Source organism: Drosophila santomea, chromosome 2L (genome assembly GCF_016746245.2).
Source record: "Drosophila santomea strain STO CAGO 1482 chromosome 2L, Prin_Dsan_1.1, whole genome shotgun sequence".
NCBI classification, from domain to species: Eukaryota; Metazoa; Arthropoda; class Insecta; order Diptera; family Drosophilidae; genus Drosophila; species Drosophila santomea.
The window spans coordinates 24,212,023-24,284,111 of record NC_053016.2 but is presented as its reverse complement, the minus strand read 5'-3'; the positions used below and the strand labels follow the sequence as shown (position 1 = coordinate 24,284,111).

The 72,089-nt window shown below is 44.9% G+C and overlaps 2 protein-coding genes and 4 pseudogenes across 2 annotated transcripts; 5 read left to right on the top strand and 1 right to left on the bottom strand.

Annotated features, from left to right (window-relative positions):
- The first annotated feature begins 17,268 nt into the window (after positions 1–17,268).
- Positions 17,269–21,881, top strand: LOC122756662 (annotated as a pseudogene).
- A 720-nt stretch (positions 21,882–22,601) lies between these two features.
- LOC122756497 lies at positions 22,602–28,936 on the top strand (annotated as a pseudogene).
- Positions 28,937–30,236: 1,300 nt separating this feature from the next.
- LOC122756496 lies at positions 30,237–36,571 on the top strand (annotated as a pseudogene).
- Positions 36,572–40,144: 3,573 nt separating this feature from the next.
- Positions 40,145–43,750, top strand: LOC122756495 (annotated as a pseudogene).
- A 14,649-nt stretch (positions 43,751–58,399) lies between these two features.
- Positions 58,400–59,120, bottom strand: LOC122756494. The gene is made up of 2 exons (XM_044006316.1): positions 59,018–59,120; positions 58,400–58,941 (listed from the first exon to the last, which is right to left on the bottom strand). The coding sequence occupies exons 1-2, from the start codon at positions 59,118–59,120 to the stop codon at positions 58,400–58,402; spliced, it is 645 nt and encodes a 214-aa protein (XP_043862251.1).
- A 6,208-nt stretch (positions 59,121–65,328) lies between these two features.
- On the top strand, positions 65,329–65,902 carry LOC122756493. The gene is made up of 2 exons (XM_044006315.1): positions 65,329–65,442; positions 65,492–65,902. Exons 1-2 carry the CDS (start codon positions 65,329–65,331, stop codon positions 65,900–65,902), a joined length of 525 nt encoding a protein of 174 aa, XP_043862250.1.
- The last annotated feature ends 6,187 nt before the right edge of the window (positions 65,903–72,089 follow it).

Genomic DNA, 72,089 nt, shown 5'->3' with positions numbered 1-72,089 from the left:
AGGGGCTTCGGGTCCCGTCCCAGGTACGAGAGAGAGAGAGGGGGCGGGGCGGCCGATCCCGTCCGCCAGGAGTCTGTCGCCCAGCCCTGGCAGGGAAGAGACAAAATGCTATCAGCCGCGGGGAGGCGTGACTTGGGGCCGGTGGGATGTGTACATATCTATGGCGTTCATAGTGGGCTTTACCCTAACTCCTAACAAATATTTACATGTGCCCTTTGTGGGTCTTTGGGATCGTCGCTGAATACTTATCCTAATCCTAACCTGTTTACTAATCTTAATTAAATATTTACAAAAATGTGCAAAAGGCCCGTGCCCGGGGGGCCTCGTGAGGGATACCTCATACATGTATACGGAATATCTCCAGCTGAAGACCAGTTCAATCCGTTTATTTTCTGATGATTCAAATGTTGTTGCTTAACAGTTTCATTATCCAATTCTTTAATGTTAAATGGTTTTTTAAATTGAAAGAAATTGGGTATGACAGTTCCGGCCGGCATAAACGCCAATTTTTTTACAAAAACTTGTTTATTGTTTCCAAGTAGATATTGAAAGTATACTTGAATTTCGATCTACAGTGTTCATGATGGTTAGATGGCTTTTAAATCAACTGAGGGTGAGTTTGGAAAGGCTTTCTCCTTTGTATACCGACAAGATTAGAATATAATTTTTGTATAAATAAAGCACTTGTCTTTTTTTTTTTTAATTCCTTCTATTCCTCTCGGGAACTTAGGGCTTCTACGAGAGCTGAATTTCTCGTATTAGTTTCAGTAATCGTTGTAAGTTTTTCGACCGATCTGGTGATTGGCCAGATGCGGCTTATCCCAGTGGTGGGACTGCCACCTGTCGCCATCGGGGATTGGCGTCTACGGTGTTTGTTGTTATTCGTAGAAAAGCGAACAGTCTGGTAAAGCGCTCGCCCTGCTGGGTGTTGTTGCTGTTCGCAGAAAAACACAGGGTGCGCTTGGTACTATGTGGGTGGCCCCGTTTTTTTTCTCCGATGTAGTGAGGAGGGGGGTGGGGCGTTGGGGCAAGTGGAAGTTGCCGAAACAATTCAATTCGTCAATAAAAACTCACTCGCCTACTACCAAGCATAACATGAAAAATTTAGAAATATGACTTCTAGGTGGGAACACTTGGCATAGAAGAGCGATAGCTCAGAAAAGCTCTTAGCCGGTATAAAAAGGTCGTGGCCCACCGATAAAATAGTCATTACCTAGGTAAATACCCGTGGGTCAATACCCGGGTGAATACCCGTGGGTCAATACCCGGGTGAATACCCGTGGGTTAATGCCTTAAAACGCTAATAACTTCGGTCAAAGGAAAAGTGCCGAGAAGAGAGAGGACTCCATCGACCTTCAGGATAACAGGACGTAGTCTGGAAGGATCCCGGAAATTGAAGAAAAACGTTAATCCTACAGAAAAACTCACTCGCCTACTACCAAGCATAACATGAAAGCCGGCCGAACAATTAAGCAATGAATAAGTGCACCGGTGCATTTCTTTTTATGTGGATATCAGCGAAGACAAAAATAACAGCAGAGACTTTTCCAAACAAGTTCACAATTCAAGTAATCTGAGAATCGGGTAGCAGCTGAACAAACATAAATATATATATAGTAACATATCCATAAGTCCCTAAGACTTAAGCACATGCCTACACAATAATACACATACAACATGTACACCCAGACACACCCACACACCCTACACTACATTGGATGTACCCAATGGATACCAGGTTCCAGATAAGTCACCCACTGGTAGACTAAACATCCAATGCCTAATTTATACATTCCTTGCTTAAGGCCTCGCATCATCGTCACGTTCCCACGTTCAAAGTTCGGACTCGCAATCCCGAAAAACAGAAGTATTAGATTTCAATAAACAAAATTATAAGAATCTAAGAATCCTAAAGCGAATGCACTTGAATCCAAGAGAAATGTTAAGACAATTAAAGTCAGCAACTCCAAAGCTCTCTTAGAAAAGCTCGAAACCGAGGCTTGAACGCCAATCAAATCAGAGTAATTATCAGAGTTCAGTTTGAGGCCTAATTACAATCGGTCAGTGTTCTTCTCTACTAAAAATATTATAATCATTCAGTAAAATAAAATTATATTTTTTTTTCCTATGAGCATTGCGATTATTTAATTGTTAAATAAAGAGTCCTTTTAATACGGATTCGCCAGGATCGGCGAATTAAAACAGTGATTCTAAATTTATTTTAAGATCCGCAAAAGAATCTACGTGAAAGTTGTATTTAAGAAAATCAGAAACATCTGCAAAACAATTTAAAAGAAAATCCCGTGCGGTCGGAAACAAAATAAATTAACATTTTTAATTTCGTAATTTAAAATTAAATTTAATATAAACTCCGTGTATACAGAAACTTATACAAATACACCATGGCAGTTCCGCAACTTTCGGAAACTGAACTACTACGATGGCACACCTGGCAAGCTGTCTCGGTTTGTTAACCAGATCGAGCAGCTACTTAACTTATACTCTACCAAAGATGCCAGGCAAACACATGTTATCTACGGAGCAGTAAAACGCTTACTAGTGGATGCAGCATTGGAGGTCGTGACCCAAGAAAGAGTGTATACAAAGACGGCCCTGGCGATGGCATTCAAGGATCACAGACCCTACATAACACTTATAAGACAACTGAAAGATACATCATACCCCGGAAGCAAATGTTAAAAAGAACTGTTAAATCTGTAATAGATTAAAAATTGCCGGATAGAATTTATATGTCATTGGCACGCAAAAATATTGATACTATTTATAAATTAAAACAAGCTTCAATGGAGCTAGGCTTCTATGATGCCAGTCCAGAAAGTCAGCGTTCTAATAGATCAGAAGGGAACAGACGCAGGAACAGGGGAAATCATAGTTAAAGCAATAATTAAAGATATTACAATAATAGAAATCACAATTACAGCAATTATTATCCTGGAACGAATAAGAATAATAATACGCAACCTCAAAGTTCGAATCAACCTACGACAAATCGAAGTCACAATCCTCTTTACAATTCCCTTAATTTCCAACCTTCAACCTCAAATAATACTAACGGTCAGGTGCCGGTAAAAAGGCAACGCGAGAGTCAAAGTGGCCAAAGCAGAATGGATAAAAATTTTCATCAAACTGCCTCGGAGACTCAAGTGACACAGGAGGACGTACCAGTCCCCATGTGCGAAAATTTACAAGGGAATGATCGACACAGGCTCATCAATCAATATCATAAGGGAAAATTTTTTAAAAATTTAGAAGAAAAAAAAAATAAGATCTAACAGTGTATACCATTAACGGGGCAATAAATTTTAAGAAAAGTATAATAATGAAGGCCATTGCAGTATGTCGGTCTGTTCAGAAGTTTAATATCCACAAATTTTCCGACAATTATGATTTCCTGTTGGGTCGGAAGTATCTAGAGGGTACGAAAGCTAAGATAGCCTTTAAGTTTTTGTATGGAGAAAAGAAGGGCGAGACCGCATCTACATGCCTCGACCCACAGCAACAGGATGATTCTGCTCCAGTGGAGGAAATTTATCCAAAGATGCAAAAGGTTAAGACCGCACCTAAGTGCCTTACACCAAAGCATCAACAACAGAAGAAGGAGACCGCATAACCAAAATTCCTCACTTCAAAAGTTGTTAGTGACACAGTGGATGATCCCATGTCCGTTGGCAACGATATAGTCAAATTCGCGATTAACACTGAGTTACGCGAATGTAACGAGTATAGACTCGAGCATCTAAATGTAGAGGAAATTGAATGTTTAAAGAAGGTTCTATACGAATATAGAGACATTCAGTACAAGGAAGCCGAAAATTTGACCTTCTAAAGTACTATTAAACATGTCATCCAGACTCAGTATGAGGATCCAGTATACCGTAAGCCCTATAAGTACCCCCAAAGTGTTGACCAAGAAGTCAACAAACAAATCAAAGACATTATAGAACAAGGGATCGTTCGCAAATCGAAGTCCCCTTATTGTTCTCCTATTTGAGTGGTCCCCAAGAAGGAAGACGTCTCTGGGAAACAAATCCTAACAATTTAGGATGGTAGTTGATTACAGGAATCTCAACAAAATAACTGTTAATGACAAATTCCCATTTCTCGAATGAGTGAGATATTGGATAAATTGGGTAGATGCCAATATTTTCCAACCATTGATCTAGCTTAGGGGTTTCACAAAATCTAGATGGACGAAAATTCTATTCTATTCTATTGCAAAAACTGCTTTTGCAACTAAGGATGGACAGTACGAATATACACGTATGCCTTTTCGCCTAAAAAATGCTCCAGCTACTTTTCAGAGATTTATGAATAATCTTTTGGAAGATTTAATCTATAAAGATTGTTTAGTCTTTTTGGACGATATTATTGTTTACTCCACTTCATAGGAGGAACATATTTTATCTCTGAAGAAAGTCTTTGAGAAACTGAGATGCCAATATTTTCCAACCATTGATCTAGCTTAGGGGTTTCACAAAATCTAGATGGACGAAAATTCTATTCTATTCTATTGCAAAAACTGCTTTTTTAACTAAGCATGGACAGTACGAATAAACACGTATGCCTTTTGGCCTAAAAAATGCTCCAGCTGCTTTTCAGAGATTTATGAATAATCTTTTGGAAGATTTAATCTATAAAGATTGTTTAGTCTTTTTGGACGATATTATTGTTTACTCCACTTCATAGGAGGAACATATTTTATCTCTGAAGAAAGTCTTTGAGAAACTGAGATGCCAATATTTTCCAACCATTGATCTAGCTTAGGGGTTTCACAAAATCTAGATGGACGAAAATTCTATTCTATTCTTTTGCAAAAACTGCTTTTTCAACTAAGCATGGACAGTACGAATATACACGTATGCCTTTTGGCCTAAAAAATGCTCCAGCTACTTTTCAGAGATTTATGAATAATCTTTTGGAAGATTTAATCTATAAAGATTGTTTAGTCTTTTTGGACGATATTATTGTTTACTCCACTTCATAGGGGGAACATATTTTATCTCTGAAGAAAGTCTTTGAGAAACTGAGAGACGCCAACTTGAAGTTGCAGCTAGACAAATGTGAATTCATGAAAAAAGAAACTGAATTCCTGGGACATATTGTCACAACAAATGGCATTAAACCAAACCCAAACAAAACTAATGCAATCACAAATTTTCCGTTACCTAAGACCCCTAAACAGATAAAATCCATTTTGGGATTATGTGGGTTCTATCGCAAGTTTATTCCTAACTTTGCCAAAAAAGTTAAACCCATGACCCTCAAACTAAAGAAAGGTGCTGTAATAGATATCAAATGTAAAGACTACATCGAATCATTTTCAAGACTAAAGGTTTTAATAACTTCAGATCCGATATTAATCTACCCTGATTTTTCAAAGCCCTTTTCTCTAACAACTGACGCGAGTAATGTAGCTATTGGTGCAGTGCTATCATGTTTGTTATGCCAGCAAAACGTTGAACGAACACGAAATCAAATATGCTAAAATTGAAAAAGAATTGTTTGCTATAGTTTGGGCGACAAAATATTTCAGGTCATACATATTTGGCAGGCCATTTGAAATAATGAATGATGCAACATTGGTATGGCTCATTAATATCAAAGAGCCGAACATGAAATTACAAAGGTGGAAAATCAAACTTGACGAATTCGATTATAAAATAAAATACCTTCCAGGCAAAGAAAACTATGTCGCGGATGCTCTTTCCCGCACAAAGATAGAAGAAGTCATGGTTGGCGAAGTCGCAAACAGCCCAGACGCAACTATACATAGTGCTAATGAAGATAATTTAAATTATATATCCACCATTGATATATATAGACCAAACAATTTCTTCTCTAGACAAACAGAGATACAAAAAAAAAGACAGTGACAAGTGTAAGCCACTACTAAAGACTACTACTAAAGATTCAAATAATCTATAAAGAAATGACACATGAACTCGCCAAAACCCTCATTAAGGAATATGTGTGGACCAAGAAAAGCGCAATTTACTTCCCTAATGATGGGGATTTTCTGATCTTCCAGAAGGCATTTACCGAAATTATAAGCCCTAACAATTTCACAAAACTATTGAGATGTACCACGAAAGATTAATCCTAAAGAGACATAAGGAAGTTTTACATCCAGGTATAGAAAAAACCATTAATTGGTTTAAAGAAAAATACTATTACCCGAAAATTCAAAAGCTAATTCAAAATATTATTTATGAATGTGAAATCTGTAATCTTGCAAAAACAGAACATTGAGACACAAAATACAGACACAAAAATACTTCTTCTAGCTTCAAAGCGAACGGTCGTGTTTTTTTTCTGCGCTCCGAATTTATTTTTGTTTTGCTAAATCCAGCGGTGGAATTTAACAAATTCTTTAATAATTCTATTTCGTAATCCGTACTAGTTAAAGTTCCGTTCGCTTCGCGAGTGAATCTTTTGTGATAAATGCATTATTTTAATAAATTAATTCAATCTGTTCTCTTTCTGTCTTTGCGTTTTGTTTACCCTCTCTTTCGTGCGTTGTCCGTAGTGCTGTTTGGTGTTGTTTTTGTACTTAACTGCACGGTGCACCACCTCTCTCTCTCTCCCACACAAAATCCTATAGTGCAGACTGCGCTCTTGCGGTACATTTTCTGATTTTGTCTTTTGGTACAGTGGTCAAAACCCAATTAAACATGGAAACCAATGTTGTCTGCTTCCATAACAAATGCCGTCAGGTAATAAAGCCTGAGCAGTCAAAAATGACCTGTTGGCTATGTGATAGAATGGTGCACACTAAGTGCACTGTTGTACTATTGTGATACTTGCCTAGGAGTTGCGAATGAAATGCAGCTCTTTATGCGCCAAACTAAAGGTGGCTTGAAAGGACTGATCAGCAGTTTTGGCGTGGCTAGAGGTAGTTTTCGTCGAGCTGATGATCTTCTTTCTGCGCTTGATTCACAATTTAATAGCCTCAAACTATTAGAAGAATCTCCGAAGCGCAAGAAAGCCGCTGGTGGTAGGGGAATGCCCCGCAACCTTCGTCAAGTGATCAACAGGACTCCACAGCTGATCAGTTGACGATCGCAGCAAACCCTCAAATGTTGCTTAGATCGGCAGATCTATTACTAAAATATTCAATGATATGGGAAAGCGGACAAAGATTCAGCTTTTTTGTGCATAGCTTTGCAAAACTGGATAAGATCCGAAGGCGTACAAATTTCTGTAACAACCAGTAAAATGGTGTATCTGATATAGAAAGATTTCACAAGACCGTAAATGAAATGCTGAGAGTCATCGGTGGTGAACGTCTTATCTTATACGTCTATAATCATAAAACTAAGCATAATACTACCAAACGATCTCCGGCAATGAGAGAAATTCCAACCAGCTACAAATACCACTATTTGAGTATAAACATAACAAAGACATTGCTTATGCTCGAAAATCTAGTAACTGAAGCAAGCGACTATCCCAATGTACCTCAGATACAATACTTAGTCGATTAACTAAAACGGGAAATAAATGGATTAAGAATTATTAACAGAATCAAAAGAGGTCTTTTGAACGTAGAAGGGAAGGCATATAAATACTTTTTTGGTACATTAGATGAAGACGACAGGGAGGAGTTGGAGGAAAAAATTAATAACATGTCAGAAGACTCTGTGAAAACCCATGATCTAAACATGGTTATCGACGTAATCAACAGCGGTAAAGACATAATTAATAGGATCAAGGTGGAAAAAGAACAGAACCAACAAACTGCGATACTGATATTCAACATACAGCAGTTTACAGAATACATAGAAGATATCGAGTTAGGTACGCAATTAACCAGATTAGGAATCTTTAACCCAAAATTACTAAAACACGATTATTTGAAACACGTAAATTCGGAGAAAATGCTAAAGATAAAAACATCAACTTGGCTCAAGACAGACACGAACGAAATTTTGATTATATCCCACGTTCCTAGCGAGATCACTAAAGTTCTTATATTTCAAATAGTTCCGTACCCAGATGAACATAACTATATTCTAACCGAGCAAATATTCGATAAATTTTATATATTCGACAACCAAGTATTTCATAAAGATAAAGATAAATTAATAATCGACAAATGTATTGTTGGACTTATTAAACAAAAGCAAACTCAGTGCAAATACATTAGGTTAGGTTAGATAAGGTCGGAAGGCCTCACGGGGCCGCGCATAGGCCAATATGGCCCATAGCTGTCCGAGTGTTTCCTTATGGACCTTGAGAATGTTTTTGCGACTTTCGAAATCCTTTAGGATCGAGGTATTTTTCGCGAAGGCAAGTAGTTCGCCTGGCTTCTTCCTGGAGGCATCTCCTAGCGATGCCAGAACCGGAGCGCAAAACCGGACACTTGCAAATGAGATGCTCCAAGGTTTCAATTGCCTCGGATTCGTCACATTTCCGGCATCTGGCGTTGTCGGTAATGCCCAGTTTGACTGCGTGTGCCGCAGCTAGGCAGTGACCTGTAAGAATTCCCACTAACAGTCTGCAGTCTTTCCTTGGAAGATGCAGCACGTAGTGACTGAGTTTTACGTTGCGCATGTGCAGAGCATGATTTTTGAAAGTTTGCAGGTGGTGGAAGTTCTTCTCCATCTGCTTTTGGCTCGTGCGTCGGCGCGTTTTTCCAGGTAGCTTTGGAGCGTTCTAAGGGAGACAGGGGGGGTTGGTGGTGCGTGTTGGCCGCTTTTAGACGGTCCATTATAGCGTCTGTGGTCACGTTGTTGAATGCTCCGGATATATCCACAAACACTACGAGAGCATATTTTTGGTTATGCAGGGCTTTCTCAATGGTGGCTAATAATGAGTGTAGTGCCGTCTCTACTGATTTACCTTTCGTGTAAGCATGCTGGTTGGATGACAGTAGTCGTCCTGCCTCTATTCTGATGTATATGTCCAGCAGCTTTTCTAGCGTCTTGAGTAAGAAAGAGGTGAGACTAATCGGCCTGTAATCCTTGGGGCTCATATGGCTGCACTTCCCTGCTTTTGGCAGGAAGACAATCCTAGAGGTCCTCCATTCGATAGGAATATAGCCCGTGCTTAGGCAAGCTGTGAATATAGCGTGTAGCCATGGGATGATCACTTCTTTGGTCACCTGTAGCGTGGCTGGAAATATTCCATATCGTCTAGGTGCTTTTATTCCCGCAGAGTCTATAGCTTATTGGATTCTTCTAGAGGATATTAGATCTGTTGGGAGATGCTCTTCCCAGTTACGAGGTCCTGGTCCTTGTTATCTCGGTACATCCTGGGAAGTGAGCATGCATTAGTGCTGTTAGGGCCACTTCGCTGCCCTCAGTCCACTGTCCGTCATCGCGTTTGAGCTGACTCTCTATGGTTGGCTGCTTCAATAACATCTTCCTGAGTCTAGTCGTTTCTGGGGCCGTCTCGATATTGGAGCAGAAGTTTCTCCACGAGCTTCTTTGTGCCCTGCGTATTTCCTTCTTGTAATCCCTCAGTAGGATCTTATATCATTATTCATAACGTTCAAGTACCCAAAAGACCACCAACAATTACACAAGTGTTCCAGCGCTCAAGTAATATGATCTAACGCTTATACATAAGCCGATCGCGGAGCGTTGGAATGCTGAGCATGCACTTTGCAGCTCAAGTGGTCAGACCATACATGACATATGCATGCCTTCTGCATACATATGTATATGTATATGGAACTATATGTATATAATAATAAGTACTATATATACGGGTCAGCTCAGCCCAAGTTGAGCGCATAAGAAACATTCGAATAAAGTAACTCTAACTGAGCAGACGCTCTGACTCTAAAATACTGAACCTTCTTTGGGATCCTTGCGAACATCATACCATTCCACCAGGGCGCCCTGGCCCTCTTTCTGGCTCTAGATGTCGGGCATGCTGCGCGTTGCGCATCTAACAATTCCCTGGAGAGGGTCTCTAGGGACTTTTCTTTGTCTTCAGCGGATTTTACTAGGCCCGGGCCAGTCGCGAGTCGTGTCAAGATTGTCTTCTTGAACTTCCCCCAGTTAGTGTTACGGGGGTTTCTGAAAGAGGTTGGTTTGGGAGAGTGTTCGAATTCGCATAGGAATTGTATGTACTTATGATCTGAGAAAGATGGTCTCTAAAGGACTCTCCATTCTGAAACCATAGTACTTTGTCCCCTTACGAGTGTTAGGTCTAGCACTTTCGAGGAGGTGGGACCTATAAAGGTGTTCTTTTCCCCCTCGTTAGCTATGCATAGGTTGGTTGATAGTAAAAAGTTTAGGAGTGACTCACCTCAGTCGTTGATGTCGGGGCTACCCCATACGCAGTGATGCGCGTTGGCGTCTGCACCTACGATCAGTTGTTGGTCGTTCGGGCTGGCTTCCACCATGCTCCTGAGTTCCTCCGGTGGGGCCGTTCTGTCGTGTGCCATGTAGCAGGAAGCTACCAAAAAGCGATTCCTCTCGCTCTCCAGCATCACAACAGTCAGGTCAACCGTGCTGTTATGAGACATAAGGTTAGCATGCAAGCCCTTCCGTTCTTCCCTTCTTCCCTTCTGTTTCTGCTTACCGATGGTGTGTAGAAGAGGTTGTAATTGGAGGACTTTAGTCCGGCGACGGCATTGCCCGAGGCAATCCATGGCTCTTGGACCAAAGCTATGTCGGCGGACCCTTGCTCCAGGGCGATGAGGAGATCCGCCGACGCGACCTTGCTTTTATGAAGATTGAGCTGCAGCACCCTCAGTGGCATGGGTACTGGGCTTATCTCCATTCGACGGGTTGACTGTCAAAGTCAGGTCTCCGTCCTCCTCATCCGTCTCGCCTAGCGAAAGTCCCTGGGCAGCTTCCGCGATGGTTTCCAGACCTAGGTCCTTCTCGACTTCGCCTGCCTTCAGAGTGTGATCATCCTTATCCCCGGGATGGCGTTTTTTGAGGCGCAGGTACACGCTCCCCATGCCCCATGCCATCTTCCCGTACCTTGGATAGAGGATGTCCTCCGTCTTCTTATTTATCTGGAGGACTGCATTATGGCCCAACTCCTTGGGTGATGAGGTCGCAAGGTGCAGAACCATCCAGTCCGCGGTTTGTATATCTGGATTCTGCCGCTGCAGTAGCTTCAGCGCCCGGTCTTCTTGGATTGCGATGGGAAAGAGAACCTTCCCCTTAGGAATGGACGGGATTAGCTCCCTGTCCACCACCTCCAGCTGCGCCCCCTCCCACAACGCCTCCAATTGGCAGACCGTTTGCGTCAGCCACTTTCTCGTCGGGTCATCCATGCACTTCATGATTTTGACCCCGTTCAGCCACCCGGCACCATCAAATGTGGGCATGGGGGCCTCAGGACCTTCCTTCATTCGTGCAAACAATGACTCAACGAGTAGCGCATACACCAACTTTCACCGCGGCTCGGTCATCTTGCCGGCTTCATCGGTTCTCTCAATGAGTGCCACGATCAAGTGTCGTTTGATCGCGTTACTGACTTTTAGCCTCTTCTCGGGCTTCTTCACAAGTGCAGCCTGCCCTCTGCGACCCTTTGCTCGGCCCAGGTTAGCTTTGCATTCTCCTGTGGGGATAGGGCGGCTTTTCCCTTGAGCCGCCTCAGGATGCGAAGGGCGGTTTTGTATTGCGAATTAGCCTTCATCCCCTCGCTTGAACGCTTCAGCCCGCCCCTGCGCGGGGAGCTGGTGCCTGGTTCGGCGAGCGGAGGAGGATTTCCTCCTCTTCTTAAGAGAGCTGCATGCTCTCCAGGTCCCATTCTGTATCGACTATGGAACCTGAGCGGCTTAGCCTCCCTTGAGTCGTTATTGTGTTAGCAGTTGCATTGCAACTGACATGACCTGCTCCCGTCAAATCAAAATATTAATATAAGGAAACAACATCATTAAAATTAAGAATTGTACCATGCAAATAGATGAATTCCTAATTTCTAATAATCTAGCAGATTTTACACTAACGATTTATATCACCAATAAAGTTACACGTTTGGAATCAATAAATCACTTTGAAACAAGAGAAATTATAAAATTGCATGTAAAACACTACAGCTTTTTCCAAATTATATGCATTACAACTTTTGTCATCCTGATAATTAGTTTGAGTCTGTATTTATCATATAAGTTTAAAAATAAAAACCTAAGAAAATATTGTTAAATATTGTAAACAATGAGAAGAACTTCCGCACATTGAAACTAATGTCAAGGAAAATATTCAACCAGAAAACAATATTACGATATATCCAAATTTAACGACCTTGAAAGACACAGGATCATTAAGTCAATTTTGGTTTGGAATATTATGTTGGTCATTCCTTAAAATTGAAATGTGGTATGTAAACTTCTCATAATTTTATTTGGATGCAGCAAAGTAAAAATGAAATACGTTGAATTCGAGAAAGACGAAAGGATGCAACTGCGGAAAATAACAACCTGAATCTTGACCAGTATGACTTCCTGATTCCAGACACTATTATTGAGCATCCTTGCTTGCCCTCAATAAAGTGTGATTTTCGATTTAGGAAATCAGATAAACACTACGTTTTTGTAATTAATCAATATGGTAACAAAATTGATTTCGATTCTGAGTCTTGGAGATCTTTATTAAAATTGGGAATAAGTTAGTTATTCCACTGTCTGATTTGGAGGGTTCCTCGTTCAAGAAGGAATAAATGATACATTGCAAATAATTTTAGTTGAAATGATTCCATTTAGAAAAAAAATAAAGTATATAAGAGTAGATATTTACTGACCGTTATTAACACGTTTTTAAGTATGCGTACGCCGAAGCGGTTAAGACAAAAGCAATGGAAACTTTTTTTTAGAAATAGTAAATGTTGACCTGAGCACATTCAGTCAGATTTGAAATGAAAATATCATATAAATCATTACTTCTACAAACCTAAAGGCATCTATATGTGAACGCCTTAATAAAGGGTGACTATAAATGGATTCATAAAATCAAATTTCTTGTAGAAAACTACAATAATTCTTATCATTAAACTATTAAAATGAAGCCTGTGGATGTGTGTGCCAAAAATGAAGAGTTCATTTTAAAATCAGTATACATCAGTATACATAAACATAAATTTTTAGTAGGTGATTTCGTTAGAATAAGTAAATACAAGGGAGTATTTATGAAGGGATATGAACCTAATTTGACTACAGAAGTTTTTAAAAGTGAAGTATACAGGGCCAGTAACGTATGAAATATAAGATTATATTAGTAACCATATAAGGTTCGTTTTATAAAGAAGAACTTCAGAAAGTAAAAGATAAGAATGCGTTTCTGATAGAGAAAATAATTAAAAGAACCGGGTATGTGTAAAGGGTGGCGCCTTCGACTCCAGCCACAACTTTTGTATATCTGTAAATGATATGCTTAATTAATAAAACACAATAAAATAATGTTAAATTCAATTTGTTTTTGTTTACTTACATTTCCGTATTTTTTTTAATGTACAACTATATATAATAATTTTGTATTATTGAGTATTAGTGAAGCTACTGCTACTTACAATATTTATATTATAACGACCGTGGGTTAAAGTATTACAATTATCTGGTAAAATATATCTCTTAACATCTGTTTGCTCGCGGCTAATGCGAGTGACTTCGCTCCCAAATTAAACACGGATTACGAGTATTCGCTAGCACGTCCAATGATCAGTCAACCTATGAAATCAATCAAATGATTAACTGAAATCTTTATTTGTTGTTTGTTAGTTAATTCACTGGCTTACAATATAATTCTTACATTTATGTTTTCCTCGTCAGCTTGCACGTCCACGCCGAATGCCAATTTCTCGCAACAGCTGCTTCTCAGTGCTTGGCAAAACTACGGTTGTAAGCTTGAGGTACAATATCGAAAATATACGTAGAAAAGCAGTGGTGCATCTGCGTTACCTCGGTTTTGGGCGAATTATCTAGGGTGGAGGTAAATCTGGGCGCAGGGCCGAATTAATATCTTTGGCAACATTTCATTTGTCGTCGTAACATCATACTAATTTCATTTATAATTTCTTTATAATAAATGTAAGACCTACTACGAATTACTCGCTGTGAACCATAAAAATGCCTTTTTATACTTAATACATTTGATTTAGTCTACATAATTTAGATTCCTAATAACAGATTTTTTCATCATTCATCATTTCCTTCTTCATCAACTAAATAAGAGTATGCCTTAGCCTTAAGTCCCGCAAAAGAATTGATAACTTTACCGGCAATTTTATCATTCATTTTTCCTGGATCTTTATTATTAGCCTGTAGTATATTAAATTGTTTTTCTTGCTTATAGTTAGAAGTATAAAAGTATGAATCTGTATCTTGTAACGAACTTATTTCTTTGTTTCTGCTCGCTACGAATTGCAAAGGCTATCTCAGAGAGTTTGTTTATTCGTCCCACCAAATTTATGATTTGTGTGATTGCCCGACCAAAGAGAAGACAGAGTTTCAGATTTAAACCACCTTTATTCAATGACTTGATAAAAGAGGCCTGTGACCCTCGCCTTCGGACGCGCGTCGTCGCTCTTTCTTCGTCCTTCTTCGTTGGTCCCGCGTCGCTCTCGACGGCGTTCCTGTTCCGGCTCGACTGGACTCCAGGCACTCGTTGCTCTTGCCAAAGGACCAACCTGCGAGCTTGATCGGGGCTTAGGATGTATCGTCCGTAAAATCATCTAGAGCTTCTCCCCGAACCACCTTTGGGTCCACTGACTCCACCGTCCCTTTCTGACCACGCCAGGTCCTGGTGTTTGCTTGTCCTTCGCTGGTCCTTCCTTGCGGAGATCCTCTTTGGATGCACGCTTCGACGCACTTATACTTTCACTTGTTCGCGTTGAATGTCTGAGTATCCCGCGTACTTCTCCCGATCGACTGTGTGGCCGTATGGCTCTCCGCGCACTTCTCATTGACTGTCCCGAGCTGCGCCTGCGCATTATAGCCCGCGGGAATCCCGTTATTTCCCTTTTTGCGCAAGACTCACTCGGGTACAAGGTCCAACCCATGTCCCGTTAGTTCACGGTGCGTCCTCTTGGTGCTTGTCCAAAGTCCGCACCGTTACCGTTCGACCTTTGTGCCCTTGGTTGGTTCGAGTCCAAAGTCCAGCGCGGTACCGTTAGTTCACGGTCTCTCCGCTTTGCCGGGGTCCAAGGTCCATTATTTACCGATTGACCTGACCGACCTTGACTCTTCTTGCATTTCGGCCGTCTTCACTGTTGCTATGCCGATCTCCTGCACACGGATTTGTGGGGAGTTTTAAGACTCCTCACAATCTGTTATTCATACAATAATCATTTTGATAGTTCTAAGACCGTTACTTCTATATATTTACAAATTCAGACCGAGAGTTTAATAAAAAAAAAAATAACACGGTTTTCTTGATCTAAAGTACCAAATAAGTATTTGTAAATTTTTCCCATTAAGTTAACAAGACCGCTTTTACTGCGTTTTACAATTCTTATACCGTTCATTTCTCTGTTTAGTTTTCCTACTAGATACTAAATTTGTGGTAAGTTATTAAAAGGTTCTTCATAAGTATTTTCTATATTAGTTAAGTTAATAGATAAGTAATGATATTCGTCGTTTATCGGTAAATCTATTGATCCGGTTTGAAAAATTAGGTAACCGTTTTTGGCCTGGGTGGTGGTGACTTCTAGGTATTGTGTATTAATTGTCGATGCATAACATGATTATCATGCTCAGGAGTAGGCCTTGAATTATAGTTATTATATTTACTCTTATTAATTTTCTTTTTTAACTTGGATATATAGGGTATTATCTTTCTACCTCTATTTGTTTCTTAGAAATGTTTATTATCTATTTGTCTTAAATTTCCTGTCTTTTTGAATGGGTTGTTTTGGTTGTTGTTTTTGATCTAACTAGAGGGGATTCTCTTAAGTTGGTATCTATGCTGAAGTCATGTCTTTTTTCATCGAGTTTTGTTTACTTTATTTTGTTGAGTGTCGTAAGCAGGGGTTCCAGCAAAAATGAAGATGTCAGCTGGTTTTCGGGTTCATTTTCGCTTGTTATTATTCGTAATTTTTCATTAACAGTATTATGAAATCGCTCAATGTCAGAAATTCCTTTTTTTTATATGAGAGTCACTCCTTCTGATTCTAACCAGAGTTTAAGTGCGACGCACATGATAGCGGAGTCTTTGTCGGCTTTTATTTCTGTGGGTTTACCCATATCGTTGAATATGCGTAAAATAGCTCTTTTATCTTCAAGCCAATCTCTACTGAATAAATGTCAATACATGATAGGAATTGTTTATTGTTTTTTAAGTAAAAATCCATGAAATACCTGTCTCTGGGATTGAAGGCTTCTGGGGTTATTTCAAGTTCCTTAAACTGAAGCTCATCTATTGACTCATCTATTTGGATGTGGTCGTACCACATTTTGAATGTATAGCCATTTATAGTGACTGTTTGTGTTGAATAATCAATTTGAGTGTTAGTCGGCTCTAAATAGTTTCTGCCTAACAGTAAATCATACTTTTCTGAGAAATTGTGAATATAAAATATTTGATTAGTGGGACAAAGTTTGCTTGACTGCAATGAAACACTTTGGTTCAATGTTATAACGCCATTTATAGTGTGGACATTTACTTTAGAAGGTTTGATTGGAAAATTAAAGAAATTTTGTTTCATAATGTTAATAGACGTCAGTGTCTACTAAGCATTTGAGAGTGATATTATTTATTTTAATTTTTAGGAATGGGTTTCCACCTCCTCTGAATTGCTTTCTGATTCTGAGGCTGGTTGAAGAAAATATTTCGCATCCTGTGTCCATTCTGTATTGAGCACAAGCATTTTCTCTCTATCTTTTGGTAGAAGGGTTTGGTGCACTAGTATTTAGTTGTTGAAAATTTAAATGATTCTGAATTCTACCTGTATTTACTTTTTGTGTGAGTTCCCTTGCTAACCTTGGATTTATTTCGGCTGGTCTTGTATTGGTATTTTTTATAGTAGTTGCCATTGCTTGTGTATAAACTGTAATATTGGTTTTGTCATTTTCTAATGTCAACTTATTTATGATTACATTTGATTTATCTTCCAATTGTTCGCAAAATAGTCGGAAGTTACCTTTGAAAGGTGTGCGGTACAATCTTCCTAGTAGCTCCTCCAGTGGTGTCTGGGTCTTAAATTCTGTGATTAAGGCGTCCCTTAGAGTTGACCAATCATTATGCATTCCGAATAGGGAAACTTTTTCTGCATCTCCAGTGATTTGAAGTTCGATGGCTCCAATTATGATCGCCTTCTGTCGAGCGTCGTTTGCAGGGTATAGGAATCTGTCCACATTTTCAAAAGTGTGACCGTGCTCCGTGATTATGCCCATCGGGGACGATAAGAAGAAATTGTCTGCTGACAAACCCAGGTCTATTTTTTCACCACAAGGGCCCAAGAGTCCAATAATTTCAAGCATTTCGGTGAAAACGCCTGCGCAGATTTACGACGACTGTGCCACTCCATCCAAAGCCACAGTACAGCGCACAGCTAAAAGTATGGCTGCTTCCGATCTAGCGCTAGCCAAATTCATTTCGGTTTCTGACCGCTTAAGGGAATTTGAGGCTCAGATCAACACTCCTGAATCCGCAGCTCCAACCGTCACGATGCTTAGCGTCCGTCGCGACCAAGTCCGAACCCTATGGGACAAGGTTGGAATTCGACATCTGCTCAGAGTGCCTTGTGTCAGCAGGCGAAGCGGCAGCAGGCAACATGCCTATTCTTAGGGCTAAATACAGTTATTGCTATTCAGTCTATGAAAGGTGTATTGCCCAGCTCGTTGATAAAATCGAGCAGGGCACGTCTCAGTCCATCCCAGTCGCGAACGCTGCGCCACAGGCCTACATTTCCTCTGGCTGTCGGTTGCCTCCATGCAATACAGAAGTTTTCGCAGGCGACTATCTTCGCTGGCCGTCTTTCCGGGATCTTTTCACAGCCATTTATGTCAATAATCCACGGCTGACTCCGATTGAAAAATTATTCCATTTAAATGCCAAAACAAGTGACAACGATTTCGCCTCTCACCAACGAGGGTTTCCGCTCTGCGTGGGAAAACCTAATAGAGCGTTTCGAAAATAAACGATTATTGTTAAACAGTCAATTGAAAATACTTGTTAATGTGCAGTCGATACCACAGGAATCTGGGGCGGCCTTGAAGGTACTGCGAAGTACTGTTCAAGGTTGCTTGACTGCCTTAGAAATGTCAGGCATCAACACTGAGAACTGGGACTGCCTGCTGGTATATCTGTGTTCATCCAAGCTCCCGAAGATAACTCTCTTCTTATGGGACATGGGTAGAGCTGAACACCTTCCTCACAGAACGTCATCAAACCCTAGAGGCCATCGATGATGTGAGACCGTCCGTACCAAGTCAGTCACACTCCAAAGCGATGAACTCAAGTGGGCCCTCTAGAAAACTAAATTCCTATGAGACGAAAGTGGCTCCAAAATCGAAAAGTTGCGACTTGTGCAACAAGGAAAACCATCCTGTCCGTGTATGTCCGCGTTTTCTCCAAATGTCGGTTGACGACCGGTCAGCCTACATTAAACGGAAGCAGTTATGCTTAAACTGCTTTGCAAAGGGACATCAGCTTCGTGAGTGCAATAGTACGCAGAATTGTTTTACTTGCCGTGGCCGGCATCACACGTTGTTGCACCGAACAACCCCTTCTCCAGCAATTCAAGCCCTTCAAATCCTGCAAGGCCAATTCTGCTAATCACGCCAATTTCGTTCCAAATGAGCAAGCTGGTGTTCAAAATTATTTCGCCACGGGCTCAAGAGCTATCCTTCTTGGCACTGCCGTAATCAATATTTTCCATCTTGGCACTAACATTAAGGCACGCGCCCTGATCGACTCCGGATCAGAGGCAACATTCATAACCGAGCGACTGTTCAATCTAATTAGATTGCCATTCCAGGTGGTTCAAGCCCAAGTCTCAGGCTTAAACCATGCATTTGGAGACGACGGCCTATGTCCTCCCTCAACTAGCCGGAAATCTGCCTTCCTACCCAATTCCACAAAATTTCCTTCGGGATCTTCCCGATTTTCCACTGGCGGATCCAAAATTCTATGAGAGCGCACAAACAGATGTCCTTATCGGAGCCGACATTCTGCCTTCGGTGCTTCTGAGTGGAGCAAAAACCAACATCTGTGGCTCTCTCTTGGGGCAAGAGACCATTTCCGGCTGGGTACTAACTGGGCCAGTGTCAGCCTCAGCACAAAGCAGAATTTCCTCTTTTTCGACGCAGATCTCCCACGCGTACGATAATTCACTACTCACAAAATTTTGGGAGGTGGAGAATATACCAACAAAGTTGGTAAAAGAATCCGATTCCATGTGCGAGAAGAATTTCATTCAAACGACCACGAGAAACGAGTGCGGCAAATATGTTGTTACTCTGCCTTTTCGCGATCCAGAACATATCGGTCTTTCTTTCAGCTCTAGGTCTTTCGCATTGGCTCAGCTTTTAGGAAATGAGCAGCGTCTAAAAAGAGATGAGGCCTTAAAAGCGAGATACGATTCGGTGATCCAGGAATATCTCGACTTAAAGCATTCCTACCCATGATTGCAACGCCTATTATATGCCACATCACGCCGTCTTAAAACCGGAGAGCGTAACTACTAAACTCCGTGTAGTATTCAATGCCTCCAGCCCTTCATCGAATGGTACCAGTTTAAATGATATCCTTCATGCTGGCCCTCTCTTACAGTCCGACTTGACCATTCAAATTCTGAAGTGGCGCTATTTCCGATACGTGTTCAGCGCCGATATCGAAAAAATGTATGGGCAGATCTGGGTAGATCCGAAGCACACTCCTTTCCAACGAATACTTTTCCGTAACAATAGAGGGGAAATCAGAGATTTCGAATTGAAAACAGTAACCTTTGGAGTCAATTGCGCGCCTTTCCTGGCCTGGTAGAACTCAGCCATCCAAAAGCTAGCAATATCATTCGAAATTGCATGTATGTGGATGATGTTCTAGCCAGAGCTCCGAGACGCTCTGAATTCCGCCGGATTTCCATTGAGGAAATGGACCTCCAACCAAAAGGAAGGCAACCTCCGACGAATTCTTCTTCGTTCCGCCAGAGTTGGCTATTGAAAAGACCTTTTCAAAACGCCAAGTCCTGTCCCAAATTGCCAAATTGTTCGACCCTGCAGGCTGGTTAGCGCCGTGTATCGTTCTAGCTAAAATTTTCATGCAGTAGATTTGGCTACAGGAGCTTGGGTGGGACGAAAACATTCCAAATGAGCTTTTTCAGCGATGGCTTAATTTTCTCCGAAGTAATTCGGTTTTAGAGCAGATACGCATTCCACGCTGGCTCTCGTTTCATCCAGATTTCAAGGTCAAGCATCATGGCTTTTGCGATGCATCGCAAAAGGCTTATGGGGCGGCAATATATGTCCGCGTAGAATTGGCAGCACCATTATGGTGCAACTCCTAACCGCGAAAACCCGGGTAGCACCAGTCAAAACGGTTTCGCTCCCAAGACTGACGCTGTGCGGAGCGTTATTGCTTTCCGAAATGGCTGCAGCCATCATTCCGCAGATGCCTACGATCAACTCCGAACTTTACTGCTGGACGGACTCCACGATAGTGCTTGCATGGTTAAGCAAGCCAGCGTGCCAGTGGACCACATTTGTAGCCAATAGGGTGACGAAGATCGCACAGACCACAAAAACAGAAAATTGGTCTCATGTTCAATATGAGCATAATCCAGCAGACCTGGCAAGTAGAGGAGTTTTCCTCCAAGATCTAGCCGATAGCCAGTTATGGTGGCACGGACCGACTTGGTTGCAAAATCCACGCAACCAATGGCCCACTCAGGTCGACAACGCTCCGGTGACCGACCTGGAGAAGCGTGCTCTGAAAGTTCATCTCGCAAAAGCTCCTTCAGAACAAATGTTGGCTCGTTTCTCCAAGCTTGAGAAAGCTCTACGGGTCCTTGCTTATGTTCATCGCTTCATTCAGCGGTACAGGAAGCAGACATCTCCATCTGATGTGCATTTGCTGGCCACTGAAATCGCCGCCGCCGAGCGGTTCCTAATTTCGAACACTCAGCGCAGAGAATTCCCTGTGGAATATCACTGCCTAAGTGAAAAGCGTCCAGTGCCAAGTTCATGTGCCATCCTAAGCATGAACCCGTTCCTAGATCCGCAAGGACTGATCAGGGCGTGCGGCCATGTGGTGGCTTCCAAAAGCCTTCAATACAATGAACGGCATCCAGTGATTCTTCCGTATAACTGCCTCCTTTCTCGCCTCCTTGCGAATTTCACTCATCGCATAACTCTCCATGGTGTTAACCAGTTAATGGTGCGACTCATCCAGTCGAAATACTGGATTCCGAGAATTAAGAACCTGATGAAAGCAGTAGTAAATTCGTGCAAAGTATGTGTGATCCACAAAAAGCGGTTGCAAAGCCAACTGATGGGTGTCCTGCCCAAAGAAAGAGCATCGTTCTCCCGACCATTCACGTATACTGGCATGGATTACGCCGGTTCGTTCGATATAAAGAACTATACGGAAAGAGCATGTTTTACTAAAAAGGGGTATGTGTTAGTTTTTATTTGTTTCTCCACCAAGGCCATCCATTTGGAGCCTACTTCTGACTTAACGACCGAAAAGTTTCTTGCCGCTTTCGCTCGTTTTGTATCCAGAAGAGGGTGTCCACGTCAAGTCCAGTCAAACCTTTGTTGGCGCTGCCACCCTGCTTTCCCGCGATTTCCTTCAAGCCGTAAAAGAGTCGGTGACGAATGCCTAAAGTCATCAAGAGATGCAATGGCAATTTATTCCTCCGGGGGCACCCCATATGGGAGGCCTTTGGGAAGCAGGCGTAAAATGTTTTAAGACGCTATTTTACAAATGCACTGCCACACGAAAATACACGATCGAAGAGCTCTCCACAGAAGCGTGCCTTAACTCCAGGCCGCTCTCTCCTATGTCTGAGGATCCGACCGATTTGTCGGGGGACCCCTTATGTCCACGGTGGAACCCGAAGTAAAGGGAGTAACGAAATACATTCTTAATCGGTGGCAGCATTTGAAAGCTCTCCATCAGCAGTTCCGTGTGCTTTGGAAAGAAGAGTACCCCAAAGAACTCCACAAGCGCACTAAATGGCAGGCCCCGTCCAAAAATCTCCGCTTCGATAACATGGTCGTCATCAAGGACGACAACTTACCCTCTAATGAGTGGCGGCTCGGCAGAATTGAGTCTGTCTTCCCAGGAGCCGACGGCAACGTCCGTGTAGTAAATATCCGTACTGCACGTGGAGTTGTTAAACGTCCAGTGGCAAAAGTGGTGCTTTTGGTCATGTTGGAGACCGGGACGAAGACCTTCGAGACCGCAGCACTCATCGATTCGTGCACCCCCATGAGCTGCATCGACGCTTCGTTGGCGTCAGCCTTTACGCTTCCGATGTCCAATGTTGGCGACGAGAAGGTCTGCACGACGACGATTCGCTCCAGGGTCGACGCGAACACGAAGCTGGAGGTCGTGCTCAAGATCGAGCCCAGTGTGCGGATCCGCACACCTGTCCGGGCATTGAGCGACACAGTGGTGTCCAAGTTCCGGGACATAATGCTGGCTGATGACCAGTTCCATCGTCCTGCTACCGTCTCCATGGTCTGGGGAGCAGATGTTTATCCAAAGGTCATCCAATCCGGATTCATGACCTTCGATGAGGGAATGCCGGTCGCCCAGAAAACTGTTTTTGGGTGGATCGTGTCCGGTGCCTGCAGCCTGCCGTAGGATGGCTATGATGCAACCCCAGTGATTGCAAGGGGGGCGGAATGTCCAAGTTACGGGGTTTGGACTGTCACCTGCTCTCCGCTCCCTCTTACGCTCTCTCGCTCTTCACCACAGAGTCTCCAAGGAGTCTCCGCTGAGCTTGGGAGAACCTAGCTAATTAGAATAAACTTCAGTGTAAAAACTATTACTAACGAATAAACATACGCCCGGTCGCGCCCGCGCAATTAAGAAAAGTCAAGTGTTCGCCCTTTCGAGTGTTTTCTATTTCAGCCGATTTTGAAAATTCCAGGACAGCAACCCCCATCACACCCAAAATTTTGATCCATTCGAGCCAGATCACCTGGATTTTCAAATTTTTCCACCAGCGAACAAATTACAAGATAAGTACGAAATTTCCATTCCTTTTAATTGCCGGTCTGGTTCGAAAATCCAATTTCGTTCAATTTGCTGTAAAATTTATTGTCAAATCTAACGGATTTCTCAGACAAAAGGCAATTAAAGAAAAGTACTTATTTATTCCTACGGGCGTCGCCATATTACCCATCGTTCTCCTTTCACCCTCATTCGTGAAAGTTTCTAAGTCCAAATTTCCGAATATATTTAAATATTCATCCAGTCCGAAAAGTGCAAAATTCCAAATGTGAAAAAGTGAAAATAATTTGTGCCAAGTTCAGTGAAAATTACTAAGTCCAGAGCTCTGCCAAAAGTGGCAAAAATTCTGTTCTTGTTTCACTGTGTCCAACGCAAGCCAAATTCTTTTCGCAACACATTTTTGCTTTAACTCCGCAGTCCACTTAATACAATTTGCTTTGCTATCGAAGAATACAATAACGAAACAAACAACACATACCCTCTGGCCATTCCAAATAAAATATTAATTAAACATTTACCCGCCAGTTCCATATATTACATCAACATATATTACATCAACATATACAACATCTATATACATTGCATATATTACATCTACATATATCACATATACATTACATATATTCCATCCACATTTATCACATATACATTACATATATTACATCCACATATATTACCGACACACATTGCGCATATTATCTGCATTCCTTTTAATTATATACCAAAGTGTAAATTGTTTCCCGTCGGCAAATCCAAACCACATATAAAATTTATTCCAAGTGCCGACGCGGAAAAGGCGTTTTTTTTTCCATCAATTTTTTCCATAAATTTCCAAATCAATTTCCGAGCAATAAATTAAAATCGTTTTTTTTTCTTTTTTTTTTAACAAATAAATTTTTAATATTTATTAAACTTTTTTTTAAATTTTCAAAAAATTTAAAAAAACTACGAGACAATAATTTTTTCATCCATAAATAAATAATACGACCGCCAAATATAAGTCGTTCACCCGACAAATATTTTTTCCTGTATTGCTTGGATATTAATTTGTGTTTGTTTTAGAAGTACTTACAACTCGGAGAAAAGATTCCAATTCCACCATTCCATTTTCTCCGTTTCCAGTTGTAAACAAAAAAATAAAATTTTCTACGTTCTAATAAACATTTTTTTTCACCGTGTTTCACATTCCAAGTGTTCCAACCGTAAATCAGGTGGACCTAATTACCATAAATCACAGGTCATTTATACAATTCGCTGTTCACTCCGAGTCACCTGTCCAATTAGTCGAAACTACGGTGAAAACGCCTGCGCAGATTTACGACGACTGTGCCACTCCATCCAAAGCCACAGTACAGCGCACAGCTAAAAGTATGGCTGCTTCCGATCTAGCGCTAGCCAAATTCATTTCGGTTTCTGACCGCTTAAGGGAATTTGAGGCTCAGATCAACACTCCTGAATCCGCAGCTCCAACCGTCACGATGCTTAGCGTCCGTCGCGACCAAGTCCGAACCCTATGGGACAAGGTTGGAATTCGACATCTGCTCAGAGTGCCTTGTGTCAGCAGGCGAAGCGGCAGCAGGCAACATGCCTATTCTTAGGGCTAAATACAGTTATTGCTATTCAGTCTATGAAAGGTGTATTGCCCAGCTCGTTGATAAAATCGAGCAGGGCACGTCTCAGTCCATCCCAGTCGCGAACGCTGCGCCACAGGCCTACATTTCCTCTGGCTGTCGGTTGCCTCCATGCAATACAGAAGTTTTCGCAGGCGACTATCTTCGCTGGCCGTCTTTCCGGGATCTTTTCACAGCCATTTATGTCAATAATCCACGGCTGACTCCGATTGAAAAATTATTCCATTTAAATGCCAAAACAAGTGACAACGCGCACATCGTTTCGATTTCGCCTCTCACCAACGAGGGTTTCCGCTCTGCGTGGGAAAACCTAATAGAGCGTTTCGAAAATAAACGATTATTGTTAAACAGTCAATTGAAAATACTGTTTAATGTGCAGTCGATACCACAGGAATCTGGGGCGGCCTTGAAGGTACTGCGAAGTACTGTTCAAGGTTGCTTGACTGCCTTAGAAATGTCAGGCATCAACACTGAGAACTGGGACTGCCTGCTGGTATATCTGTGTTCATCCAAGCTCCCGAAGATAACTCTGTTCTTATGGGACATGGGTAGAGCTGAACACCTTCCTCACAGAACGTCATCAAACCCTAGAGGCCATCGATGATGTGAGACCGTCCGTACCAAGTCAGTCACACTCCAAAGCGATGAACTCAAGTGGGCCCTCTAGAAAACTAAATTCCTATGAGACGAAAGTGGCTCCAAAATCGAAAAGTTGCGACTTGTGCAACAAGGAAAACCATCCTGTCCGTGTATGTCCGCGTTTTCTCCAAATGTCGGTTGACGACCGGTCAGCCTACATTAAACGGAAGCAGTTATGCTTAAACTGCTTTTCAAAGGGACATCAGCTTCGTGAGTGCAATAGTACGCAGAATTGTTTTACTTGCCGTGGCCGGCATCACACGTTGTTGCACCGAACAACCCCTTTTCCAGCAATTCAAGCCCTTCAAATCCTGCAAGGCCAATTTCTGCTAATCACGCCAATTTCGTTCCAAATGAGCAAGCTGGTGTTCAAAATTATTTCGCCACGGGATCAAGAGCTATCCTTCTTGGCACTGCCGTAATCAATATTTCCCATCTTGGCACTAACATTAAGGCACGCGCCCTGATCGACTCCGGATCAGAGGCAACATTCATAACCGAGCGACTGTTCAATCTAAATAGATTGCCATTCCAGGTGGTTCAAGCCCAAGTCTCAGGCTTAAACCAAACAGTAGCCGCTCAGTCCAAGAAGCTCGGCAGTTTCACCATCCGATCTCCGACTTGGCCCGCGTTGCATTTGGAGACGACGGCCTATGTCCTCCCTCAACTAGCCGGAAATCTGCCTTCCTACCCAATTCCGCAAAATTTCCTTCGGGATCTTCCCGATTTTCCACTGGCGGATCCAAAATTCTATGAGAGCGCACAAACAGATGTCCTTATCGGAGCCGACATTCTGCCTTCGGTGCTTCTGAGTGGAGCAAAAACCAACATCTGTGGCTCTCTCTTGGGGCAAGAGACCATTTTCGGCTGGGTACTAATTGGGCCAGTGTCAGCCTCAGCACAAAGCAGAATTTCCTCTTTTTCGACGCAGATCTCCCACGCGTACGATAATTCACTACTCACAAAATTTTGGGAGGTGGAGAATATACCAACAAAGTTGGTAAAAGAATCCGATTCCATGTGCGAGAAGAATTTCCTTCAAACGACCACGAGAAACGAGTGCGGCAAATATGTCGTTACTCTGCCTTTTCGCGATCCAGAACATATCGGTCTTTCTTTCATCTCTAGGTCTTTCGCATTGGCTCAGCTTTTAGGAAATGAGCAGCGTCTAAAAAGAGATGAGGCCTTCGGTGATCCAGGAATATCTTGACTTAAAGCATTTCTACCCATGATTGCAACGCCTATTATATGCCACATCACGCCGTCTTAAAACCGGAGAGCGTAACTACTAAACTCCGTGTAGTATTCAATGCCTCCAGCCCTTCATCGAATGGTATCAGTTAAAATGATATCTTTCATGCTGGCCCTGTCTTACAGTCCGACTTGACCATTCAAATTCTGAAGTGGCGCTATTTCCGATACGTGTTCAGCGCCGATATCGAAAAAATGTATGGGCAGATCTGGGTAGATCCGAAGCACACTCCTTTCCAACGAATACTTTTCCGTAACAATAGAGGGGAAATCAGAGATTTCGAATTGAAAACAGTAACCTTTGGAGTCAATTGCGCGCCTTTCCTGGCCTGGTAGAACTCAGCCATCCAAAAGCTAGCAATATCATTCGAAATTGCATGTATGTGGATGATGTTCTAGCCAGAGCTCCGAGACGCTCTGAATTCCGCCGGATTTCCATTGAGGAAATGGACCTCCAACCAAAAGGAAGGCAACCTCCGACGAATTCTTCTTCGTTCCGCCAGAGTTGGCTATTGAAAAGACCTTTTCAAAACGCCAAGTCCTGTCCCAAATTGCCAAATTGTTCGACCCTGCAGGCTGGTTAGCGCCGTGTATCGTTCTAGCTAAAATTTTCATGCAGTAGATTTGGCTACAGGAGCTTGGGTGGGACGAAAACATTCCAAATGAGCTTTTTCAGCGATGGCTTAATTTTCTCCGAAGTAATTCGGTTTTAGAGCAGATACGCATTCCACGCTGGCTCTCGTTTCATCCAGATTTCAAGGTCAAGCATCATGGCTTTTGCGATGCATCGCAAAAGGCTTATGGGGCGGCAATATATGTCCGCGTAGAATTGGCAGCACCATTATGGTGCAACTCCTAACCGCGAAAACCCGGGTAGCACCAGTCAAAACGGTTTCGCTCCCAAGACTGACGCTGTGCGGAGCGTTATTGCTTTCCGAAATGGCTGCAGCCATCATTCCGCAGATGCCTACGATCAACTCCGAACTTTACTGCTGGACGGACTCCACGATAGTGCTTGCATGGTTAAGCAAGCCAGCGTGCCAGTGGACCACATTTGTAGCCAATAGGGTGACGAAGATCGCACAGACCACAAAAACAGAAAATTGGTCTCATGTTCAATATGAGCATAATCCAGCAGACCTGGCAAGTAGAGGAGTTTTCCTCCAAGATCTAGCCGATAGCCAGTTATGGTGGCACGGACCGACTTGGTTGCAAAATCCACGCAACCAATGGCCCACTCAGGTCGACAACGCTCCGGTGACCGACCTGGAGAAGCGTGCTCTGAAAGTTCATCTCGCAAAAGCTCCTTCAGAACAAATGTTGGCTCGTTTCTCCAAGCTTGAGAAAGCTCTACGGGTCCTTGCTTATGTTCATCGCTTCATTCAGCGGTACAGGAAGCAGACATCTCCATCTGATGTGCATTTGCTGGCCACTGAAATCGCCGCCGCCGAGCGGTTCCTAATTTCGAACACTCAGCGCAGAGAATTCCCTGTGGACTATCACTGCCTAAGTGAAAAGCGTCCAGTGCCAAGTTCATGTGCCATCCTAAGCATGAACCCGTTCCTAGATCCGCAAGGACTGATCAGGGCGTGCGGCCATGTGGTGGCTTCCAAAAGCCTTCAATACAATGAACGGCATCCAGTGATTCTTCCGTATAACTGCCTCCTTTCTCGCCTCCTTGCGAATTTCACTCATCGCATAACTCTCCATGGTGGTAACCAGTTAATGGTGCGACTCATCCAGTCGAAATACTGGATTCCGAGAATTAAGAACCTGATGAAAGCAGTAGTAAATTCGTGCAAAGTATGTGTGATCCACAAAAAGCGGTTGCAAAGCCAACTGATGGGTGTCCTGCCCAAAGAAAGAGCATCGTTCTCCCGACCATTCACGTATACTGGCATCGATTACGCCGGTTCGTTCGATATAAAGAACTATACGGAAAGAGCATGTTTTATTACAAAGGGGTATGTGTTAGTTTTTATTTGTTTCTCCACCAAGGCCATCCATTTGGAGCCTACTTCTGACTTAACGACCGAAAAGTTTCTTGCCGCTTTCGCTCGTTTTGTATCCAGAAGAGGGTGTCCACGTCAAGTCCAGTCAAACCTTTGTTGGCGCTGCCACCCTGCTTTCCCGCGATTTCCTTCAAGCCGTAAAAGAGTCGGTGACGAATGCCTAAAGTCATCAAGAGATGCAATGGCAATTTATTCCTCCGGGGGCACCCCATATGGGAGGCCTTTGGGAAGCAGGCGTAAAATGTTTTAAGACGCTATTTTACAAATGCACTGCCACACGAAAATACACGATCGAAGAGCTCTCCACAGAAGCGTGCCTTAACTCCAGGCCGCTCTCTCCTATGTCTGAGGATCCGACAGATTTGTCGGGGGACCCCTTATGTCCACGGTGGAACCCGAAGTAAAGGGAGTAACGAAATACATTCTTAATCGGTGGCAGCATTTGAAAGCTCTCCATCAGCAGTTCCGTGTGCTTTGGAAAGAAGAGTACCCCAAAGAACTCCACAAGCGCACTAAATGGCAGGCCCCGTCCAAAAATCTCCGCTTCGATAACATGGTCGTCATCAAGGACGACAACTTACCCTCTAATGAGTGGCGGCTCGGCAGAATTGAGTCTGTCTTCCCAGGAGCCGACGGCAACGTCCGTGTAGTAAATATCCGTACTGCACGTGGAGTTGTTAAACGTCCAGTGGCAAAAGTGGTGCTTTTGCCGACGGAGTCTTCCGAATCTCCACAGTAATAGGCGCTCCTCTCGTCCTTAGTTGTAGTTCACTAGCACTAATCATCCATTGTTTTTTATTTCGTTTTCGATCTCCTTTCGACATTCAACTACGCGCAGCATGGCCCCTCGTCAACAAAACGCACGCAGTGTTCGTGCCTTGGAGAGCAGACGTACCCGAGGTATTCAATCCTACCGTTGCCGAGTCTGCAGCGGTATCCATCCTCTTCGGAAGTGCGCGAGGTTCCTAAAGCTCAGCGCTGAAAAGCGTCTGCGAGCAGTCCTCATTAACAAATACTGCGCCAATTGCCTCGCTCACGAGCATTCCACGGGAGACTGCCGAAGCGGTGATCGTTGCAAGAAGTGCGACCAATCCTACCACACGCTGCTCCACATGCACGAGCAGGTAAGCTCGTCGTCGCGCTCGCGTCTCCAACCGGTGCCAACCCGGCAAGCAGCTTCGGCCTCGTCCCAGCGTTCACCGCCACGACGCCCGGAATCGACCACGCCAGGCCCATCGCTCTCGTCGCTGCTGCAACGCCACAGCGTGAACATCCTTCCGACAGCGCTGGTCATGTTGGAGACCGGGACGAAGACCTTCGAGACCGCAGCGCTCATCGATCCGTGCACCCCCATGAGCTGCATCGACGCTTCGTTGGCGTCAGCCTTTACGCTTCCGATGTCCAATGTTGGCGACGAGAAGGTCTGCACGACGACGATTCGCTCCAGGGTCGACGCGAACACGAAGCTGGAGGTCGTGCTCAAGATCGAGCCCAGTGTGCGGATCCGCACACCTGTCCGGGCATTGAGCGACACAGTGGTGTCCAAGTTCCGGGACATAATGCTGGCTGATGACCAGTTCCATCGTCCTGCTACCGTCTCCATGGTCTGGGGAGCAGATGTTTATCCAAAGGTCATCCAATCCGGATTCATGACCTTCGATGAGGGAATGCCGGTCGCCCAGAAAACTGTTTTTGGGTGGATCGTGTCCGGTGCCTGCAGCCTGCCGTAGGATGGCTATGATGCAACCCCAGTGATTGCAAGGGGGGCGGAATGTCCAAGTTACGGGGTTTGGACTGTCACCTGCTCTCCGCTCCCTCTTACGCTCTCTCGCTCTTCACCACAGAGTCTCCAAGGAGTCTCCGCTGAGCTTGGGAGAACCTAGCTAATTAGAATAAACTTCAGTGTAAAAACTATTACTAACGAATAAACATACGCCCGGTCGCGCCCGCGCAATTAAGAAAAGTCAAGTGTTCGCCCTTTCGAGTGTTTTCTATTTCAGCCGATTTTGAAAATTCCAGGACAGCAACCCCCATCACACCCAAAATTTTGATCCATTCGAGCCAGATCACCTGGATTTTCAAATTTTTCCACCAGCGAACAAATTACAAGATAAGTACGAAATTTCCATTCCTTTTAATTGCCGGTCTGGTTCGAAAATTCAATTTCGTTCAATTTGCTGTAAAATTTATTGTCAAATCTAACGGATTTCTCAGACAAAAGGCAATTAAAGAAAAGTACTTATTTATTCCTACGGGCGTCGCCATATTACCCATCGTTCTCCTTTCACCCTCATTCGTGAAAATTTCTAAGTCCAAATTTCCGAATATATTTAAATATTCATCCAGTCCGAAAAGTGCAAAATTCCAAATGTGAAAAAGTGAAAATAATTTGTGCCAAGTTCAGTGAAAATTACTAAGTCCAGAGCTCTGCCAAAAGTGGCAAAAATTCTGTTCTTGTTTCACTGTGTCCAACGCAAGCCAAATTCTTTTCGCAACACATTTTTGCTTTAACTCCGCAGTCCACTTAATACAATTTGCTTTGCTATCGAAGAATACAATAACGAAACAAACAACACATACCCTCTGGCCATTCCAAATAAAATATTAATTAAACATTTACCCGCCAGTTCCATATATTACATCAACATATATTACATCAACATATACAACATCTATATACATTGCATATATTACATCTACATATATCACATATACATTACATATATTCCATCCACATTTATCACATATACATTACATATATTACATCCACATATATTACCGACACACATTGCGCATATTATCTGCATTCCTTTTAATTATATACCAAAGTGTAAATTGTTTCCCGTCGGCAAATCCAAACCACATATAAAATTTATTCCAAGTGCCGACGCGGAAAAGGCGTTTTTTTTTCCATCAATTTTTTCCATAAATTTCCAAATCAATTTCCGAGCAATAAATTAAAATCGTTTTTTTTTCTTTTTTTTTTAACAAATAAATTTATAATATTTATTAAACTTTTTTTTAAATTTTCAAAAAATTTAAAAAAACTACGAGACAATAATTTTTTCATCCATAAATAAATAATACGACCGCCAAATATAAGTCGTTCACCCGACAAATATTTTTTCCTGTATTGCTTGGATATTAATTTGTGTTTGTTTTAGAAGTACTTACAACTCGGAGAAAAGATTCCAATTCCACCATTCCATTTTCTCCGTTTCCAGTTGTAAACAAAAAAATAAAATTTTCTACGTTCTAATAAACATTTTTTTTCACCGTGTTTCACATTCCAAGTGTTCCAACCGTAAATCAGGTGGACCTAATTACCATAAATCACAGGTCATTTATACAATTCGCTGTTCACTCCGAGTCACCTGTCCAATTAGTCGAAACTACGGTGAAAACGCCTGCGCAGATTTACGACGACTGTGCCACTCCATCCAAAGCCACAGTACAGCGCACAGCTAAAAGTATGGCTGCTTCCGATCTAGCGCTAGCCAAATTCATTTCGGTTTCTGACCGCTTAAGGGAATTTGAGGCTCAGATCAACACTCCTGAATCCGCAGCTCCAACCGTCACGATGCTTAGCGTCCGTCGCGACCAAGTCCGAACCCTATGGGACAAGGTTGGAATTCGACATCTGCTCAGAGTGCCTTGTGTCAGCAGGCGAAGCGGCAGCAGGCAACATGCCTATTCTTAGGGCTAAATACAGTTATTGCTATTCAGTCTATGAAAGGTGTATTGCCCAGCTCGTTGATAAAATCGAGCAGGGCACGTCTCAGTCCATTCCAGCCGCGAACGCTGCGCCCCAGGCCTACATTTCCTCTGGCTGTCGGTTGCCTCCATGCAATACAGAAGTTTTCGCAGGCGACTATCTTCGCTGGCCGTCTTTCCGGGATCTTTTCACAGCCATTTATGTCAATAATCCACGGCTGACTCCGATTGAAAAATTATTCCATTTAAATGCCAAAACAAGTGACAACGCGCACATCGTTTCGATTTCGCCTCTCACCAACGAGGGTTTCCGCTCTGCGTGGGAAAACCTAATAGAGCGTTTCGAAAATAAACGATTATTGTTAAACAGTCAATTGAAAATACTGTTTAATGTGCAGTCGATACCACAGGAATCTGGGGCGGCCTTGAAGGTACTGCGAAGTACTGTTCAAGGTTGCTTGACTGCCTTAGAAATGTCAGGCATCAACACTGAGAACTGGGACTGCCTGCTGGTATATCTGTGTTCATCCAAGCTCCCGAAGATAACTCTGTTCTTATGGGACATGGGTAGAGCTGAACACCTTCCTCACAGAACGTCATCAAACCCTAGAGGCCATCGATGATGTGAGACCGTCCGTACCAAGTCAGTCACACTCCAAAGCGATGAACTCAAGTGGGCCCTCTAGAAAACTAAATTCCTATGAGACGAAAGTGGCTCCAAAATCGAAAAGTTGCGACTTGTGCAACAAGGAAAACCATCCTGTCCGTGTATGTCCGCGTTTTCTCCAAATGTCGGTTGACGACCGGTCAGCCTACATTAAACGGAAGCAGTTATGCTTAAACTGCTTTTCAAAGGGACATCAGCTTCGTGAGTGCAATAGTACGCAGAATTGTTTTACTTGCCGTGGCCGGCATCACACGTTGTTGCACCGAACAACCCCTTTTCCAGCAATTCAAGCCCTTCAAATCCTGCAAGGCCAATTTCTGCTAATCACGCCAATTTCGTTCCAAATGAGCAAGCTGGTGTTCAAAATTATTTCGCCACGGGATCAAGAGCTATCCTTCTTGGCACTGCCGTAATCAATATTTCCCATCTTGGCACTAACATTAAGGCACGCGCCCTGATCGACTCCGGATCAGAGGCAACATTCATAACCGAGCGACTGTTCAATCTAAATAGATTGCCATTCCAGGTGGTTCAAGCCCAAGTCTCAGGCTTAAACCAAACAGTAGCCGCTCGGTCCAAGAAGCTCTGCAGTTTCACCATCCGATCTCCGACTAGGCCCGCGTTGCATTTGGAGACGACGGCCTATGTCCTCCCTCAACTAGCCGGAAATCTGCCTTCCTACCCAATTCCGCAAAATTTCCTTCGGGATCTTCCCGATTTTCCACTGGCGGATCCAAAATTCTATGAGAGCGCACAAACAGATGTCCTTATCGGAGCCGACATTCTGCCTTTGGTGCTTCTGAGTGGAGCAAAAACCAACATCTGTGGCTCTCTCTTGGGGCAAGAGACCATTTTCGGCTGGGTACTAATTGGGCCAGTGTCAGCCTCAGCACAAAGCAGAATTTCCTCTTTTTCGACGCAGATCTCCCACGCGTACGATAATTCACTACTCACAAAATTTTGGGAGGTGGAGAATATACCAACAAAGTTGGTAAAAGAATCCGATTCCATGTGCGAGAAGAATTTCCTTCAAACGACCACGAGAAACGAGTGCGGCAAATATGTCGTTACTCTGCCTTTTCGCGATCCAGAACATATCGGTCTTTCTTTCATCTTTAGGTCTTTCGCTTTGGCTCAGCTTTTAGGAAATGAGCAGCGTCTAAAAAGAGATGAGGCCTTCGGTGATCCAGGAATATCTTGACTTAAAGCATTCCTACCCATGATTGCAACGCCTATTATATGCCACATCACGCCGTCTTAAAACCGGAGAGCGTAACTACTAAACTCCGTGTAGTATTCAATGCCTCCAGCCCTTCATCGAATGGTACCAGTTTAAATGATATCCTTCATGCTGGCCCTCTCTTACAGTCCGACTTGACCATTCAAATTCTGAAGTGGCGCTATTTCCGATACGTGTTCAGCGCCGATATCGAAAAAATGTATGGGCAGATCTGGGTAGATCCGAAGCACACTCCTTTCCAACGAATACTTTTCCGTAACAATAGAGGGGAAATCAGAGATTTCGAATTGAAAACAGTAACCTTTTGAGTCAATTGCGCGCCTATCCTGGCCTGGTAGAACTCAGCCATCCAAAAGCTAGCAATATCATTCGAAATTGCATGTATGTGGATGATGTTCTAGCCAGAGCTCCGAGACGCTCTGAATTCCGCCGGATTTCCATTGAGGAAATGGACCTCCAACCAAAAGGAAGGCAACCTCCGACGAATTCTTCTTCGTTCCGCCAGAGTTGGCTATTGAAAAGACCTTTTCAAAACGCCAAGTCCTGTCCCAAATTGCCAAATTGTTCGACCCTGCAGGCTGGTTAGCGCCGTGTATCGTTCTAGCTAAAATTTTCATGCAGTAGATTTGGCTACAGGAGCTTGGGTGGGACGAAAACATTCCAAATGAGCTTTTTCAGCGATGGCTTAATTTTCTCCGAAGTAATTCGGTTTTAGAGCAGATACGCATTCCACGCTGGCTCTCGTTTCATCCAGATTTCAAGGTCAAGCATCATGGCTTTTGCGATGCATCGCAAAAGGCTTATGGGGCGGCAATATATGTCCGCGTAGAATTGGCAGCACCATTATGGTGCAACTCCTAACCGCGAAAACCCGGGTAGCACCAGTCAAAACGGTTTCGCTCCCAAGACTGACGCTGTGCGGAGCGTTATTGCTTTCCGAAATGGCTGCAGCCATCATTCCGCAGATGCCTACGATCAACTCCGAACTTTACTGCTGGACGGACTCCACGATAGTGCTTGCATGGTTAAGCAAGCCAGCGTGCCAGTGGACCACATTTGTAGCCAATAGGGTGACGAAGATCGCACAGACCACAAAAACAGAAAATTGGTCTCATGTTCAATATGAGCATAATCCAGCAGACCTGGCAAGTAGAGGAGTTTTCCTCCAAGATCTAGCCGATAGCCAGTTATGGTGGCACGGACCGACTTGGTTGCAAAATCCACGCAACCAATGGCCCACTCAGGTCGACAACGCTCCGGTGACCGACCTGGAGAAGCGTGCTCTGAAAGTTCATCTCGCAAAAGCTCCTTCAGAACAAATGTTGGCTCGTTTCTCCAAGCTTGAGAAAGCTCTACGGGTCCTTGCTTATGTTCATCGCTTCATTCAGCGGTACAGGAAGCAGACATCTCCATCTGATGTGCATTTGCTGGCCACTGAAATCGCCGCCGCCGAGCGGTTCCTAATTTCGAACACTCAGCGCAGAGAATTCCCTGTGGAATATCACTGCCTAAGTGAAAAGCGTCCAGTGCCAAGTTCATGTGCCATCCTAAGCATGAACCCGTTCCTAGATCCGCAAGGACTGATCAGGGCGTGCGGCCATGTGGTGGCTTCCAAAAGCCTTCAATACAATGAACGGCATCCAGTGATTCTTCCGTATAACTGCCTCCTTTCTCGCCTCCTTGCGAATTTCACTCATCGCATAACTCTCCATGGTGTTAACCAGTTAATGGTGCGACTCATCCAGTCGAAATACTGGATTCCGAGAATTAAGAACCTGATGAAAGCAGTAGTAAATTCGTGCAAAGTATGTGTGATCCACAAAAAGCGGTTGCAAAGCCAACTGATGGGTGTCCTGCCCAAAGAAAGAGCATCGTTCTCCCGACCATTCACGTATACTGGCATCGATTACGCCGGTTCGTTCGATATAAAGAACTATACGGAAAGAGCATGTTTTATTACAAAGGGGTATGTGTTAGTTTTTATTTGTTTCTCCACCAAGGCCATCCATTTGGAGCCTACTTCTGACTTAACGACCGAAAAGTTTCTTGCCGCTTTCGCTCGTTTTGTATCCAGAAGAGGGTGTCCACGTCAAGTCCAGTCAAACCTTTGTTGGCGCTGCCACCCTGCTTTCCCGCGATTTCCTTCAAGCCGTAAAAGAGTCGGTGACGAATGCCTAAAGTCATCAAGAGATGCAATGGCAATTTATTCCTCCGGGGGCACCCCATATGGGAGGCCTTTAGGAAGCAGGCGTAAAATGTTTTAAGACGCTATTTTACAAATGCACTGCCACACGAAAATACACGATCGAAGAGCTCTCCACAGAAGCGTGCCTTAACTCCAGGCCGCTCTCTCCTATGTCTGAGGATCCGACAGATTTGTCGGGGGACCCCTTATGTCCACGGTGGAACCCGAAGTAAAGGGAGTAACGAAATACATTCTTAATCGGTGGCAGCATTTGAAAGCTCTCCATCAGCAGTTCCGTGTGCTTTGGAAAGAAGAGTACCCCAAAGAACTCCACAAGCGCACTAAATGGCAGGCCCCGTCCAAAAATCTCCGCTTCGATAACATGGTCGTCATCAAGGACGACAACTTACCCTCTAATGAGTGGCGGCTCGGCAGAATTGAGTCTGTCTTCCCAGGAGCCGACGGCAACGTCCGTGTAGTAAATATCCGTACTGCACGTGGAGTTGTTAAACGTCCAGTGGCAAAAGTGGTGCTTTTGCCGACGGAGTCTTCCGAATCTCCACAGTAATAGGCGCTCCTCTCGTCCTTAGTTGTAGTTCACTAGCACTAATCATCCATTGTTTTTTATTTCGTTTTCGATCTCCTTTCGACATTCAACTACGCGCAGCATGGCCCCTCGTCAACAAAACGCACGCAGTGTTCGTGCCTTGGAGAGCAGACGTACCCGAGGTATTCAATCCTACCGTTGCCGAGTCTGCAGCGGTATCCATCCTCTTCGGAAGTGCGCGAGGTTCCTAAAGCTCAGCGCTGAAAAGCGTCTGCGAGCAGTCCTCATTAACAAATACTGCGCCAATTGCCTCGCTCACGAGCATTCCACGGGAGACTGCCGAAGCGGTGATCGTTGCAAGAAGTGCGACCAATCCTACCACACGCTGCTCCACATGCACGAGCAGGTAAGCTCGTCGTCGCGCTCGCGTCTCCAACCGGTGCCAACCCGGCAAGCAGCTTCGGCCTCGTCCCAGCGTTCACCGCCACGACGCCCGGAATCGACCACGCCAGGCCCATCGCTCTCGTCGCTGCTGCAACGCCACAGCGTGAACATCCTTCCGACAGCGCTGGTCATGTTGGAGACCGGGACGAAGACCTTTGAGACCGCAGCACTCATCGATCCGTGCACCCCCATGAGCTGCATCGACGCTTCGTTGGCGTCAGCCTTTACGCTTCCGATGTCCAATGTTGGCGACGAGAAGGTCTGCACGACGACGATTCGCTCCAGGGTCGACGCGAACACGAAGCTGGAGGTCGTGCTCAAGATCGAGCCCAGTGTGCGGATCCGCACACCTGTCCGGGCATTGAGCGACACAGTGGTGTCCAAGTTCCGGGACATAATGCTGGCTGATGACCAGTTCCATCGTCCTGCTACCGTCTCCATGGTCTGGGGAGCAGATGTTTATCCAAAGGTCATCCAATCCGGATTCATGACCTTCGATGAGGGAATGCCGGTCGCCCAGAAAACTGTTTTTGGGTGGATCGTGTCCGGTGCCTGCAGCCTGCTGTAGGATGGCTATGATGCAACCCCAGTGATTGCAAGGGGGGCGGAATGTCCAAGTTACGGGGTTTGGACTGTCACCTGCTCCGCTCCCTCTTACGCTCTCTCGCTCTTCACCACAGAGTCTCCAAGGAGTCTCCGCTGAGCTTGGGAGAACCTAGCTAATTAGAATAAACTTCAGTGTAAAAACTATTACTAACGAATAAACATACGCCCGGTCGCGCCCGCGCAATTAAGAAAAGTCAAGTGTTCGCCCTTTCGAGTGTTTTCTATTTCAGCCGATTTTGAAAATTCCAGGACAGCAACCCCCATCACACCCAAAATTTTGATCCATTCGAGCCAGATCACCTGGATTTTCAAATTTTTCCACCAGCGAACAAATTACAAGATAAGTACGAAATTTCCATTCCTTTTAATTGCCGGTCTGGTTCGAAAATCCAATTTCGTTCAATTTGCTGTAAAATTTATTGTCAAATCTAACGGATTTCTCAGACAAAAGGCAATTAAAGAAAAGTACTTATTTATTCCTACGGGCGTCGCCATATTACCCATCGTTCTCCTTTCACCCTCATTCGTGAAAATTTCTAAGTCCAAATTTCCGAATTGTCCGAAAAGTGCAAAATTCCAAATGTGAAAAAGTGAAAATAATTTGTGCCAAGTTCAGTGAAAATTACTAAGTCCAGAGCTCTGCCAAAAGTGGCAAAAATTCTGTTCTTGTTTCACTGTGTCCAACGCAAGCCAAATTCTTTTCGCAACACATTTTTGCTTTAACTCCGCAGTCCACTTAATACAATTTGCTTTGCTATCGAAGAATACAATAACAAAACAAACAACACATACCCTCTGGCCATTCCAAATAAAATATTAATTAAACATTTACCCGCCAGTTCCATATATTACATCAACATATACAACATCTATATACATTGCATATATTACATCTACATATATCACATATACATTACATATATTACATCCACATTTATCACATATACATTACATATATTACTAAGTCCAGAGCTCTGCCAAAAGTGGAAAAAATTCTGTTCTTGTTTCACTGTGTCCAACGCAAGCCAAATTCTTTTCGCAACACATTTTTGCTTTAACTCCGCAGTCCACTTAATACTATTTGCTTTGCTATCGAAGAATACAATAACGAAACAAACAACACATACCCTCTGGCCATTCCAAATAAAATATTAATTAAACATTTACCCGCCAGTTCCATATATTACATCAACATATATTACATCAACATATACAACATCTATATACATTGCATATATTACATCTACATATATCACATATACATTACATATATTACATCCACATTTATCACATATACATTACATATATTACATCCACATATATTACCGACACACATTGCGCATATTATCTGCATTCCTTTTAATTATATACCAAAGTGTAAATTGTTTCCCGTCGGCAAATCCAAACCACAAATAAAATTTATTCCAAATGCCGACGCGGAAAAGGCGTTTTTTTTTCCATCAATTTTTTCCATAAATTTCCAAATCAATTTCCGAGCAATAAATTAAAATCGTTTTTTTTTCTTTTTTTTTTAACAAATAAATTTTTAATATTTATTAAACTTTTTTTTAAATTTTCAAAAAATTTAAAAAAACTACGAGACAATAATTTTTTCATCCATAAATAAATAATACGACCGCCAAATATAAGTCGTTCACCCGACAAATATTTTTTCCTGTATTGCTTGGATATTAATTTGTGTTTGTTTTAGAAGTACTTACAACTCGGAGAAAAGATTCCAATTCCACCATTCCAATTTTCTCCGTTTCCAGTTGTAAACAAAAAAATAAAATTTTCTACGTTCTAATAAACATTTTTTTTCACCGTGTTTCACATTCCAAGTGTTCCAACCGTAAATCAGGTGGACCTAATTACCATAAATCACAGGTCATTTATACAATTCGCTGTTCACTCCGAGTCACCTGTCCAATTAGTCGAAACTACGGCGTATCCACTTCGTAAACTTTACACCACTTTCTCACTCGTTACATCCTATACGGTCTTTTTCCGCTGCTTTATACCGTTCACGGCGGCAAGCTTAAATTTATTAAGTGCAGTCTAAGGAATCTGTCCACATTTTCAAAAGTGTGACCGTGCTCCGTGATTATGCCCATCGGGGACGATAAGAAGAAATTGTCCGCTGACAAACCCAGGTCTATTTTTTCACCACAAGGGCCCAAGAGTCCAATAATCCCAAGCATTTCGGTGAAAACGCCTGCGCAGATTTACGACGACTGTGCCACTCCATCCAAAGCCACAGTACAGCGCACAGCTAAAAGTATGGCTGCTTCCGATCTAGCGCTAGCCAAATTCATTTCGGTTTCTGACCGCTTAAGTTAATTTGAGGCTCAGATCAACACTCCTGAATCCGCAGCTCCAACCGTCACGATGCTTAGCGTCCGTCGCGACCAGGTCCGAACCCTATGGGACAAGGTTGGAATTCGACATCTGCTCAGAGTGCCTTGTGTCAGCAGGCGAAGCGGCAGCAGGCAACATGCCTATTCTTAGGGCTAAATACAGTTATTGCTATTCAGTCTATGAAAGGTGTATTGCCCAGCTCGTTGATAAAATCGAGCAGGGCACGTCTCAGTCCATTCCAGCCGCGAACGCTGCGCCACAGGCCTACATTTCCTCTGGCTGTCGGTTGCCTCCATGCAATACAGAAGTTTTCGTAGGCGACTATCTTCGCTGGCCGTCTTTCCGGGATCTTTTCACAGCCATTTATGTCAATAATCCACGGCTGACTCCGATTGAAAAATTATTCCATTTAAATGCCAAAACAAGTGACAACGCGCACATCGTTTCGATTTCGCCTCTCACCAACGAGGGTTTCCGCTCTGCGTGGGAAAACCTAATAGAGCGTTTCGAAAATAAACGATTATTGTTAAACAGTCAATTGAAAATACTGTTTAATGTGCAGTCGATACCACAGGAATCTGGGGCGGCCTTGAAGGTACTGCGAAGTACTGTTCAAGGTTGCTTGACTGCCTTAGAAATGTCAGGCATCAACACTGAGAACTGGGACTGCCTGCTGGTATATCTGTGTTCATCCAAGCTCCCGAAGATAACTCTCTTCTTATGGGACATAAGTAGAGCTGAACACCTTCCTCACAGAACGTCATCAAACCCTAGAGGCCATCGATGATGTAAGACCGTCCGTACCAAGTCAGTCACACTCCAAAGCGATGAACTCAAGTGGGCCCTCTAGAAAACTAAATTCCTATGAGACGAAAGTGGCTCCAAAATCGAAAAGTTGCGACTTGTGCAACAAGGAAAACCATCCTGTCCGTGTATGTCCGCGTTTTCTCCAAATGTCGGTTGACGACCGGTCAGCCTACATTAAACGGAAGCAGTTATGCTTAAACTGCTTTTCAAAGGGACATCAGCTTCGTGAGTGCAATAGTACGCAGAATTGTTTTACTTGCCGTGGCCGGCATCACACGTTGTTGCACCGAACAACCCCTTTTCCAGCAATTCAAGCCCTTCAAATCCTGCAAGGCCAATTTCTGCTAATCACGCCAATTTCGTTCCAAATGAGCAAGCTGGTGTTCAAAATTATTTCGCCACGGGCTCAAGAGCTATCCTTCTTGGCACTGCCGTAATCAATATTTCCCATCTTGGCACTAACATTAAGGCACGCGCCCTGATCGACTCCGGATCAGAGGCAACATTCATAACCGAGCGACTGTTCAATCTAAATAGATTGCCATTCCAGGTGGTTCAAGCCCAAGTCTCAGGCTTAAACCAAACAGTAGCCGCTCGGTCCAAGAAGCTCTGCAGTTTCACCATCCGATCTCCGACTAGGCCCGCGTTGCATTTGGAGACGACGGCCTATGTCCTCCCTCAACTAGCCGGAAATCTGCCTTCCTACCCAATTCCGCAAAATTTCCTTCGGGATCTTCCCGATTTTCCACTGGCGGATCCAAAATTCTATGAGAGCGCACAAACAGATGTCCTTATCGGAGCCGGCATTCTGCCTTCGGTGCTTCTGAGTGGAGCAAAAACCAACATCTGTGGCTCTCTCTTGGGGCAAGAGACCATTTTCGGCTGGGTACTAATTGGGCCAGTGTCAGCCTCAGCACAAAGCAGAATTTCCTCTTTTTCGACGCAGATCTCCCACGCGTACGATAATTCACTACTCACAAAATTTTGGGAGGTGGAGAATATACCAACAAAGTTGGTAAAAGAATCCGATTCCATGTGCGAGAAGAATTTCCTTCAAACGACCACGAGAAACGAGTGCGGCAAATATGTCGTTACTCTGCCTTTTCGCGATCCAGAACATATCGGTCTTTCTTTCATCTCTAGGTCTTTCGCATTGGCTCAGCTTTTAGGAAATGAGCAGCGTCTAAAAAGAGATGAGGCCTTCGGTGATCCAGGAATATCTTGACTTAAAGCATTCCTACCCATGATTGCAACGCCTATTATATGCCACATCACGCCGTCTTAAAACCGGAGAGCGTAACTACTAAACTCCGTGTAGTATTCAATGCCTCCAGCCCTTCATCGAATGGTACCAGTTTAAATGATATCCTTCATGCTGGCCCTGTCTTACAGTCCGACTTGACCATTCAAATTCTGAAGTGGCGCTATTTCCGATACGTGTTCAGCGCCGATATCGAAAAAATGTATGGGCAGATCTGGGTAGATCCGAAGCACACTCCTTTCCAACGAATACTTTTCCGTAACAATAGAGGGGAAATCAGAGATTTCGAATTGAAAACAGTAACCTTTGGAGTCAATTGCGCGCCTTTCCTGGCCTGGTAGAACTCAGCCATCCAAAAGCTAGCAATATCATTCGAAATTGCATGTATGTGGATGATGTTCTAGCCAGAGCTCCGAGACGCTCTGAATTCCGCCGGATTTCCATTGAGGAAATGGACCTCCAACCAAAAGGAAGGCAACCTCCGACGAATTCTTCTTCGTTCCGCCAGAGTTGGCTATTGAAACGACCTTTTCAAAACGCCAAGTCCTGTCCCAAATTGCCAAATTGTTCGACCCTGCAGGCTGGTTAGCGCCGTTTATCGTTCTAGCTAAAATTTTCATGCAGTAGATTTGGCTACAGGAGCTTGGGTGGGACGAAAACATTCCAAATGAGATTTTTCAGCGATGGCTTAATTTTCTCCGAAGTAATTCGGTTTTAGAGCAGATACGCATTCCACGCTGGCTCTCGTTTCATCCAGATTTCAAGGTCAAGCATCATGGCTTTTGCGATGCATCGCAAAAGGCTTATGGGGCGGCAATATATGTCCGCGTAGAATTGGCAGCACCATTATGGTGCAACTCCTAACCGCGAAAACCCGGGTAGCACCAGTCAAAACGGTTTCGCTCCCAAGACTGACGCTGTGCGGAGCGTTATTGCTTTCCGAAATGGCTGCAGCCATCATTCCGCAGATGCCTACGATCAACTCCGAACTTTACTGCTGGACGGACTCCACGATAGTGCTTGCATGGTTAAGCAAGCCAGCGTGCCAGTGGACCACATTTGTAGCCAATAGGGTGACGAAGATCGCACAGACCACAAAAACAGAAAATTGGTCTCATGTTCAATATGAGCATAATCCAGCAGACCTGGCAAGTAGAGGAGTTTTCCAAGATCTAGCCGATAGCCAGTTATGGTGGCACGGACCGACTTGGTTGCAAAATCCACGCAACCAATGGCCTACTCAGGTCGACAAATACAGCTACTGTTATTCTGTGTACTCGAGGTGAGATGCCAATCTTTAGGAGAAAATAGAAAAGGCGGCCGTTCAGTCCACTCAAGCTTTTGTCAGGGTTCACACACCTTCGACGACAGGGTGTCGTCTACACCAGTGGACACCGAAGTTTTCGCTTGTGATTATCTTTGGTGGCCCACATTCCGAGACCTTTTCATATATGTCCAAAATCCTCGTCTCACAACGGTGGAAAGGTTGTTTCACCTGCTTGCCAAGACGAATGGTGACGAATGAAGGGTTTAGTTCCGCGTGGCGAGGCCTTACGGATCGCTATGGTTAACAGTCACTTGAAGATTTTACACAGCCTGCCAACTGTCCACCAAGAGTCCGGGACTGCCTTAAGAGACCTACAGAGCACAATTCAAAGCTGTTTGACAGCCTTAAAGGCGTTCCCCATTCCAGTCGAGGCTTGGGATTGCCTCTTGGTGTTTATGGTGTCCGCAAAAGCTTTCCAAAACCACACTATTCTTGTGGGAGCAATCCATCCACAACAAGGCCGAAGTTCCAACTTGGAATAAGATGGATGCGTTCCTGACCGAGCGCCATCGTACTCTGGAGGCCGTCGACGAAGTCCGGCCTAGCGTTTCGGTGCAATTTCCGCCGAGATCAGCAACTGCGAATGCCCCACTGTGCAGGCTCAACTCATACGAGACCAGCGTGGCTTCAGCCCCCAAGGGGTATGATTTCTGTTCCAGGGAGAACCACCCTATTCGCTTATGTCCACGGTTCCTCGAAATGAATCTAAATGGTCGCTCCGACTACATCAAGAGAAGGAAGATCTGCCTGAACTGTTTTGCACGAGGGCACCAGCAACGGGATTGCACTAGTGCCCACAGCTTTTTCACATGCCACAGCCGGCATCACACCCTCCTACACCGCGGTAATCCCTTTGAGACCGCTCCATGTTCGTCTGCGACAGCCAGGACTCGGCCTGCACCTATTTCAGAAGGCACGGGCGCCTCAGAGAATCCCTCAGATGTGCAAGTATGCTTCGTTTCCGGTTCAAGAGCCGTTCTACTGGGCACTGCCCATTTGGGGTTCAACTTCCAAGAGCGAGCCCTAATTGACCCTGGGTCCGAAGAAATCTTCAGTACTGAACAGCTTTTCAACTTAATCCGACTTCCTTTCAAGACTATCCAGGCCCAAGTGTCCGGCCTAAACCAAACCGTGACCGGTCAAGTCACTAAGGTGTGTAATTTTTTTCGAGTCGATCGCCTTCCAGACCTGGGGTACAGTTAGAGACCGCAGCCGGAACTACGACGAGCAGTTCCGCCACGTACTATCTTCCACATCATGCCGTTCTCAACCCCAAAAATACAACTACTAAAGTGCGGGTAGTTTTCAATTTTCTAGCCCTTCCGCAATCGGGACCAGTATAAATGACATCCTTTACGTGCGGCCGGTCTTACAGTCCGACCTTACTATTCAAATCCCAAAGTGGCGATACTCTAAGTTCGCCTTTAATGCCGACATCGAGAAGATGTATCAGCAGATTTGGGTAGATCCCAAGCATGATCCTCTCCAGCACAATCTGTTTCGCAATTCCGATGGGGAAATCCGCGACTACGAACTAAAGGCGGTAACCTTCGGGATCAATTGTGCTCCATTCCTGGCGGTACTGGTTCTACAACAGCTTGTCGAAGACGAAGAGTCGAGGTATCCGCAGGCGAGTCAGATTATCCGACATGCTCGCTGGGGCAGACTGAAATACGGAGGCGCAAGTAGGCATCCGAGAGCTCCAGGAGGCCCTGGGTTCAGCGGGGTTCCCACATAGGAAGTGGACGTCCAATTGCAAGGCGATTTGGCAGACATCCAGACTGACAATCTCCTTCGTGCTGATTTTCTCGTAACCGACGCAGAGAGCACGGCCAAAACACTCGGCGTGCGGTTTAGGGCGACGTCTGACGAATTTTTCTTCACTCCTCCAGAATTGACCTCGGGGAATGACTTCCGGGAAAATTACTGGGCGCTCGATCAGATCCGCATTCCCCGCTGGGTCGCATTCCAACCACACTTGAAGGCGTATGGCGCCGCCATTTATATACGAGTTGAGGTTGGGTCCATGGTAGAGGCGCCCCCGGAAGATATTCTAGAGCGTTTTTCCACCCTCGACAAGGCGTTGCGAGTCCTCGCTTTCGTTCGTCGCTTTCTCCAGCGCGCGCGAAAGATCAAGGCTTCGTCTACTGAGATTGCGTCGGCCGAGCGTCTCATACTTTCCTACTTCACAAAAAGAAGTTGCATACTTAACTCATGGAAAGGTTACCCAAGGAACGGGCGTCCTTCTCGCGTCCCTTCACCCATACCGGTATGGACTATGCCGGACCCTTCTAGAACGGACCAGCCTGCCTTATTACAAAAGGGTATGTGTTGGTATTTGTGTGCTTCTCCACCAAGACCATTCATTTAGCTCACTACCTCACGACTGAGAAATTTCTTGCTGCTTTCGCCTGTTCTGTATCCCGAAGAGGATGCCCCCGTCAGGTTCAGTAGGACAATGGAAAGACATTTGTGGGTGTGGCGTCAAGAGTTTCAAGACTCTGTTCTACAATTATACGGCCACGCGTAAATACACATTCGAAGAGCTGTCCACGCTTTTAGCTAGGATCGAAGCGTGCTTGAGTTCGCGTCCACACGCGCCAATGTCCGAAAACCCCGCGGATGTACCGGTCGCAGAACCACAGCCAGCGGAACTCTTCAGACGTTCTTCGCCCCTCGTCCGTCACTTTACGGTGGCCCCAGCCACTCCTCGGCTCTCGACCGCCGCTCCACGGCGTTCTTCATCCGCTCGTCGGCAATCGCCCGGCGCTTCCCGACGTCTTTCAGCCGCTCCTCGGCCCTAGTCCGCCACACCACGGCGTTCCTCGGCCTCTTATGAGGATGCTCTCCGCTGGGCAGATCCTACCTTTTTTGAGAGCTTTCAAATTGATGTATTAATCGGGGCTGACATTTTACCGTCCGTAATGATGGATGGTACCCGACATAATATTTGTGGCTCTCTCCTGGGTCAAGAAACTATTTTCGGGTGGGTACTAACGGGGCCGATTTCTTATGGTAATCCGAATCGGGTCCCATCCTTCACGACTCTGGTGCACCCAATAGGCGAACCTGATTCGCTCGACGCGCTTCTCAGCAAGTTCTGGGAGGTGGAGGATCTACCAGTTAAGATGGTAAAAGAGTCTGATTCTTATTGTGAAAGGAACTTCATGTAAACTACGAAGAAAGATGTACGTGGTGATGCTCCCGTTCTGTGAGGTATTCGAGGTACATTGCGTTAGCTCAGTTTTTTTTAAACGAAAATCGTTTAAAAAGAGACTTTTCCCCCAAAAGAGCATTATGACAGCGGGATCCAGGAGTATGGGTCATATGAAAGAAGTTCCATCGACTTATAATTCTCCGACTTATCATCTTTCTCATCATGCGGTAGTTAAGACCAAAAGAACCACTACAAAGCTTCGCGTTGTATTTAACCGTTTATGTTTGTCGGCTAATAGAACCACCTTAAATAATATTCTTCTTGCTGGTCCAGTCCTACAGTCCGATCTAACGATCCAGATCCTGAAGTGGCGGTATTTTCAAAGGGTCTTCAGTGCGGACAATAAAAAAATGTATTAAAAGCATACCCTCTTTCAAAGAATTCTCTTCCAAAACAAAGAAGATATCCGAGACTTCAAATCGCAAACCGTTACTTTAGGGGTCAGCTGCGTCCGAATCGCCTCCGGGTTTCCGTTGAGGTAGTGGACATCAAACCACAACGGCGTACTGAAAGACGTCCCGGCGTCCGATAACCTTTTTCATAGAAAGTTCCTCGACATCGACGTCGAAAGCATAGTTAAACGCTCGTTATTCGGTATTCCGACCAATTCTATTTCGTCGCTCCTGAAATAGCTTCGGAACCCTTTTATACAAAGATTTTTCCCAAATCGCTAGGTTGTTCGATCTTGCCGGGTGGCTCGCTGCGTTCATTATCCGTTCCAAAATGTTCATGCGAGGGATTTGGTTGCAGGACTAAGGCTGGGACGATAAACTTCCTACCAAAATGAGTCCGAGGTGGAAATCCTTCTTAGATAAGTATTCCGACCTCAACCACATTCGCGTTCCGAGATGGGTGTGATATCAGCATGAGGTAACCAGAAAGCATCACGGATTCTGTGAGGCGTCTCAAAAGGGCTATGGAGTGGCTATCTACATGCACGTCGAGATGGGTCAAAAGATCTTGACTTGTCTGCTTACAGCCAAAACACGAGTGGATCTGGTGAAAACCGTATCCCTTCCCCGGCTAGAACTGTGTGGTGCCGTGTTGATGTCGCAAATGGTGACAGAAATCAGTCCGCATATGCCAATTGCCAGTTCAGATATCTACTGCTGGACAGATTCCAATATTGTTCTAGCCTGGTTACGAAAGCCTGCTTGCAACTGGACCACGTTTGTGGCAAACAGAATTGCAAAGATCACGAATGCGACATGTAACGAACTGATTTTGTTTGGTCTGCTCGCTACGGAATACGTGCGGGTAGCTCAGTAGATTTTTGTGGGTTCGTCACACCAAATTTATATTATAACGTAATCATTCGGTTACCAGTAATGACACTTGCAGTTTTCGTTGCTTGGGTCTTTATTCGTACTTAGCTTTACAATGCGGTATGATTACCGGGACGTCTCTGCTCTCCCGTCGTAGTGCTGGATGTTCTGTCCAGCGGCCTCCTGCCTCTGTCTCTGTCTCGCCGCTCCCGTCGTGCTGAGTGGCGCGGACCGTCGATGTTGGGCGCTCGTCACTTGGGCTGAGAATTGTTGTCGTACGCAGACTCACGGCAGCTAACGGCTGCGATCCCCAAGGCAAACGCCTGGTGGAACAGCAACACGCCAACCCCACGTCTGTTCGGACTGGTGGCGCCGGTACCACGCCTGCTCGGATCGCACGAACACACCAGGCTATCGCCGGGTTCAAGTACGCGGTCTCCTACATAGTCCTTCCTTGGGTTGGCTTCGCCTGTTGAATGCTTCCGGACTACCCGTCCTTCGTCGTATTGCACCTCAGCTACCTGCGTCTCAATTCGGAGACTTTCCTTGTCCCGAACGTCTTGACGTAGCGACTTGCTCCTTATTGACTACCACGGCTGTAGCTCCTCTGCTGATCTCGTTTCTTCACGTCGTTCTCCTTGACTGTGTCCAGCTTCCACCGTTCGGCCTGCTTATATAGGCCCCCTTTAACGGTTCATCCCTTTGGTCTCCAGTCTCCGGATCCAAAGTCCACGATTTTACCGTTGGCCCGATCCAAAGTTCAACTTGTACCGTTATTCACCTTTCAGCCTTCTGTCTCTTCAAACTCTCTTTTCTACAGGTTTAGAGTCTCCGCACTCTCTTTCTCCAGTTTCAGAGTCTCCGAACTCTCTTTCTCCAGTTCAGAGTCTCTAAACTGCCTTTCTCCTTGCTTTCGAACTGCCGATAGTACGCGTTGACTTGTTGCGTAACTGGCAACGGCAGGCCCTCCACATGCGATCACCATCTGCGTTTGCGCAGAGTTTTACCTCTTCACAGACACCAGTTGGGCACACGCTCAATCTGAACAAAACTCCACCGATCTAGCCAGTCATGACGTATCCCTTCATGAATTGGCAGGTAATTATCTCTGGTGGCACTGACGAGAGTAGCTGCAAGGGCCACGAGAGCTATGGTCAGCACAAAGCGACACTCATCTAGTGACAGAGCTAGAGCAGCGCGCGGTCAAAATGCATTTTGTCAAGGGCCCGTCTATCGACAGCCTCATACGTTTTTCCAAACTGGACAAGGTTTCGAGTTCTGACATATGTTCCACGTTTCCTAAAGCGCTGCCGCTAGGGCTCGATCCCGCCCAATTCACGCCCCACTAGTGAAGAAATCCGAGAAGCAAAAATAACTCTGATCTCCATTGGGCTGCACCAATACGGCCAAAAGCATCTGGCAGATAAAAGGCACTTTTCAGTGTCCTGTCCGTTACTGAATATGTTTCCATTCAAGACCAATACGGCATGCGGCCGCCTCACTGCCTCCAGGGGCCGACATTATGATGAACGCCATCCGATAATTCTCCTTTACGACTGTAGCCTGTCTCGCCTTCTCATCCAATTTGCTCAGCAGATTAGTCTTTACAGCGGTAGTACATTTATCGTACGCCTGATCCGATCGATGTATTGGACTCCTACTGCGGAGTTCCACTTCCTAGGGATTAGGGCTCTTTCCCCACTCTGGCGCCAAGGTGTAGTATGCCAATACTACGCCCTGATTTGCTTTATTTTCTAAACAGAAAAAATGTTTTAGAATGGCTCCTCGTCGTCGTGCCACCCTGTCCTTGGACAGCAGACGAACTCGAGGTATTCAATCCTACTGCTGCCCGGGAATCCATCCTCTTCGGAAGTGCAAGAGTTCCACAAACTAAGCGCTGAAAAGCGCCTTCGAGCAATACTTATTAATAACTGCCTCGCCCGTCAGCACTCAGGAGGAGACTTCCGCAGCCAAGAGGGATGCAAGAAGTGTGGAGGGAACCACCACACCCTACTCCATGATCCGATTCGATCCGCTTTGACAATGCCACCTCCGACACGCCGAGGGTGCCAGCCCGCTGCACTTCGTCCGATGTCCATTTCAGTCCCCAACGATCGCCCGCGTCCATCGGGGGCAACGTGCCCGCAATGTTTACGGCACGTAGACGGCAATGTAGACGGCAGTTTGAGCGGCAAAAGCTTTCGCTTTTCAAGTTCATCACTCCGCGGTCCCGCGGGACTATTTTGTTAGCTTTAAGTTAATATTAATCCAAGCTGCGACGAAATAAAGTAAAGTTCAGTGCATCAAAGACCCGACGTCTTCTTCTTCTGGGCATTCGACCAACTCCGCCAGCAGCGACCAGTGGACCCACAGTATCAAGCTTATCCGCCCACTCCGATCCGAACTCCGACTTTTTGATAGGAAATTTAACTCTCGAAAAATCTAAAGTCATTCTGCCATACACAATAATTTCATCTTTAATATTAATGTTATAGCTTAGAAGCTTTGTCATTCTTTTTAGTGAATTATGAAGCTGTGACATTGTATGAGGGGTTTCCCGGCAAGAGTAAAACACACAGTAGAATTAATTTCAATTGTTATAATTATTCACTGATTTACTTTAAGCTATGATTATGTACAGTACGTGTGAGTGTGTGTGTGTGTATAAAAAAAATAGATAGTTAGACCGGCGGCGGGCGTTCAGCGTCGTGTGCACATTCAGACTGATTTTTGGCCTCTCTCTCTCACATTGCGACAAGCAGCAAACTGAACATGCCGCCCGTCAATGCTAAACGTAGCATAAAAAATCTCGCTTGTCTGGTCTATCCTGGCAGGTGGGGTAGAATCTAGCGTGGAGAAAATGATACAAGGTTAGGTTAGGTTAGGTCGGAAGGCCCTCACGGGCCGCGCATAGGCCAATATGGCCCATAGCTGTCCGAATGTTTCTTTATGGACCTTGAGAATGCTTTCGCGGTTTTCGAAATCTTTTAGGATCGAGGTATTATTCGCGAAGGCAAGTAGTTTGCCTGGCTTCTACCTGGAGGCATCTTCTAGAAATGCCAGAACCTAGGTAGTTATACCCGTTACTCGTAGAGTAAAAGGGTATACTAGATTCGTTGAAAAGTATGTAACAGGCAGAAGGAAGCGTTTACGGCCATATAAAGTATATATATTCTTGATCAGGATCAATAGCAGAGTCGATATGGGCATGTCCGTCTGTCCGTCCGTCTGTCTGTCCGTCCGTCTGTCCTTATGAACGTCGAGATCTCAGGAACTACAAAAGCTAGAAAGTTGATTAGGCATGCAGACTCCAGGGACATAGACGCAGCGCAAGTTTGTCGAATCATGCTGCCACGCCCACTCTAACGCCCACAAACCGCCCAAAACTGCCACGCCCACACTTTTGAAAAATGTTTTAATATTTTTTCATTTTTGTATTGGTCTTGTAAGTTTCTATCAATTTGTCACAAAACTTTTTGCCACGCCCACTCTAACGCCCACAAACCGCCCAAAGCTGCCACGCCCACACTTTTGAGAAATGTTTCGATTGTGTTTCATTTTTGTATTAGTCTTGTAAATTTCTATCGATTTGCAAAAAAACTTTTTGCCACGCCCACTCTAACGCCCACAAACCGACTCTCCTTCGCACTTCTACTAGCTGAGTAACGGGTATCAGATAGTCGGGGAACTCGACTATAGCGTTCTCTCTTGTTTATTCTTGCCCTTGTTAGGGCCGGACACTTGCAAATGAGATGCTCTAAGATTTCAATTGGATTCATTTCCGGCATCTGGCGTTGTCGGTAATGCCCAGTTTGACTGCTTGTGCCACAGCAAGGCAGTAACCTGTAAGAATTCCCACTAACAGTCTGCAGTCTTTCCTTGGAAGATGCAGCACGTAGTGACTGAGTTTAACGTTGCGCTCCTTGCACATGATTTTTGAAAATTTGCAGGTTGTGGAAGTTCTTCTCCATCTGCTTTTGGCTCGTGCGTCGGCCCGTCTTTCCAGTTCACTTTGGAGCGTTCTAAGGAAGACAGTAACGTTTTCTGATCTTTCATTCGCCAGTCCAACGCATTCCTTTGCAACTTCGTCTGCCGTCTCATTACCATCGATGCCCTGGTGTCTGGGATCCCAGTAGATCCTCACTGACGTGGTCGTGCTAAGGATATCTAGTGCCTCCCTGCTTGCCAGTACACTTTTGGAACTGACCGCTGACGATTGCATGGATCTTATCGCCGCTTGACTGTCTACGAACAAGTTGACCCCTTCTTGCGGGCGGTCAATGCTCTGCGCAAGCTCTGCTGCTTTCCCTATGGCGAATACTTCCGCCTGGAATATGCTGCATTGGCTTGGTAGCTTATACGACAGCCTCATTTCAGGGTCTGTACAGTATATGCCCGCTCCAACTCCTCCTTCCATCTTGGAGCCGTCCGTGTATATATTGAGGTGTTGGGCATGGTCCTGACCTGTTTTCCAGTCGTCTAACAATTCCCTGGAGAGGGTCTCTAGGGACTTTTCTATGTCTTCAGCGGATTGTACTAGGCTCGGGCCAGTCGCGAGTCGTGTCAAGATTTTCTTCTTGAACTTCCCCCCGTTTGTGTTCCGGGGGTTTCTGAAAGAGGTAGGTTTGGGAGAGTGTTCGAATTCGCATAGGAATTGTATGTACTTATGATCTGAGAAAGATGGTCTCTAAAGGACTCTCCATTCTGAAACCATAGTACTTTGTCCCCTTACGAGTGTTAGGTCTAGCACGTTCGAGGAGGTGGGACCAACAAAGGTGTGCTCTTCCCCCTCGTTAGCTATGCATAGGTTGGTTGATAGTAAAAAGTTTAGGAGTGATGTCGGGGCTACCCCATACGCAGTGATGCGCGTTGGCGTCTGCACCTACGATCAGTTGTTGGTCGTTCGGGCTGGCTTCCACCATGCTCCTGAGTTCCTCCGGTGGGGCCGTTCTGTCGTGTGCCATGTAGCAGGAAGCTACCAAAAAGCGATTCCTCTCGCTCTCCAGCATCACAACAGTCAGGTCATCCGTGCTGTTATGAGACATAAGGTTAGCATGCAAGCCCTTCCGTACAAGTACGGCGGCTCTGTTTCTGCTTACCGATGGTGTGTAGAAGAGGTTGTAATTGGAGGACTTTAGTCCGGCGACGGCATTGCCCGAGGCAATCCATGGCTCTTGGACCAAAAGCTATGTCGGCGGACCCTTGCTCCAGGGCGATGAGGAGATCCGCCGACGCGACCTTGCTTTTATGAAGATGGAGGTGCAGCACCCTCAGTAGCATGGGTACTGGGCTCATCTCCATTCGACGGGTTGACTGTCAACGTCAGGTCACCGTCCTCCTCATCCGTCTCGCCTAGGTCCTTCTCCACTTCGCCTGCCTTCATGGTGTGAGCATTCTTACCCCCGGGATGGCGTTTTTTGAGGCGCAGGTACACGCTCCCCATGCCGCACGCCATCTTCCCGTACCTTGGATAGAGGATGTCATCCGCCTCCTTATTTATCTGGAGGAATGCACTATGGCCCCCCTAGTTGGGTGATGGGGTCGCAAGGTGCAGAACCTACCAGTCCGCGGTTGGTATATCTGGATTTTGCCGCTGCAGTAGCTTCAGCGCCCGGTCCCCTTGCATTGCAATGGGAAAGAGAACCTTCGCCTTAGGAATGGACAGGGAGCTCCCAGTCCACCACCTCCAGCTGGGCCCCCTCCCACAACGCCTCCAATTGGCAGACCGTTTGCGTCGCCACTTTCTCGTCGGGTCATCCATGCACTTCAGGATTCTGACCCCGTTCAGCAACCCGGCACAAAAGTGGGCATGGGGGCCTCAGGAGCTTCCTCCATCCGTGCAGACAATGACTCAACGAGTCGAGCATGCACCAACTTCCATTGCGGCTCCGTCATCTTGCCGGCTTTATCGCTTCTGTCGATGAGTGCCACGATCAAGTGTCGTTTGGTCGCCTCACTGACTTTTAGCCTCTTCTCGAGCTTCTTCGGTTAATTTCCTCCTGCTTTCGAGCGGAAGGAATTGAACCGTTGCCTTAGCTAGCATTACCCGTTGTCTGGGATAATGCAGTGCCCATTTCCCAGCCGGCGCCCTCGTGGAGGGTTCAGATGGAGGATTTTTGCCAGTTTAAAATACAAGAAGTGTGCGCAAGAAATAACTTATTATGATTGTGGTGTGTAGCGGACACAGTTTCGACATTGAGCACTTTAAATGATCCTCGGACTAACGCATCCGTCCCTGGGTGCAACCTAGTAACCATTGTGACGGCGGATATCGGTCGTCCTTGATTGAGCTGAAAACCTCGTCGTTGAGCTGAAAACCTTTAGCCTTCTGGCACCACTTGGGTCTCTGCTGCAGATAAGCTAGTCAGTCTCGTTTGATGAATGAGAAACTGCTCCAAGAAGGACTTGGATTGTGGTCGATATTCCGGAGGCGCCAGGATGGAGTCCCCAATCAAAAAATGAGCCGGCGTGAGCACCTCTAAGTCGTCTGCATCAGCTGTGAGAGGGCAAAGCGGTTGTGAGTTGAGGCATGCTTCTATGCTTATGAGCACCGTTGAACCACAAAGTTGGTTCCGTTGTCACGGAAGAGATGCTCGTCGACCGGTGAATCTGTCCAGAGCCAGAAGCAAGTGCGTCGTGAGGCCTGTCACCTCTTCTAAGTGCACCGCCTTTGTTGCCAGAAAAATGAGAAAGGCGATGTATCCTTCTTCTAAGTGCACCGCCTTTGTTGCCAGAAAAATGATAAAGGCGATGTATTATAAAAGCTTGACCCTCGCAAGCGTGCTGCCTTCAGCTCTATGGCTCTTGTGTAGTCAACCGCAGACGCCAGGATCGGTCTACCAGGGGGGTTCACTCGATGAAGCGGAAAATCTCCCATTAGGTGTGTCGAAGCGATGGGCCTGTTCTGAAAGCACCTTACACATTTCTGTACAACTGTTTGGATGGCTCCTCTTCCTGTCACTATCCAGAACCGCTAGCGAGTGTGTGCCAAAGTCAGTTGCGCACCTCCGTGCAGAGTCAAAACTTGCGAGTACCGTATTACTAGCTGCGTAAAATGATGCAAACTTAGAAGGATCATTGGATGACGACGCTCGTGTGCAAACCCAGCATGGCGCAATCGCCCCCTTACTCGTAAGATGCCTTCTACCAGGATCGGTGATAAGCTCAAGAGCTTACTTCTGGGAGACAGACTTTTATCATTTTTTACCGCGGTCAGCTCGGACGAGAAAGACTCTCTTTGAACGATGCTCAAAGAGCATAGACCAGCTCCTAAATGCTTAGAGAACCAGTGCACCTTTCTCCTTTCCTGATTGCATTGGTTTTTAACCGAAATATATATGATAAGACTCGTACCACTTGGGACCTTGGGACTGCGTGGTGAACACGAACTTTGTCCGCTTTTCCTCTAACGTTGCATCATTCAAGTCGACCTGTCCGATCTTCGTCGAAGGCCAGTCCCTGACCCTTGAATGTATGTAAGCCACTCCGGGCCTCGCCACCACAGGTCAAAGTCCTTTAGCTCACTCGAAGAGAGCCCTCTTGTCGCACAGTCCGCTGGATTCCCGCTAGTTCCGACATGTCTCCATTGAGATGGTGAGGAGTGATCCAGGAAGAAGGCAACCCTGTTAGCGGCGTAAGTCGTCCCCGTGCAGCCAATGAAGCTCCGGTCGAGGTATGGTTAAGGGTTTAGTAGAAGTAACCTCTAATTTTGCAGTTAACAGAGAGGTGTAGCACGTTCCGCCCTTATGCTCGAGCCTTAGATAGGTCATAGCTGCATAGGATGGGGAAGACCCTTTACAGATCGCGTGAAGCTGAGCTAAATCTATGGATCCAGGAGCATAATGAATCCACCGCTGTATGTACAGCAAGCTGTCCCGAAATGCTTGCCACCGTTCCGCAAGAGCATTATGAACCTCGTCGACCCAATCCATGGTTACCTCCTGAAAAGTCAACTTTCCTGATATGATGACTGGCGCCATGAGACCCAGCGCGTCCAACAGACTCGCTATGCTCGACAAGATCGTCCTTTTGGTTTAACTAGCTGGTATTTCAAAATAGACCAGTCCCAGTTTAAAGGTGTCTGACTGCACTGATGGTCTATCGGTATCGAGCGGACAACCCTTATACTTAATACTTACGTAATACGCTTCTTTGCTGGACCATTTACGCAACTCCATTTGAGCGGATTTTATAGCACCCTGAGTCCGTTTATCCTGCGTCTCTCCTACACAATGCCCTCCGAATAAAATGTCGTCCTCATATAAGTTAAAAAAACAGATTATTTATTTTTAATAAAAAATGGTTTTTTATTAAAGCAGTCAAAGACCGTCCTTTATAATTGGCTATAATTTTAAGACTAAATTATCGTACCCTAATCTGGCCCTAAGAAAACGTTGTCGCTGTCGTCGGTCTCGGTAGAGGCCTCGAGTGGTGGAGCAGACGCTCGTGTGGTCAAGGCTCAGAGTTTTGGCCAGGTGCATTGCACCTTACATGTAGAGCACTTGTTTGCCCAATAGCGGGTTGAATTTTTGTTTTATTAATTCTTCCCTCTTTATTTGACGTTTGTCAACAAGCGAGGCACTCGTATGACGGTTGATGCGCTGTTGGACGATGTTAAATTGTTCTGATTAAGTTCGGGGGGGAGCTACCTGTAGTATGACCTCATCATGCTTTCTTCTGCTTTGAATAAGCAGTGACATGCCCAATAGGATTATGATCGTGCTTCTATTGAAGATGGTGTCAATCTTGAGCTTACGCAATAGCTTGATGTTGTTGACATGCAGGTTCTTCAATCTTTGTAGAGAAAATATTTTGATTCTCTCTGTCTCCTCCGGTGTTAATTGTATGATGGGTGCGCCTGGCCTCGTTAATGTCAACTCTGTGTTGCCATATTCCATATCGTTTATCTTTAAAGTCTCTTTGAAGAATTTTACCACATATGAGCCTTACAAATGCTTAATTAAGTTGCTCCACCTCAGAGTGCCATTAAAGTCGTTGAGCATTAATATTCCATTTCTTCGATCGTCGCATTACGAAATAATGGTTTAAGTGCCAATGTTCGAGGTGGTGTGGTTGGAAACCCGTTATTGACAGCTATGTTTATTGGGAATGACTGTGGTCTGAATTGTTGGTACGGTGATTGGTATTGTCGTGGTGGACCTTTATTAAACAATTGTTGGTATAGATGTGGTTGTTGTCGCACCACTGGAACATTACTATAATTGATCTTGTTTCTTGGTAAGGGTACCGATAAACCTTGTGCCGATAAAGCTGTCCTGAAATTTTGGTTCTCAAGCTGCATGCACAAGTGTAGTGCTGGGGGAAAATCTTGTGGTTCTTTAATACCCAGAAGTTTAGGTAAGTCTCCTCTCAAACCCCTAACAAAAGTATACAGGACCCTGTCCCTATAGAACTGAGTCATGACCCTTTCTGATTCCTTGTGCCGATAAAGCTGTCCTTAAATTTTGGTTCTCAAGCTGCATGCACAAGTGTAGTGCTGGGGGAAAACCTTGTGGTTCTTTAATACCCAGAAGTTTAGGTAAGTCTCCTCTCAAACCCCTAACAAAAGTATCCAGGGCCCTGTCGCTAAAGACTGAGTTATGAGCCCTTCTAATTCCTTAGACAGTTCCATACGTCCTACCTTGTTGAGTATCAAGGAAAGATGGTTGTAAGTCTCCTGATAATCTGTCTCGATCGCAAAAGGTTTTTATAACCGTCACTTGTGCGGAATTTTTCCAGCACTTAACGCGAACTTAGTTTTAAGAAAACTTTGTCACTGTCGTCGGTCGCGGCGGAGGCATCGTTGCTGCAGAATCGCGGAAGTGTCGCAGACGCAATTTGGGCAGTGCATTATAATTTGTGGAACGGATGCTCGAGTGGTGTAGCGGACGCTCGTGTGGTCATGGCTCAGCGTTTTGGCCAGGTGCATTGCACCTTACATGTAAAGCATTTGTTTGCGCAATAGCGGGTTGAATTTTTGTTTTATTAACTTATATCTTGCTGATCAAAACTTCTTATTGATGACCGTGAAGTGTGCAGAAGCCGTTCCCAATGTCAGCGTTGACAAAGCATAAACATTGATGGATCCATCCGCCGCCCGCCATAAAATCCGCTAATATTGGGCGTCTTACGGGTGCACGGCGATACAGCGATATATTTTCCCTATATCCGCCGTGAAAACAAAACGATATTTCCGCCAATTGAGTGTGACTGCCGACATGTCGTTCTGCAGGCTCGGTCCAGTCCAAAGAATGTCGTTTAAAGATCGTCCGTTGCTAGTCCCTGAGGAGGCATCGAAGACGATTCGCTGTTTGGTCGATTGAGATTCCTTCCTAAAGACGGCGTGTTGCGGGAGCACACAGCATGCCACGTGCCTATTCTTGAAAGTATTCCTTACCAAACTTCTTTCACTGCCCACCGCCTGCGCTATTTGCTCGAGCGCGAAGTATTCCTTGACCTCCTCCACATATTTGCTCCGCCGTTCTGGGCTGCTAGACATACGTCTTTCCAACTGCAGGAACCGATTAAGTGCCATTTGATGAGATCTTCCCAGAACAATGGGCGGATCTCGATAGGTTTTAAAGGGTAACCGCTCTTCGTAGCGGCCATCCGATCGACGCACAAAAGTCTTCTGGAAAAAGGACTCGCACCACAGGTCCTTGTCTGTCGCTGTAGGGCGGTCTGGAACCGACTCGACCTCACAGAAACGCTGCTGGTGACAGCGCAACTGGGTTGCACGTCCAACCTTCAGTACGTCCAGAGAGGATCCATCCCAAGTGCGTATTCTGAGCTATGGGCTCGCCTGCCAAACCGATCCTGCTGTAGGGCAATATGATTTGCGCCAACATATCCACTCCTATAATGAGATCGACTCGCTTTGACCGCGCGTAATGGGGATCAGCCCATGAGAACCCTCGAATATGATTCCAATGTTGTGGCGTGAAGCTCATACTTGGCAGGAAGGAAGTAAGTGAATTGAGAACATATGCTGAATCAACCCCTTAAGTGAAATTTGGTTTAATAATACTACAGATTTCGAAATTTACTGTGTACTTACAACGATGACCGCCCCCGGGAACCACACCAGAAATAGATGCTCGGGTGGCTGACCACTTCAGGTTCAGAGACTGAACGACGTGTTCCGATACTATGGTTGCCTGAGATCCTTTATCGATGAGAGCTTGTAGGCCGTTGACCGGATTTCGTACGGCGATAAGAGCACTGGCGACAAGCACATTCCTCGAAGGGGACCCTGAACACTATATCCTTCCTCCTGTAACAATCCAAGTCTAGAAAGGTTAAGCAACAACGCAAAAAATGGTCGCCGCCCCAGTGATTACCGGTGCTACCCGGGCGTCTTGAGCGCTCCTGTGCAATATGCACTCGTTTGCTCGGGTCGGTAGATCCTGGGCCATAATTAAAGTCGTACGACGAACTTCGGTTTTCAATCGCATCCATTATGACCAGCCTATCATTCAAAAATGATTCTAAATTCCTATAATTAGAACCGCTTCCTTGATGGTGCTCACAAACGTTGTGAGTCTCCTTGGGCAACCTCGATGATACGTAATGCGCCAACCAGTGGTGCGAATTCCCGACCAAGGCTTGAACGCGGCGGAATGCAGACAGGCAAACGTTGACCGTGCCCAACATCGTCCGTATTGATTCTGTATTTTCCTTTTGCAGCCTGGGCAACGCGTAAATAGCGTTCATGTGGTGCGAATAAACGAGTTGAGGATTATTGCATCTTTTAATCATCAGTCCCCAAGCCCCGGCGTAATTTGCGTCCGTTATCTGCATTGGTCGGATGTCATTATCGCGCCCTCCTGGCAACGACTCTTCGAGAAAGTGCAACCGTTGCACATTGCTCAGATTATTCTTGTTGTGTATAAGGCTTGTGAAGGCGTCATAGTAGCTGGGCCAGTCCACATATTCACCGGAAATTTAGGACTGATAGCTGTGGCACGTTTAGCCGCACTTCCGGATCGGCGCTCCCGCCCGCTTGTAGAGGTGACGGAGGATTCTCGGGTGGAAGTTAATCGAATTCCTCTGCCATGGAGCAATAGGCGTTCGAACCAGCGATCCCTTTTAGGGTTCCAATGTCGGAGCCCCTGAATCCGATTGATGACAAGTGTAAAAAAAACAACCAAACTTAGCGCAACTCACCACCCCCATATAATAAGAAAATTCAATAAATTCTTGCCCGGACACAACTTGTCCACTTACTCCCTTTGTCCACCAGGTTCGACTTCCCGGAAGCGAACGTCACCTGCGGCGCCTATGTATCGCGGACTTCCTTTCCCGTCTTTCGGCGAAGAAGAAGAAGCCAAATTCTAAAACAGCCGTTGCTGTGTGTATTTATCGCAGCTTTATTTATTATGCGTTAAACTACTTGCCGAGTCGAATTGCAAACTTAACGCGACAGCGAACTTACATCTATTTGCACTCTAAACTTTTCGAATTTAAATTGCTTGCAGGTTCCCCTCATGGGGCACCATGTAAAGTTGTCTTCCACTTTTAAATAGGGGTTATTGTAAGAGGGGCTCCCCGGCATCAGTAAACAACACAGTCGAATTAATTTTAATTGTTATAATTATTTACTGCCAACTGAACACGAATATGGTATTTATTAGCTATAAATGCTAGTATACACCACTTGAAACAAAATACAGTCTTTTTATGGTAGTTTCAAAATAGTTGAAATTTTTAATAACCCTGCCTTAGTCATTTTTCTGGAATTTACTGCTCAATGTAAGTAAGCAATCTATGGCCGAATTAAGCTCATCAATAATGTCTTCGTTTATGTATACAGATTGGTAGGTAGTTTTAAAGTTCTTTATTGTTTCCACTGTATCTCCTTTATCTGCATGCTTAAAGTATGTACCATATAATATAGGGTGTTTTTTTTAGAGGTATAGAACTTTAAATTGCAATAAAACAACGATGGATTATTCGATTGACATGAATTTTATTGACATGAAAGATAATCTTGTGGCATTACATTTTAAATATGATTTCTGGCATATGACCGCCACGGCTGGCTCGGATGTAGTCCAATCTGGACGTCCAATTTGCAATGACTTTTTCCAATATTTGGCCGTATATCGGCAATAACACGGCGAATGTTGTCTTCCAAATGGTTTAGCGTTTGTGGCTTATCCGCATAGACCAATGACTTTACATAGCCCCACAAAAAGTAGTCTAGCGGTGTTAAATCACAAGATCTTGGAGGCTTATGAAAAATCGGGAACAACAGCAATCTCGTTTTGGGCCCATTCGACGAATCTACGCCTTGCTTGATGATCGTTTGGTTTCAATTCTTGCACGAGTTGGATTTTGTAAGCACGCATGACGAATTGCCAAACCAAACTGAGAATAAATCACTTGACAGCTGTTAAATCGGTCGCCATCTTGAACAGTAATGCCAACTTAAAGTTCTATACCTCTAAAAAAAACACCCGTTATATAGGTTAATATATAGGTTAGGCTAATGGTTCTGTTTTCGAGCATTGTATCTTTATAATTTCAACAATATTTTTTTGACTCTGCTGATAAAACACTTTTACATCAATCATATTTGTAAATGGACTTTCAATTCGATATGATTTCACTGGAAATGACGTCTCATATCATATTGCATTATTTTTAACTTCTCTGGATGATTTAATTTAAAATGGCTTATATATATTTTATATTTATTTACGGTTTACTTGTAGTTATATATGACGGAATCGGATCAGCATTATGGTCTACGTCACTTTCTACGGAGTCGGCGCAACGTTTTCTGGCACGGGAACGAGGCATATCTTTTTTTTATACTTTGCGATTAAAAACTCAGTGACCAGTACCGGAGTTGCAATAATGCGTAGAACCTAAGTCTACCCGCAATTCGTCATTACGTAATTTAGAAACAATAGAAGCAGTTTCTTCGTCTCTTTGCTGTTCAGCCCACAACCAGCCATCAGATATTTCTGTCAGATTGATATGCTTTTCAACTATACCTGCAAAATTCCTAACCCTTTCTGGAACTGGGTTCCGGGACAGAAAGTCAACATGTGCCATACGCTCACCAGGTCTATACTCAATATCAAAATCGAAACTTTGCATGTACGACCACCACTTATAGACCCTGGTAGTTAACTCTATTTTTGTACGTGAGGCTTTAAGCGAATTTCAGTCAGTGAACACAACGAAATGACTGCCATGCAAGTAATGACGGAAGTGTTTTATGGAGTTGTATACGGCAAGAGTCTCCAGTTCGTATGAATGGTAACGCAATTCTGCTGATGATGTCGTCTTGCTAAAATATTCGATAACTCGGGGCTTCTTTTCAATTTGGTTTTCTGGCACGGGAGCGAGGCATGTCTTTCTTCCTTTGCGATTAAAAACTCAGTGACCAGTACCGGAGTTGCAATAATGCGTATAACCTAAGTCTACCAGCAATACCAACGCACCTTATTTTACTCCACACACATCAATACCAACACACATAATGGCATCTTTCCAATTCCTGGTTAGTACCATTCTTAACGAGAATATATCTATCTTCCTCTCGCTCCCAACCGCGGCCAGACTACGTTCGACAGAAACTTTTACAGTTATCTGCCACGCTTCCAAGAAGTAGAGAATGCGTATTTAAAGAATATTCAACCCGAAATAAGAAAGTACACAGTAACAGAAAATGTCGTTATATTTGAAATTAAAAATAAATCTGCGACACGGCCGTCCTGACCTTGCACACGTCCTAGTGTGTTCACAATTCATAACACGTTTTTATACCCGTTACTCGTAGAGTAAAAGGGTAACTAGATTCGTTGAAAAGTATGTAACAGGCAGAAGGAAGCGTTTCCGACCAAATAAAGTATATATATTTCTTTGTTTACATTATCATTTGTCTGCAGCTTCAGCGGACCTTATCAGCGGAATCAATGTAAGCATCGCACCGCTGTAATTGTCCGCGAGCTTGCCCAGTACTTTTCCAAACTTTTAACTCCCTTCTAACTGTAACTTGTTTACGTCTTATGCTAGTTTAATCGTATGGCGTGAGTACAGCCAAAGCTTAAGTTAGTCACATTTTTGATCTGCAAGAAAACGTACGCATCGGTGTCGAACTAATTAATATTAAGTGTCTGAAATTAACCAATAAATCAGACTAAACAGTAACACTGGCGGGTTTATTTATGAACATACAAAAAACTGGTCCTTCGAGAGCCGGATTACCGGAACTGCGTTTCTTTCGGGCATTTGATTTTGATTATTGGCCTTTTGGCAAACTGTGATCTATAGATTCCTACATCGTATAGAATCGTTCCCTTCTTTCGACCACCATGCGGAGTGTGATTCAACAACGGGGCTTCTGCAAAAGCCAAATTACTCGTGCGCATAATAATGCCTTAAAATTTGTTGATGACATTCATTCAGAGCAAACAATAGTTGTCCGCCTGGCGCAACTACAGGAAAATTATTTTCGGGTTGTACGGCTCTCGGAAGAGCTGTATGCATTTAAATCCGAAGCCGATTGGGAGAACCCTGACGAGGATTTTGACGCATATGAGGACAAACATTATGCTACACACGCTATTCTCAGCAATACTTTGGAGGAGTTGAGACGGGATGTTACCTCAAACAGTGTTGATGCAACAGTTCAAGCCGCAGACACATCCCAGAGAAGTCATGTCGATTTTCAGTTCGAGCGAATTAAACTTCCGACTTTTTCTGGAAATTATGAGGACTGGAAACATTTTTCGGACATGTTTATTGGATCGATTGCTTCCAATTCGAGCCTGACGGATTGCCAACGATTTCATTATTTAAAATCGTACCTTGCCGGAGACGCGCTTGCATTAGTTAAACATATTCCAGTTACTAATGACAACTATCAGGAAGCATGGGATCGGCTGGAACAGCGATATAACAAACAATCGCTAATTATTCGATCGTTCTTAAACAGTTTCATGAGCCTTCCGAGTGCTATAAATTCAAATATCGGCACAGTGCGGAAAATTGCCGATGGTGCAGACGAAGTTATTCGTGGTCTACGAGCTCTTAATTGCGAAGAGAGGGATCCCTGGCTAATTTTCATTTTACTTTCAAAATTAGATAGCGATACCTGCCAAGCCTGGGCTCAGTGCGCAGAATCAGAAGAAAAAGGTGTGACCATCAACCGATTCCTGAAATTTCTCACATCAAGCTGCGATACGTTGGAGGCTTTTAACTTAACTCGATCAACCCAAGCTCGACGCGCAGCTACAACGCACCACGCAGACACGCATCCAAGACGGGAAGAGCCGAAGTGCACATCGTGCCAGCAGAATCACCAACTGTTTAAGTGTCCTCAATTCATCGCACTCGACATTGCATTTCGCCGAGACTTCCTCAAATCAAGAAAGCTCTGTTTCAATTGCCTCAGCCCGGCTCATATGGTGGGCAACTGTACATCGAGGCATACTTGTCGGATCTGCCGCCGCAAGCATCATACTTTGGTTCATGGCTCGTCGCAGTCAATTTAAAATGCCAACAACATTGACACAGCAAGTGTTGACAGCCGCGATCGACCAGCAGTCTCACATGCGGGATCTACAATTGGCCACAATCAACCGCTAGCTCGAGAAGGTCATCGCTTGGGAAGCGAAACTCCCGCGGAAAACAACTTTACGCATCATACTCTGGAGAATATTCCGGCGGCTGGTTCTCAGACTCTGTTGCCAACCATCCTTGCGCTCTCGTCATTCGGGCCAAACTGTCGAATTGGTCTCGTTCATTCACAACTTGCTGACGTCATCACTTCCTGCTCAAGTTATTGACACCTTATCCTCTACGTGAAGGCAAATCTGCGAGCTTCCTTTGGCAGACCCAACGTTCTGCACACCTGGAGCAATCGATGTCATTGTTGGATCGGATCAACTTTGGTCTCTATACACAGGAGATCGGAAACACTTTGGTAACGACTTTCCTATCGCTCTCAATACTGTATTTGGTTGGATTCTTGCAGGCTCTTACTCTGCATTCGATGATCACCCTACTTCTGCGGTTACTCATCACGCGGACCTAGACACGATGGTTCGTTCATTCATGGAGATGGACAGCATTCAGCCTAACCGGGCCCTCCTGGAAGCCAGCGATCCCACAGAGCGTCATTTTGCTGCCACACACAAGCGCTCGACGGACGGGGTATCCCTTCAAGGAGAAGGCACCGCCTATTGATTCGACCTTGCCACAGGCCATCAATCGCTTCTTCTCGCTGGAACGCAAATTTCGTCGGTATCCAGAATTGAAGCAGCAGTACGAAGCTTTCCTGGACGACTACTTGCAACGTGGACATATGGAACAACTGACCTCGGCTCAGGTTGAGGAGTCCCCAGACACCTGCTTCTATTTGCCGCACCACGCTGTCATCAAACTGGACAGTCTGACTACCATATGTCGTGTAGTTTTTGATGGATCAGGAAAGGACAGCTCTGGAGTATCGCTCAATGACAGACTACATATTGGTCCACCGATTCAACGCGATCTTCTTGGCGTTTGTCTACGCTTCCGGCAGCACCAATATGTTTTATGCGCAGATGTCGAAAAGATGTTTCGAGGCATTAAAATCTTCAAGCCGCACACCAATTTTCAGCGCATTGTTTGACGCAAGACTGAGAATGAACCTCTGCTTTATTTTCGCCTGCTGACGGTTACCTACGGATTGGCACCGTCACCATTTCTGGCTGTTCGAGTTCTAAAGCAACTTGCCGACGATCATGGCCATGAATACCCTGCAGCAGCTCACGCTCTTCTGCACGATGCCTATGTGGACGATATCCCTACAGGCGCCAACACATTCGAGGAGCTTATGATTCTCAAGGACGAGCTTATAGCCCTCTTGGATAAGGGAAAATTCAAGCTACGCAAATGGAGTTCTAATAGTTGGCGTCTTCTGAAATCATTACCAGAGGAAGATAGATGTTTTGAACCTATCCAGCTCCTCAACAAATCATCTGCGGATTCACCTGTCAAAGTTCTTGGTACCCAATGGAACCCTGGGAAGGACGTTCTGTATCTCAACCTAAAGGGATGCGATGCGACCATTTCTCCGACGAAAAGAGAACTCTTGTCTCAGCTATCAAGAATTTATGATCCGCTTGGACTGGTAACGCCGGTCACAGTTCTACCCAAGCTAATCTTCCAAGAAAGCTGGACAAGTGTCCTGCAGTGGGACGACCCCATTCCTGAAAGTCTACGTACGCTCTGGAGAGCCTTAGTAGAGGATTTGCCAGCACTTACGCAATGCCAAGTACCACGGTATATTACGTCACCATTTCGAGATGTTCAACTACACGGATTCGCCGACGCATCCTCGCACGCCTACGGTGCGGTAGTTTACGCTCGAGTTGCAGTTGAATGCAGCTTTCAAGTAACTCTGGTTGCCGCCAAAACACGGGTGGCCCCGATCAAGCCCGTATCAATTCCACGTTTGGAGCTAAACGCTGCGTTACTTCTATCTCGATTGCTTTCTATTGTCAAAACATCACTAACAATTCCTCTTTTCAGCACGAGCTGCTGGACAGATTCAGAAATTGTGCTACACTGGCTTTCAGCTCCCCCTCGACGGTGGAACACCTACGTCTGCAACCGAACTTCTGAGATATTGAGCGACTTTCCCCGTAGCTGCTGGAACCATGTTCGCACGGAAGACAATCCTGCTGATTGTGCTTCCCGAGGACTTCATCCGTCAAAGCTTCTGGAGCATCGACTGTGGTGGAAAGGTCCGTCCTGGCTGGCCACTGGGAGAATCGAGCAATCTACACTCAACTACAACGCCAAGCACCCGATTCTGATACCTAAAGATACACCACTAGCTGGACTGCTGGTACGACATTTTCATGTCTCCTATCTGCACACTGCAGTTGATGCAACGTTCACCAATCTTCGTCAGCAGTACTGGATTCTGGGAGCCCGCAATCTCGTCAGAAAGGCAGTCTTCCAATGCAAATCCTGTTTTCTTCAACGAAAGGGCACAAGCAACCAGATCATGAGAGAGCTACCAATTCCTCGAGCTCAAGCTAGCCGCTGCTTTCAACACACAGGGCTGGACTACGCTGGACCGATCGCAATCAAGGAATCAAAAGGAAGAACTCCACGCATCGGAAAGGCATGGTTTTCTATTTTCGTGTGCCTCACTACAAAGGCACTTCACATCGAGGTTGTTAGTGAGCTAACTACACAGGCTTTCATCGCAGCCTTTCAACGATTCATTGCCCGCCGAGCGAAGCCTACTGACCTGTATTCGGACAACGGAACTACATTTCATGGAGGCAAGCAAACTTTGGATGACATGAGACGTCTGGCCATTCAACAAGACAAAGATGAGGAACTAGCAGGATTCTTTGCCAATGAAGGGATTTCTTGGCACTTTATACCCCCGTCTGCTCCCCATTTTGGAGGGATGTGGGAAGCTGGAGTTCGCTCAATTAAACCTTATATAAAACGGATACTTGGATCAAAGGCTTTAACGTTTGAGGAGCTCTCTACTGTCCTGACCCAAATTGAAGCTATCCTGAATTCACGCCCGCTGTGCCCAACTGGGGATAATTCTTTGGACCCACTGACGCCTGCTCATTTTTTGACTGGATCTCCGTATACTGCATTGCCTGAACCCTGTCGTCTGGATATGCAAGTCAATCGATTGGAGAGGTGGAATCAGCTGCAAGCCATGGTTCAAGGCTTTTGGAAAAGGTGGCATTAGGAATACCTGACATCTCTTCATGAGCGGACAAAGTGGCATCTGGAAACCGAGAATCTGAAGATCGACACACTGGTAGTACTCAAGGAGCCCAATCTACCGCCCTCTAAATGGATTCTTGGCCGCATCACCGCAGTGCACGCAGGAATCGACGACAAGGTCCGAGTCGTTACAGTGAAGACTGCTCACGGATTATACAAACGCCCAATTGCCAAAATCGCTGTACTGCCTCTCTGCTGAACAACCGTTCAGGGGGGCCGGTATGTTTGGGAACGAGACACCCTGTATGCGCGAACAAGTCACCCTTTATCTTTGTTTACATTATCATTTGTCTGCAGCTTCAGCGGAGCTTATCAGCGGAATCAATGTAAGCATCGCACCGCTGTAATTGTCCGCGAGATTGCCCAGTACTTTTCCAAACTTCTAACTCCCTTCTAACTGTAACTTGTTTACGTCTTAGGCTAGTTTAATCGTATGGCGTGAGTACAGCCAAAGCTTAAGTTAGTCACATTTTTGATCTGCAAGAAAACGTACGCATCAGTGTCGAACTAAATCAAAACTAAATCAAACTAAACAGTAACACTGGCGGGTTTATTTATGAACAATATTCTTGATTAGGATCAATAGCCGAGTTGATCTGGCCATGTCCGTCCGTCCGTATGAACGTCGAGATCTCAGGATCTCGGATCTCTCGATCTCTCAGAATACGAAAGCTGGAAAGTTGAGATTAAGCATGCAGACTCCAGAGACATAGAAGCAGCGCAAGTCTGTGGATTCATGTTGCCAAGCCCACTCTACACCCACAAACCAGCCAAAACTGCCACGCCCACACTTTTGAAAAATAATTTGATATATTTTCATTTTTTTATTAGTTTTGTAAATTTCTATCGATTTGCCAAAAAATTTTTTGCCACGCCCACTCTAACGCCTACAAACCGCCAAAAACTGTCAGTGTTGTTTGCACTTCCACTAGCTGAGTAACGGGTATCAGATAGTCGGGGAACTCGACTATAGCATTCTCTCTTGATTTTCCTTAATTCATTAACATTATTATTAGTATTATTTTATCTATTAATTATAAAAGCGAATTGATACATTTCTTTCAAGTTTCGTTTCTTAGTTTATCATTGAATTTTAAGCCATGAGATCCGGATTACCACCAAGTTTAATTCACTAGACTTCAGACATACCATAATCATATTGCTTTTTCTGAAAGCGTTTACATCCTTAATCCAATACATTCATTTCTTCCTTTAGCGTTCAGTTTATCAAACCGGCCAGTCCATATTCTTATTAGCCTAGCAGACAGCTTACAATTCGACAAACCGGCCAACATACATGGCACACAGTTGACGCAATCTATAAGCCGGCCAACTAACCATCACCAGCAATCGTATCCGGAATTCAAACTAATCTGCAACCAAATGGCGAACCACATAGCCCGGGCACCCATCTGAAGAGAAAGTCGTTTCCCGAACCGATCCGAACCGATCACAGCCCTCACTGGCTTGATCCATAGCGTCCTTTTCTGCGCCTTCATCTTCTAATTCTGTGATAATCCCCTTCTGAGGCATTTGTCTCAAAAATTCATGAGAATATTTATAAATTCGATTATTGTTCAATGCTTTGAGCTTATATCTATCTCCTGGTAGTACATCGGACACCAAAAATGGTCCTTAAAACTTGGGATCTAGTTTGGTCTGGTGCCGCTCTTCATTTTTAAGTCTCACAACAGTAGCGTTATTCTTGTCGAATCTTTCTTTATCAATTTTGGGATTTTTTTTTCATATTGCATTTAGCTAATTTCCTAACTTTTTCAATATCGACAGTATTTTCATTGTCTACGATAGGTGTAAGACCAAACGGCCTTGCTCCTTTGCCAATAAGTATTTCTAATGGGATAACTTTAGTCACTCTATTGGGCGTGCTATTAAGAGCCAGTTGAATTTCACATAAAGAATCCTGCCAAGATCCCTGGCCAGTTTCAACAGCAGTTAGCATGAACTTGAGAGTACTCATGACTCGCTCTACTTGGCTATTGGCAAGACTAGCACCTGTGGCGATTAAATTTCTGTGCTGAGCAGAAATCACGAAATGCTGTACTAGCAAAACTGCGACCTTGATCAGCGATCAATCGAGAAGGAACACCAAATAAAGATATTAAAGACCTTACTGCAATTTATAGTGTCTAGCTTTACAATATGGGATAAATAGACAAATTTGGTAAAAGCGTCTATTAGTATAATTATATATATATTCCTTCTGATCATTCTTGCCGCTAAGGTTTCCTCTAATGTCGACATGAACTGTATGCCTAGGAATGGGATGCAGTTCTGCTTGTATTTTGCCAGACGGAGGCTTTAATAACCTGCAAGTAAAACAATTGTCCACGAATTTGCGAACATATTTGGACATTTTATCTAACCAATAAAACTCGTACATCTTCCCAAGAGTTTTCTCCAATCCAAGGTGCATGATTGACTCGTGGACATTGTTGACAGCGGACCACCCAAATGGCTTTGGGATTAAAGGCAGACAACGAGACTTTCCGTTTCTTTGGATTTTCCTATACAGAGTCCCAGACCTTAGTTCGTAGCTTTAAGCCAAATCTCCGGACAATTCGTCATTACGTAATTTAGAAACAATAGAAGCAGTTTCTTCGTCTCTTTGCTGTTCAGCCCACAACCAGCCATCAGATATTTCTGTCAGATTAATATGCTTTTCAACTATACCTGCAGAATTCCTTACACTTTCTGGAACAGTATTCCGGGACAGAAAGTCAACATGTGCCATACTCAATATCAAAATCGAAACTTTGCATGTACGACCACCACTTATAGACCCTGGGAGTTAACTCTATTTTTGTACGTGAGGCTTTAAGCGAATTGCAGTCGGTGAACAACATGACTGCCACGCAAGTAATGACCGAAGTGTTTTATGGAGTTGTATACGGCAAGAGTCTCCAGTTCGTATGAATGGTAACGCGATTCTGCTGATGATGTCGTCTTGCTAAAATATTCGATAACTCGGGGCTTCTTTTCAATTCGGTGCAATAAAATAGCGCCATAGCCATCGGCACTAGCATCAGTGTGAAGCTCGATAGCAAATTGTGGGTCAAATAGAGTGAGAACAGGTTCATTACTCAAAATCGATATTACTTGTTGCCGTATTTGCTCATGCTCCAATTCCCAAAACAAATGATTTGCTTTTTGAAGTTAGGGCTTAAAGATGTTTCAGCAGTTGTGAAAACTTTGGTACAGATTGGTGAAAATATGAGGCCAGTCCAATATTAACGTCAGGGGCCGGAAAAGCTGGTGTCCAGAACTAATGAAAAAAGCTGTTGGAGTTAGTCCTTCTCGTTCGGGGTTTTATTTCATAGTAATTTCCTAACATGAATATGGCGGTTTCGTGCCCCAATTCCGAAACGGGTCAAAAAGTACATTCCGCCACCAGCAATGCTCTGCTGGCGGGATACCGGACTCAGCTGTTCGGCATGAACATTCTCCCCCCTTGCAAGAGGAATACTTGCAATTTAGAAGAGAGACCAGCTTCCCGAAAGGATCCATCCCAGTTTAGAGTTCTGTGCCATGGGAAGGCCGTCCTGGCTCGCGAAGATACACGGAAGCATCAGGTCAGCGTACACGTCTGCTCCAAGTACAGCCGAGACAAGCGATTTGTGGAACCACCGATCATCCGCTAAAGTCACGTTGTGGAACATGTCCTGCACCTTCGGATCCAGGGGCTGTGCCGACGTCCGGCTCTGCATTTGCTCGTCCACCAGCATCAGCAGCTGTTTGCTCATCCGGGACGTTTTTGAGCGAATATCGGTGGTGCACAGCCGTTCGTTGCCCACGCCCGTGATGGCCAAGTTGAGGGCCTTCACCAGCGAGACGTGAATGCGACTCACGGGGCAGCACGGATCCACCAAGACTCGCACATCGAATCTCTTCTGGTCGGACCCAATGAGCACGGCAGCGGTCGGAAGGATGCTGATACTTGTCCTCACCAGGCTAGGCGCGCCCGTCGGCGTTGACACTGAGCTGCGGGGTGTCCCGGTTGAAACCGCCTCCTGACGCCGTTGAGGCTGAGGCGC

Bases quoted from the DNA above. Each gene is read 5' to 3' on its own strand.
- LOC122756494 (XM_044006316.1), bottom strand. From the start codon at position 59,120: ATGTTGGCGCAAATCATATTGCCCTACAGCAGGATCGGTTTGGCAGGC. The intron at 58,942-59,017 runs GTTGGACGTGCA...ACCGCCCTACAG, and splicing joins CCTCTCTGGACGTACTGAAG to CGACAGACAAGGACCTGTGG.
- LOC122756493 (XM_044006315.1), top strand. From the start codon at position 65,329: ATGGTTCGTTCATTCATGGAGATGGACAGCATTCAGCCTAACCGGGCC. The intron at 65,443-65,491 runs GTATCCCTTCAA...ACCTTGCCACAG, and splicing joins ACAAGCGCTCGACGGACGGG to GCCATCAATCGCTTCTTCTC.